General features: G+C 34.3%; 3 protein-coding genes across 4 annotated transcripts; 2 read left to right on the top strand and 1 right to left on the bottom strand.

Annotated features, from left to right (window-relative positions):
• Nucleotides 1–4,083: 4,083 nt before the first annotated feature.
• LOC131621898 (casein kinase 1-like protein 2) lies at nt 4,084–9,431 on the top strand. Its single transcript, XM_058892959.1, has 14 exons — nt 4,084–4,455; nt 4,565–4,605; nt 5,317–5,386; nt 5,493–5,641; nt 5,726–5,821; nt 5,920–5,990; nt 7,023–7,084; nt 7,176–7,239; nt 7,322–7,406; nt 7,488–7,614; nt 7,747–7,829; nt 7,912–7,978; nt 8,144–8,283; nt 8,851–9,431. Exons 1-14 carry the CDS (start codon nt 4,380–4,382, stop codon nt 9,142–9,144), a joined length of 1,425 nt encoding a protein of 474 aa, XP_058748942.1. The 5' UTR covers nt 4,084–4,379; the 3' UTR covers nt 9,145–9,431.
• Nucleotides 9,432–34,387: 24,956 nt separating this feature from the next.
• LOC131621896 (eukaryotic initiation factor 4A-10-like) lies at nt 34,388–61,843 on the top strand. Of its 2 annotated transcripts, none has more exons than XM_058892957.1 (5): nt 34,388–34,460; nt 59,448–59,516; nt 59,594–59,700; nt 60,386–60,816; nt 61,018–61,843. In XM_058892957.1, the coding sequence occupies exons 2-5, from the start codon at nt 59,449–59,451 to the stop codon at nt 61,651–61,653; spliced, it is 1,242 nt and encodes a 413-aa protein (XP_058748940.1). In that variant the 5' UTR covers nt 34,388–34,460; nt 59,448; the 3' UTR covers nt 61,654–61,843. The 2 variants fall into 2 exon arrangements, with proteins under 2 accessions (XP_058748940.1, XP_058748939.1); XM_058892956.1 differs by lacking the exon at nt 34,388–34,460 and adding an exon at nt 58,836–58,992.
• Nucleotides 36,816–37,270, bottom strand: LOC131621897 (uncharacterized). Its single transcript, XM_058892958.1, has one exon. It carries the CDS (start codon nt 37,166–37,168, stop codon nt 36,845–36,847), a length of 324 nt encoding a protein of 107 aa, XP_058748941.1. The 5' UTR covers nt 37,169–37,270; the 3' UTR covers nt 36,816–36,844.
• Nucleotides 61,844–72,089: the final 10,246 nt, after the last annotated feature.

The following is a 72,089-nucleotide window of genomic DNA, read 5'->3' as shown; positions in this document are numbered from 1 at the left end:
TGATAAGTATAAAAGGTTTGACTTTTATTTTAATTTTTTTTAAAGTAATATAATTGGATGTTCATGATGTAATGATTGTATAAAGTTTATTTTAATTTTTTTTAAAGTAATATAATTGGATGTTCATGATGTAATGATTGTATAAAGTTTTTTACACTGACAGTGTATATCAATTAAACTCTTAAAACAAATAAATAATAAAAGTTATTGGAGTTCATAATAATAAATAAATAAAATAATATATATAACTACAATATTGTCCTTAATTTGCCAAAACAATTATTTAAATAATCGTTTTTTTAAATAAACCCACTCACTTATTTACTTTTTTCACACCTACATCTTTAAATGATTTTCAAGTCCGTTCATATCCTTTTAATAACACTTTGTGCATGCATCAATCATCATCCGTTTCAAATTAAAATTCACTATGATCCTAAAAAAAATGCGTCAATTACTACTCGGTTAGTTTCAAAATATAACAAACAATTCATATTCAAAATTTGAATAAAACATAACTAGTACTTAGACCCGTGCGAGGCACGGGTTAAATACTTTCTAAGTAAAAATCTCATTTTAAAAATAAAAAATAAAAACATATGTCAATTCGTGTTTTTGATCCAAATATGAATTAATTGTATAGTGTAGAATTATTTTATTAATATTTAAAAGGAAATTGTGTTAATTCAATAAAATTATATATACAAATTAAGTAGTTTCGACCCGTATGTATGGTCTATTTTAGAAGAGAAAATAAATTAAATAATAAAAAATTAAATAGTCTTGGTCCCTAGGGCATAAAATATATAAAATAGATCTTTTATTTAATATATAATAAATCAATTGAATAAAAAGAATAACAAATTTGTGCTTTTCATAAGAAAGTTGTGTTTTTCATACATCATAATTATCTCATATTTAAAATAAATATTTATAGTAGTGTGTAATTTCATTGTACATATTTCTAATACTAAATTTAAATATATCATATTAAAGTGTATTTTAGTTATAAACTAAAATCCGTTTTAATATGAATCTATTCAATAATAATAATAATATATAATTATATATGTTTTATAGAATAAAATTATATCATCTCATTCACTAAAACAAAAACAAAATGTCAAACTACATTAGCCTCTAAAATAATTTACTAACACAAATGATCTTTATAACGCAATATATCAAATTAAGTTATTGATCTTTATTAAATATATAGTAAGAGAATATAAATTGTCCAAATTTTACCGTATCAAATTTTATAATAATAAATTTGTGTATTAATCAAATATTTGTAACTTATTTTGAATATAAAAATAATTGTATCAATAATTGACTTTTTCTTGTCTATAAAAATATTTCTAACTTATTTTCGTTTATAAAAATAATTGTATCAATAGTTGACTTTTTCTCGTTTATAAAAATATTTGTAACTTATTCTCTTTTATAAAAATAATTGTATAAACAATTGACTTTTTCTCGTTTATAAAAATATTTGAAATTTATTTCCGTTTATAAGAATAATTGTATCAACAATTGACTTTTCTTGTTTATAAATACATTTTTAACTTATTGCCATTTGTAAAAAATAATAAAATAATGTATTAATTAATATTGTTTTAAATAATACATAAATTTGTGTATACTCCAAATATTTCAATTACATACTTAGTGTATAGTAAAAAGACTTCATAAAAATGTTAATTTTATTTCGAAGTGGGTCACACCCCTTATTTTGTCTACCCATTTTTTTGACCTATGCATTAACAAAGTCAGCATGAATTTTTTGCAATTTTTAGATTTTAGAGAGTAACGTATATATAAATGTTGATGATATATAATATGTTGTACTTTGTTTCAAATTAAGACAAAATGAGTAATAATATTTAGTTAGCAATAGACATGTGCATTTGAACGCACAAGTCAAGTAATATTAATATGAGTGATGCTATAGTGTGCGAAATATTTCATCAACGAAAGCAACGAATATGTATGTAGCTTTACATCCTTTCTATTGACTAAATATTTATTATTTTAAATCAAATATTAATTACAATAAATGAAAAAATATAAAACAACTGCATGGTTGAATACACGGTCGTGTGGTTTCCACGAAAAATACTGTCGTAACATTTAGCATTATTCTATTAATATATAATAATATATTGAGAAAAATAAAATAAGAAAGGAAAATAAAATACTCATCAGCATAAAAAATATGTGTATTCACCCATCATAATTTTTTTAGTGAGTTTTGTTTCTTATATCATGTCATAACTAATTGAATCAAATGTTTATAAAAACAAAATAATATTGTCATCTTAAAATTTAATTTCATTCCCATTTATAAATCCTAGCATAATATTTTTCACATATTTTAAAACAAACTCAATGAAAATTTCTTGCATTTTGTAAGTCTTTTATCAATAATATATAGTTATTACATAATCAACAACATAATTATTTATTCGAATAATATATTTATTTTGGAAGCACTATCTAATCATTTAAGAAATATAATTTTTTTCTATAGGATTTTATTTTGCTTTACAACTGATGGAAATCACGTTATGAATTAATTTTAAAGATACTGACCAATATATTGCATTTACACTGCTAATATTGGAAATAAAAAAAAAAGACAATTAGGTGTTAGAAGAATTGATAAAGATTATAAATAAGATTATTAATTAAAAGATTGGGAGAATCGATAAAGATTATTATCATATTATTAATATTTATTATTATTATATACTATTATTTTTAATTTTATACCACATTAGTGTTAATTGATATTATTAAAAGTGAAACAAAACAAAAACCACAAATAAATACAAATAATTGTTATTTTCATATTTTACGTCTCTTTAGATATTGGTCAATAATTTAAAGCAAACAATATTTCTTCTTCAACATTTAATTTCATATCCATTTATTAAACCAACACATTAAAAACATTTGGAAATTTCATGCTTCAAAAATCATATTAAAATATAATACCCAAAATATTCCATCAGATCATAGTAACAAACAACTCCATCTTTGCATCGCAAAACTTCCTTAGAAACTCTCTACTTTTCCATGCAAATTACTCAACTACACCATCTCTCCAAGCCCGTAGAAAATTCTAAAAATATAAAATAGATGTAGTTAAAACAGATAAACTAATCCTTCAATAGTTTCTTTATTTTTCTTCAAAAGTTAAAACACAAATTCAAATAAGAAAAATAAACAATCCATGAGCAATATTGTTTGTTTTAAATTATTGAAAGACAATGCAAGAAATGTTTGAGAATGAAATCTGAATAGTGAACAAAATGGAAAATCGGGCAAGAAATTATTTTGCGTGTATTGAAATTCAAATCAATTATATCTTCGAAGACAAAATGATCGTAAATAAACAACAATCAGTATGCACAATAATAAATTTAAAATCGTAGATCGCAAATGGTATATACAATATGTGAAAGGATATGTTACAATTTTTATTATGTTTACCTGTTGAAAGAAAGTTAACTGATATAGAAGAGCGAGTCTACAAATAGAAGAGAAATGCTATTGGTGTTAACATTGGAGAGATGAAAGAATATTGGCTAAATAGTGAAGTGAAACCTTGGATGTAGTATCAAAGTCTTGGAAGTAAAAATAATTATTGGGAAAACACGTTTTGAAAATGATAATTATTTGACATGTAAAAAGTTGTTTTGAAAATAGAAGAGTTGGCTGTAAATATTAATTGTAATAGGGGTAGTAATGATTATAAGGATGAAATGACATTTAAGGGTATAAAATAGGACTGTTAAATTGTTTTAATTAAAAGTAAATAATTAATTAAATAATAAAAAATAATAATAAGATAATATAAGAAACTTTCCTTTTATAGTAAAAATATAAATAGAAGAATGCATGAGAGAGTGCCAAGTGGCAAACTTGCCAAAATACTCATTTTGCTTTATTATATTGTATGATTTATTTACTACAAAATAGTAGAGAGCATAAGTAAATTCCATTGTTTAGTCCAATAGTACAAAACCAAAGCTACGTCGTTTGATGTAGTTGCTGACTTGAGGCAAAAGTAAGAAAAGAAAATACGTTTGGATGTGAAAGCTTGAGCGTGAGGAGAGGAGAGGCATCATCACGATCCCTCTCTCTCTATCTCTCTCTACCCTAATAATCACCTTCATTTCAGAGATAGAAACTTTTTTCTTCCATTTTTGTCCTCAACTCTTATTCATTTCTCGTCCCTATCCCATTCCCTTTCCCCTTCCGATTCTCTTCAGCTACACCGACTTCCAACTACATCCATTTTCAATTTCCGATTCTCAATTTCCCAATTTCTAGGGTTTTATTCTCGCATCCTAGGGTTTTGAACCGATCGAATGGAGCCTCGTATTGGGAACAAATTTCGTCTTGGCCGCAAGATTGGTAGCGGATCCTTCGGCGAGATCTATCTCGGTATCATGCGTTTCCTTCAATCTGTGATTTGTTTTTGTTGCTGTACGAATTATCTATAGTTTATGGTTTCTATTTAACTTTGAATTTGTGTTTTTCTTCCAAAATTCAGGTACAAATATTCAGACAAATGAAGAGGTTGCAATCAAGCTTGTGAGTATTGATATTATGTTATACTTTCTTTAATTTGGAAAAAATTTTACCTTAATTTTTCATTTATGTGATTCTAAAGCACAATTTAGTTGTTCGGTGGTGAGAGTTAATTTAGCTTATTAAGGTGTGATTTTAATGTTTGTCACCTTTTGTTGGAAAATTGTATACTATTATTACTAGTGTTGTATATTGTTCAATATTGATGAGTGTACAAAAGTGAAATAATGAAGGTGTGCTTTAAGGGTTGTGTGGTGGAGTTTCTAGAACAAAGGAAATGTTCTTTTAGACATATTAATTTGACATTAGACACTTATATTCCAAGTATACATTCTATTCGATTTTCGATTTTATCTTAATTATATCTCTCTCCTCGTAATTTGAACATACTTAAAGTGAGTGTAATTATGTCCATGCTGGCAGAACAAATGCGTTTTTGTTTGAACTTTTGTTGAGGAATTAATTTAGCCAGAGGTGATAATAGGCGTGCAATGTTCGTTCACTTGTCTTAATTAGTCAAATTCATCCCTTTTGCATTAGTTCCACAACTTTAAAGAGGCCTTTGACTTGGCTATTTATTTATGCATATTATGATTTATCTTGATTTGTCGTAACATTGATGATAATTGACTTATTGAAGAATAGTGCTGATTGTTGAGGATTAGGGATGTGTTTAATTGATATTTCTCTCTTTCTCATTGCTTTTGGATTCAGGAAAATGTCAAAACCAAACATCCTCAATTGTTGTATGAATCAAAGTTGTATAAAGTACTTCAAGGAGGAAGTAATCTCCTATCTTACTGAATTTCTATCTTTCCTTTTTTGTTTACCATTTTAGACTTCATTTTACTCAGTTTTAATGTTTTCGGTTGTCTATCTGTATTTGGCAGCTGGTATCCCAAATGTGAGATGGTTTGGTGTTGAAGGAGAGTACAATGTTCTTGTGATGGATTTACTAGGACCTAGTCTCGAGGATTTATTCAGTTTTTGTAGTCGCAAATTGTCCCTTAAAACCGTTCTCATGCTTGCTGATCAGATGGTAGGATTTCCTTTATTTCTTAGTAAATTTCTTAGTTTTCTTTCACTTAATTCTTAATATGGGGAAATCTTGAACGATTTGCAGATAAATCGAGTTGAATATATTCATTCCAAATCATTTTTACATAGGGACATCAAGCCAGACAACTTCCTGATGGGTTTGGGGAGGCGTGCTAATCAAGTATTAGTTAAACCATTGCTTTTTCAATTCCTTTTTTTCTGCCTTTCTGTTTAATTCTTGGATTGGATTTATCCTTTTCAAATTTACTTCTTTTGTAGGTTTATGCCATTGACTTTGGTCTCGCTAAAAAATACAGAGACACCTCTACCCATCAGCATATTCCTTACAGGTATTTTGTGTCATTTTTTACTTGGTTTTTCCGAATTTATCTGTAATGGCACTGTTGAAACAAATTTTTACTAAAGGAAATTAGGACTACCGTAAACTGATAATGGCAAATGCAATATATCTGAAAATGCAAAGTATTGTTGGTTGCATGACCCTGACCTGACTATTCATTGGGAATGGTTTCTAATAAAAGAGTATTAGCTTTAATGTCGGGTGGCAGCATTGGGTTGCGCCTCTGGTTTTATATTTTATACAGAATTGATTTTCTTGTCTGCATTGTTAGAAGATGCCAAAGTAATCTATTTTGCTCTAGAGCTCTGAGGTTTAGAATACTATTGACAAATCTATTTACTACCAAATGTGGATGTGTAACAGATAATTGCTGGAAGAGTTTAATGTACCCACCATTGTAATAAGTTATATGAGAATTGATAGGTCTACAAGACAATAATCAAATCTAGATATTTTTTGTTGCAATTGCGGGTGCTAGTTTCTACTTCTGTAATTCGTGTACAACAAGATGTTGTTAATACTAAAATACTTGTATAATATCAATAAGTAACTTCTCTAAAGGCTGTTACAATCACCAGAAAGAAATTTAAGGTATTCTCCATTATAAGAGAAAATGGCTAGGTCATGGGTAATCTGTATGTGTATGTAGAAACATGTAGAATTGCTGGTGAGAAGGGTTGAACAGCTGGAGGGTAGTCTTATAACTAGAGATAGAGGGAGGCGAAAGAAAACTGTAGGACAAGCCATTAAGAGAGATTTAGAGGATCTTGTTTTGGACTTAATATGTGATAGGACTTTATGGCCTCAATTGATTCATGGAGTCGATCTTACCTAATTGGAAAAGGCTTAGTTGTTGTGTTGATTGTGTTATTCATCTTTATTTTATTTTACTTAATTTGTTATTTTATTATAACTTTCAATCTAGTTATTTAAATGCTACTTGGTTATTGTATTGTAGTTCTTAAGAATAAATTTATTTGTGGGGTTTCTCTGAATTTTAGTTGCTTATAATCCTTTTCAGAGAGAATAAAAATTTGACAGGAACTGCTAGATATGCTAGTATGAATACACATCTTGGAATTGGTATGTTCTCAATGCATCTCTTCATACAACTAACCTGCCTTCGCATCTATTGCTTTCTGAACTTTGGACATGTCTGATCATTATTTTTCAGAGCAAAGCCGTAGGGACGACTTAGAATCACTTGGATATGTTCTTATGTACTTTTTGAGAGGAAGGTGATTATCCTTGCTATTATGTTGTTTTATCTTCTTTATCAACTGCTTTTAATTTAATTATTTATACTTGGTATTTCTACAGTCTTCCATGGCAGGGATTGAAAGCAGGTACTAAGAAACAGAAGTATGAAAAAATCAGCGAGAAAAAAGTTTCGACTTCTATTGAGGTAAAGCTGTATTATAAATATTATTTTGGTACATACTATGTTTTGTTTATCCTAATAAAATATGGCTTGCTTTTTTGTTAGTCCTTGTGTCGTGGCTACCCCTCCGAATTTGCTTCGTACTTCCATTACTGTCGGTCGTTGCGGTTTGATGATAAACCAGATTATGCATATTTGAAAAGGCTTTTTCGTGACCTTTTCATTCGTGAAGGTTTAAGCCTCTTTGTTTTCCTATCTATATTTTACTTTGAAATTAAAGGTCTTCGATACCTAGACGGTGTGGTCATGTTTTACATTTTAATGTCGCTTATATGTTATGTCTGGTGTTCTTTTGTTGCTCCAGGGTTCCAGTTTGATTATGTCTTTGATTGGACCATTTTGAAGTATCAGCAATCTCAAATTGCCACTCCTCCTTCACGTGCCGTTGTAAGTGGGGGTGTGCTATCTGGTTGCATTAATTGTTCTGTTGTTTACGTTTGTTTGTCTTACGGAAAATGATATATTGCAGGGTTCTGGTGCTGGGCCAAGTTCTGGCATACCACCAGCTGTTGTGAGTGCTGCTGATAGACCGACGGGTAAAATTTATATATTTTATTTTTATGAACCTGGTCTATTATTTAAGTGTGGTTTCTTACTTTATTAACTCAACAATCTATTAGATATTCTATGTAAATTTTGTGTTCTTTTATGTTTTGTCATTTATCTCAGCTTTTCATTTTTATGTGGAAATTTCTGCTTAGGTGGGGAAGAGAGTAGACATGCTGGTTGGTCTTCATCAGATCCTGCTCGTAGAAGAAACTCTGGACCCATTGCAAATGATGTAAACTTATCTAGACAAAAAGCCCCGGTTCCAAGTGACTCTGCATCTAAAGATGCTATGGTCAGTATATTCATTTATAGGACTGCTTATGACTGAGTTTCTTGCAGAAAGCTGAAAAAGATTATGTTATATGTGTTTGCATTATATTCATTTATTTCTTTCATGCTACCTTTCTCGTTGAAGAAAATGAACGTCATTTCCCATTTATCCAAGTCGGAAAAGAAATTATGAAGCTATGATTTTTTGCGTTGATTCTTCTAGTGATAACTAGAATGATAAAGTATTGACTGTTACATTTGTCTGTCTATGTACAATTGAAGCATACGATAAACAATTAATGCAAATATTCTTCTGAGGCCATCTTTGTTTTAGAAAAGTAACATCTCCGCTTTAGATATTATACATCTAAGCATTTTGTGCTAGGAATATACTCTGGTTCCTGTTTTCCGGCTAAAAGAAACCAAACATGTTTGTACTTTTGGGGTTAATGAGGTATTGTATGCATTTGTTAGAGGATAGTAAAGATTTTAGTCATTTATGACATTGCCTGCTTGACACAATACACAAATAATTATATTGCCGCTAGTTTTCATGTTATTTTTGACATTTTGTGTATGGTTTATGTAGTTGTCTAGTTCTAATTTCTTCCGACCAAGTGGATCTACAAGACGAGTAGGTGCTGTTTCCAACAGTCGTGATGCAGTTGTTGGCAGTGAAATTGATCCGTCTCTTCCTCTTACAAGGGATGGTAGTCCTGGATCACTCCTTAAAACCTCTGGTGCTCAAAGAAATTCACCTATCACATCATCGGAGCTCAAAGGAACATCTTCCAGCAGAAACACATCAAACATAAAGAATTTTGAGTCAACTCTCCGAGGTATTGAGAGCATGAATTTCAACGACGAGAAGGTACAGTATTAGCAGCCGACACTCTCGATCAGGTTATCTTGGTGGTAAAATTCTATAAAGTCTCTTACTTTTTATTGAGTGAATTGTTGTCTGTCGTTCATTTTATTGAGGAAAGCTACAACAAGTTGTGAATTGACCCTACAAGTATATAAAAAAGATGCTTAAGGGGTCGATTTCCTGACAAAGCTTTACCATGAAAAGGCTTCTTCTGTTAATACAGTTCATTTTACTTGTATTGGTTCCACAAATCATTCCTCTTCTATATTTCTTATTATTACTTGTGCCTCGTGCTTCTTTTAGCCCCTTTTTTAGAGGATATATATTATATTTCAATTTTTTATAAATGTATGTACTGACTCAAAGAATGACATGCATTCCTTGCAACACTGGATTATGAGGTGGGGGATTTGAGATTTTGTACTCACAGATGTGAACCGGCATCACTTCTCTTGAGTAATTCTTGAATGAATGCTTAAGTTTTGATTTTCATCCCATAAAAATAAGTGACACTAACAAATATGAACCTAAAACTCAAATTTTTGCCTTTTTTTTTTGCCGAAGAATTTTATTATGTTTTAAAAATGTCTGCAAAAAATCCATTTTAAAATATTTGTTGACTTAGCATCAGAGATTAACTGTTGACATCAAGCTTAAAATTTGGCATGTGTACTTTTAATAGAATAGTTTTATAAAATACAAATATAATGTACTTAATTAATGAATTCTATCATATTGATGTATTGTTCTGGAATATTTTACAATTTATACATTACTAAGCATGTATTCTAATGTTTGAGTAAGAAAAGCATGTATTTTAATGGTTGAGTAAAAAAGCGTGTATTATAATGCTAGACAATTACCTACTTGCGCTTAACTAAATTGTTACAATAAAGTATCAGTAAAATGAAACTCAAATAGCAATACAGTTTAAAATTTGTACTTTTCATGTTACAAATAAGTTTTATATGGATGTTTGCATTTCTCATCTTAAAACATTAACATTACTTTTCAATGTAAAAAAAGTTATGAAAAAAAAACATTATTTGGTTGTAATGTTTAGATTTTATGAAATTTGACAGAATTAAATAATCAACTTAAAAGGTAGATGTTAATAATGTGAATGTAGTTCATCATTTAGAAGTAGTTTATTTGGTTGCAAGTAAGTGACTTGTAAACTATACTTAGATTTGTTGGCTTCCTAAACCCTAAAATTGTAATCCAGTTAGTACTCCCTTCATTAGAAATCTCATCACTAAATTCAACTTATATTTCTTTATTTTGTTCTTCTTCTTTTGCCTTTTTATTATCTCGAGAAGCAAGCTATCCAAACAAATTAGTATCAAGAGCATCAGTTCGACCAAGCTTTCATCAATGACAAATGAACACACATCCTCAAATCAATTTCCAACAAAGAATCAGAATGATGAAGGTGCTACCAGAACACAAATAACCAAGGAGAGACAAGCAAGAATAGTGTCTCTCACAACAAGAAATTTAAGAAGAAGATTATGATAGAAGTGTAATGACATTGTTGTGAGAAATTTGGCCACTATGCAAGAGATTGCTATTTCAACAAAGAATCCAACACAATGACTGATGAAGTAATGCTAATGACCAATACACATTTGACAAAAGATAAGACAAATGTTTGGTATCTTGACATATGTTGCAATAATCATGTGTGCGTGTTCCTCCTGTAAGGGCGACAGTGAATAACGTTGTATGGTGGTATTTTACGATGGTTTAGGGGTCTTGCTCGCGTGAGGTGAGAGGCCGTGTTGATGGACAATATGTTTAGGGGTGTAATTATAAGAGACGTGAGAGATGATTTTTCATAAGCACTGTGCTTAGGGGTGTAATTATGTGTATCATTTAAAATTCGTCTCTTCCTCTTCTCATTTATAGAGGCCCTTTGGGCCTAGGATTTGAGTAACCCCTGATGGTGGCAATCACCCCCTCCTTAATCGAGAGGAGTTATTGACCACCTATCTTTCAAGAGTAGTGGATGATTTTGTTTCCTTTGACTGACATATTTACACATCATTAGTATCTCTGCGCGGTTCCTCAAGATGTTGCCTGGTCGATACAACTTTTTGAAAAAGGGCGCCCTGATTTAAGACCTTTATAAATATAACACTACATAGTTTCTCAAGCACGAGGGTTTTGTTAAGGACAGAGTGTTTTTAAGCCTCTTATTTGAAGTACGTCCCTCGTCTTAAGAGAGATTCCCTAGGCTGGCGATGCCTTTTTACTACAAGAGGGAGAGTCCCTCATCTTGGGGAGAGTCTCTTAGTAAAGGCGACTATATTTAAAGGTGAGTCCCTCAGCCAAAGGCGACTATATTTAAAGGCGAGTCCCTCAGCCGAAGGGGACTATTCTTTTAGCGAATGCACAAGAGGGATTCACCTTATTTTAGGTTAGAACCTAAAGACATCAAAACATCAACCACTACTGAAAGCTTGAGTGTTTTGATGGGAAAAAGAGCATGGAGGACATTAATGCACCTCATGATGGTGTTTCTTTGGAGAACCAATGTTATCTATTTTACATGTGTCTTCTAGGTGTAGGGGCTTTCCCACTTACCATGGAAATTACACCATTGGATGATTGCATAGCTTGTACCATTAGATTTTTCTTATAACATTTCAGAAATCCTTTTTCTTCTTTCTTTTTCTAGAAATGCACCCGGTAAAAACTTCTCCTTCTTCGCTCTTCTACTCATAATGATCATGGGAAATTAAAACAAGCTTATTCATGTTCGAGATATTGTACCCATGTACTATATTATAAACATGATCAATAAGTTTTGCCATGACATTAGATTTTCTAGTTAGAGAGAGAGAGAGAGAGATAATCATGGAAACCTATTCCAAGAAGGAGATGGCGAAGATGGATACTTCCGGTGAACCATTCGCTCCCAATATTTACGTCCACCCCCATCATTTATGAGCTAAGGGTTTTGATTCCGTTCACATATTTCGAAATGGAGTATTTGATGGTGATTAACGCTGCCCTTCTTAGATTACCCCGAATTCCTAGGGCTTACTCAGAGCCTTTCAAATAATTTGTTGTAGCCTAGGCGTGTCCCCCGATGTTGGGGAATTCCTTTATTTTTACCAAGCGGAGATTCTAGAAAGTAACAATTGGGTGACGTTGCATCCTTTACTAAGGGGATGTATGCTGAAACCTTTTGTAAATCCTAACAAAGACTGGAAAGACAAGTTCGTGCGGATGAGAGGACAAGGAGAGGCCTATCTGGTCACTGCGAGTGCGAGGGGTGACCCTCTCTTTCCCCTGTCTTAGAATCCGCACCTGCGACTTACCCAAAGGATGGATCCTAGTGGTCTTTCACCCCTTGATCGTGAAGTAATCTATATACTAAGGTGTTTCTCTCCCCTGGAATCTAGTGTCATCATCACTTGGGATCACGAGGATGGCGATGGAGTGAGGTTGTACTTAGGTATGAAAATAGCGCCTTTTCTGACTTGAGCATGGGTTAGTTTTTTATAAGCCCTAATATCGTTCTTTTTTTTTCATGGGACACAATGAAGATTCCGCTTAATGAGAAAAAGGAGCGCTTGGAGAGAATGTAGATGTCTCAACAGCGGGCGCAATAACTGTTGCCCCCTCCTCAGGATAGAGAGGCGAGACCATGTGAAACTTCAAGAGCTGTCGAGGCTTGCCCCTCTCAGGCATCAAGGAGGGAGGAGAACCTCTCTGGGTCATTTGTGGGCCACGAAGCGGAAAAAGGGAGGAAAAGGCAAGAAATGAACCCGCCCTTCTTGAGCCTTCCTTGTGTACAATACCATTAATGCCATGGAGTTTTCTGACTGCCATTTCTCTTTCCATGTGATTTTCCTAGATGATTATCAGTCACTTTTTGGTATGTACTCCACCAGGCTATCTGATATGTTAGAGGTCAAACTTTTAAGGTGTCTGTTGGTGGAGAAAGCGTAGAGAGAAAAGCATACCCGCGTCATTCAGAAGCTATAGTCCCAGGTGGCCTATGTAAGAAGGAACCTTCGTGAGATCGGGACAACATTGAGGTTGTTGAGGGAAAGCCGAGACGCTACTGAGACGTTTACCCGAGAGATGCATAATGCAGGTGTCGCCCAGTTTGAAGAGGTGGAGAGTTTAAGGGCAATCACTTAAGAGAGCGCAAAACACTTTGGGCAATCTGAAAGAGAAAGTATCGCTCCTCAAGGATAAAGTTATGGTGACCTCTGCCCATCACTTCGAGAGGGAAAAAAGACATGCACCCTTTTATATCTCGCTCTGGATTTGAGTTGACGGACCCCTTCCTGGATATTTAAGACAATCAGTTAATGGACAACAAATAGCTACTTATACCCCGTCTTCCTTTTTTGCAGTTGCTTGCCCCTTTCGAGTTTTTTGTTTTACTTATATGCCCACTCGGGGGCATTTGTAATTGTTTGAGAACATCGGTGTCCCTCATGGGTGACTTTTATATTAACTGACTTTATCATTACCTACTTGTTTTTTACCTCTTCCTTAGAGAATTTGTTGTCATGATCACCTCTATGGGTTGCAAGGATATCACTCAAGGATCCAACGAATATGATCGCCTCGATGGGTGGCAAGAATCCCACTTAAAGATCCAACCATTGTTCATCTCCTTAGGCCTCAAGGATCCCGCTTAAGGATCCAACAACTAATCGCCTCCATGGGCGGCAAGTATCCCACTTAAAGACCCATTGATTGATTGCCTCATTGGACAACAAGGGTCCCACTTAAGGATCCAACAATTGATCGCCTCCATGGGCAATCTTCTCTCAAACTTTTAAGTTTCCTGCAAAGAAATGGATAACCAAACATACATAATTTAACATAAAAAGTGAGGTGCCTCATTTAAAATCCATGCCTCATGTAAAAGCGCAAAGGGGAAATATTGCATCTCACGAAGTAACTAGTTATTTACAGTTAGCAGAGATGCAATACTTGCCTATAAAAATAAAATATTTAAACAATATTAACGGGAAAAATTGTAGCTATGCTAACATCTCCAGAGGGTATCTCTCGTGAATCTTTAGCCTTCAGTCTCCTCAGAGGTTGGGGAGGAGGTCTTCTCGCCTTTGTGGAATTCTTCTGAGGGCTTTATTCTTGAGATTATCTTTCTGGCCTTCCCACCTTGAATGTTTTATCCTCTTCAACCTAAGGCTTTCCGCATAACACTTCTTGGCGATTTCTTGATCTCTTTGGATTACTCCTAATTGCCCATTGGGGAGCGGGTACTTGCATAAATACAGAGTAGACAAGGCGACGCCCAACCGGTTAAAACCTGACCACCATATAATAATTATATGAAAAAGGGCATCAATAACCAAATACCTAACTTTTATCTCATTAGTCTGATCTTCTTCTCCAAAGGTGATATATCCCTTTACTTGTACCAATTATCCAAAGAATCCAACCAACAATCCTACGAAGAGCTTTTGATCTTCTAGGTCGAGGCGAAGTATTTCAAATGCCCCCAATACAATATGTGCGCAGAACTCCCTTAGTCAACAAGGACTCTTTTAATTTCGCAGTTTTTGCATTTGAAGGTAATGACCATGGGATCTTCATTATGAGGGTGAATTTCAGTTGCATCTTTCTCCGAGAAGGATATCTTAGCCTTCGGTTCTTGGAGCTCTCCTTCAATCTTGACCTCAGAGAGGTTTTCTACACTCATGATCTGGCGAGCGTACCTTTTTCTAGCAGAGTTGGTTTCCATGCCTCCGACGAACCCTCCTTCTATAATGTTGAGTGTGTGGCAGGTAACTTTGCTATCCTCGCCCTGAGACGTCTCTTTGGCTTTGTTGGGCCCGAGGCTCTCAGCGTCATCTCGTCCACGGGAGCTAGATTTGTCTGACGAACAGGAGGAGTTGCCCTTCACATATTTCTTGAGGTGTCCCTCGTGTATTCATGTATTAAGTATTCAATTTCCTTCTTGAGTTGGTAGCAGTCCTCAGTGTGATGTCCCTTTACCTTGTTGAATTTGCACCATCTTCCTGGTTCAGAATCCATCATATCCGCCTTAGAGGCAAGCGACGTAGAGATGTTGTGCAAGTGGAGTACCTCGCACCAGATTTGCTCACGACAAGTGTTCAAAGTTGTGAAATTCTCTGCCGCCTTACCTACTCTTTTGAACACCGTCTTGTCCTTTATGGGCGATGTATAGTTGCTTTTTCTCTGGTGGCGTGAACTCTCGACGTTGGGAACATTCTCCTTGACGTCGCGTGCCTTTGCTTTCTTCTCCCTTTATGTAACACTCAACTCTGGTGACTACTTCCGCCATGAAAATGCTGGCTTTTGGGCAAGTGACTCATTGAAGTGTCACGCCATAAGTCGATTTTGGAATGCCCCCATAAACATTTCTTGGTTTGATGGAACGAACCTGATGGTGGCTTCGTTAAAGCGCGCGAGGTAGTCCCTGAACGTCTCTGATGGACCCTAGCGTATATTAAACAGGGTGGCAGTGGACATCTTTCTGTGGCGGATGGAGGTGAACTGGTGTATCGGTTTCTTTTCCAGTTCTTGGTAGGTGTTGATGGAAGCGCAGGGTAAACCTATATACCATCCGAGGGCGGGATTCCTAAAAGTTCCAGATAGTAACTTGCATTTCAGGGAGTCGGATGCTCCTATGTTGGCCATCTGTGTATTGATGGAGACAACATGTTTGTAGGGATCGACGCGTCCATCAAACTTGGCCAACGAGGGAGGTTTGAAACCTTCTTGGACAGACGCCCCCATATATCTCTTTTAAGAGTGGTTAGGGTCCAACAATTCCATCTCCTCTTGGAATCCTGTTGGCACAGTCTGATGCTATGGACACCGTCCTCCAAAGTCTGATTATGATGGTGTAATTCGTCCATGGCGGCACACATCTCTTTTAGGGCGTCGACATCACTGCTACCGCTGATACCTTCTAGTGTAGGTGATGGAACTCTCCTATTAACCATATATGAAGGTGGATAAGTATAGAAGTGAAGGGTAACAGCGGGAAGGGTGATGGTGATAAAGAGGGTGTGGCCCATGTTAGTTTTATCGGGCCCCCACGGTTGGCGCCACTGTACTGGTCAAAAAGTATATGTGTGTGTGTTCCTCCTGCAAGGGCAAGAGACTCAGCGGCCTTAGTAGGTTTATAAAAATAGTATGTGGGCAGGGCTTGCCCATGGTAGTGAGAAATCATGTATGATGGTGTTTTATAATGGTTTAGGGGTCATGCTCACGTGAGGTGTGAAGCCCCGCTGATGAATAATGTGCTTAGGTATAAGCTTCTAAGAGGTGTGATCATATGAGAGATTATCTTTCATAAGCGTTATGCTTAAGGGTGTAATTATATGTATTGCTTAAGATATGTCTCTTCCTTCCCTCGGGGAAGAAGTATTTATAGAGGCTCTTTGGGTCTATGGATTGGGTAACCTCGGTGGTGGCAAATGCTCCCTCCTTAATCGGAATGAGTTATTGACCACATATCTTCTATGAGTAGTGGGGATTTCTCTCTCATGTGACTGACATCTTTACACGTTATTAGTATCTATGGGCGGTTCCTTAAGATGTTGCATGGTCGATACAACATTTTGGACGATGGCGCCTTGATTTAGGACCTTTAGAAATATAACACTAGAATTGCAAAGTCATATATGAGGGCATAAAAAAAATTCTTGTGAAGAGGAAGGATGTGCAATAAACAATATTCAATTATGTGTTATATGTTCCTTCTATGGCGAATAACTTGATTAACTTGGGTCAGTTTTTTTTATAAGAACTACACCATGAAGTTAGAGAACAAGGAACATAAAATGTTTGATGCAAATTTTAAAATAATTTTGAAAGCACCTCTGCAAAACAATTGGACTTCAAAATTATGATCAACATGAATGATCATCAATGTCTTGCATAAACAATTATTGATGATCATAACCGGATATGCATCAAAGATATGGCCATCTGAATTTTAGGAGCACGAGTGTGATGCATATGAAGAAAATAATGTATGGTCTTCCTCAAATTAAAATGCCAAAACAACTCTGTGAAGAACGTTATGTAGCCAAGAAGGCACTGTAGTTACTCAATCATGGAGAAGAAAATCAAAGATTATTCACTTGGATATTTATGGGCCATTTAAATTAAATTAGGAAATTTCTTCGTAGACCCCTATGGGGAGAATCTCCAGCAAAAACACAAAAATATTCCTGTTTCGGAGATGCATCTCTGAAGTGGTTTTTTTTCAAAATTTTCCCAGAGTTCGGAGATGCATCTCCGAAAAAATTCGGATTTTGGTTATGCATATCCAAATTAATCAAAATCCCCAAAAAATAAAATTTTTAGGATATTGATTAATTCAGATATCATAAAATTGATATAAGTTATAAGTTATGAATAGTAATAGATAATTATACGATTGATGTTTCTTTTCTAATTCTAAAAAAAAAACTCATAAAAATTTAATCATTTTTTGATAAATTTCATATTAATAATTACTAAAATTATAACTAATACATTATAATTATAATTATATAAAAAATACATATATTAATAATTATTCAACAAAATTTAAAATAAAAGAGATCAAGTAAGAATAAAATTATTTACTACTTTATTCTTATTTTAAACCTCCAAAATAAATAGAGTTTATTTTATGGAAATCTTCAATCTCTTTAAATATCGTATTAATAAAAGTGTTTATTTTTATTTTTTGGGTTATTTTGCGAGGATTTAAAATCTCCGACAATTTTTGATTGATGGATCATTTTGAAATAATTATATTAGAAGATTGATATACACTGACAATATAAAATAATTTTATATTGTCAACCAATCACGACCATGTTAAGTGTCAAGTCACATTTTTATTTTTAAAAAAGTTATATGACATGGCTGATTGATGAACCTCAATTGGATGACAATGTAAAATTATTCGTTAGTGCTCTACCTTTAACCTTATAATTATATTAGAAAATTCATATATTTTTTATTTAAAAAGTTTATAATTATTTTTATTGAAATTTTGTTACACTATTATTTATTATAATGATTATAATTAAATATTATTAATACACCAAAAAATTTAAAAAATAAATAAGCAATATAACATAAATTTAATAAAAAAATATCTATAATTTAATATCAAATAATATTATCAAAAAGTGGTAATTCAAGTTGGTGTAATCCATTACACACATTATACTCTATGTGTAATCGAGTACAACCCCACTCTCTCCATTGTTTATTGGTTCATAATTTTCATCTTCTGATTGGGTTTTCTCCAACATTTGGCATCAATAGATTTTTTCTTTAATCGAGCACTTAGTGTGCAACAATGTTTTACATCTCCAATGAACATATCCCTGCAAATCTTCCAATTATCGATGCTAAGAATTATGACAAGTGGTGCAAACATATGAAGGTGTTGTTTGACTATCAAGAATGATGTTAATCCACTTGTAGAAGGTGCAACGATTACACAAAGAACTGCACACAAAGAAGAGAAAAATGAAATTTTTAAAGCTTTGCATCTCATTCATCAATGTGGTGATGCTGATAACTTTGAAAAGGTTGATTGCACATCCTCAAAGCAAACTTGGGAAATCTTGGAGAAAAATTATGTAGGAGTTGATAAGGAAAATGTGTGAGGTTACAAACTCATAAAAGACAGTTGGAATTTAGATGGAGGAGAAGGAAACCATTAATGAATTTACTACAAGAATCACAGGATTGATAAATCAATTGAAAACTTGTGGAGAAACAATCACAGAGCAGTATGTGGTTGATAAGATCTTGAGATCTTTAACATTAATATTAAATAATGTAGTGGTCACGATTGAAGAGTCCAATGATCTTTCAACCATGAGAAAAAGTTACAAAGTTCTCTCGAGGCTCATGAGCAAAGAGTGAAAGAGAGGAATGTTGACAAAGCAATGGTTGAAGTTGCTTTACAGGCCCGTTTCATTGGAAAAGACAAGAAGGTGAATGGAAAGTGGTTCGATAATAGAGGTAGAGGAAAATATCACAACAATGGTGGAAGGGACTCCCTAAATTTCAACTATTTAACATTTTAAAAGGGTGAAAGCAGTTGCAACAAATGTGATCATTATTTTATTAAAGATGTGTATTGTATATTATGGGAATCATGGGTGATCTTTTAAGCATTAGTCAATTGCTTGAAAGGAATTATAAGATTCAAATGGAAGCTAAAGTACTTAAAGTTATGGATGTAAATGGGAGTTTGATCCTAAAGGCCCCTATGACTCAAAATAGAACTTTCAAAGTTGAATTGAAAGTGATAGAGCACAAAAGTTTTGCAACGACTGCTAGTAGGGAAGAATGAATATGACACTATAGGCTCGGGTCATTCATCTCAATACTATGCAGAAAAAACTAACATGGTTGTGAGGCTGCCATTGATCAATATGTCAACTGAAAGTATGTGAAGAGTTTCTGCAGGCCAAGCAAAACCGAGGCAGGTTTAGAAAAGACGTAGGATGTAGAACAAAAAGTCCTCTTGAGGTGGTGTATTCAAACATTTGTGGACCGCTGCAAGTTTACTCAATTAGAAGTAATATGTACTTTATTACTTTCATTAATGATTTTAATAGAAAATTGTGGACTTACTTGATCAAAAGAAAAGATGAGGAGTTGGAAGTATTCAAGAAGTTCAAATCCATGGTACAAAGACAAAATGATCACAAAATCAAAACTCTAGAAACACATGATGGAGATGAATATGTTTCAAATGATTTTGGGAAATTTTATGATCAAGAGGGGGTTATACATGAGGTAGTGCCACCCTATACACCTCAACAAAATGGAGTCGCTGAGAGAAAGGATCAATGGGGAGAAGCAGTGTCTACAACTGCATATTTGTCGAATATATGTCTAACAAAGAAGCTCAAAAAATTACACCTGAAGAATCATGGTCCGGATTCAAGCCAAATATGTGTTAGTTGAAGATATTTGGTTCATTTGTGTAAAGACATGTTCTTGATCAGCTTTGAAATAAGCTAGATGACAAAGGATATCACATGATACTTGTTGGATATCACTCAATGGGTGACTACAAACTTTATGATGTAGTCAGCCAAAGAATCATAGTCAATAGGGACTTGATTTTTTATGAATTAAGAGATTGGCAACATGCTGTAACTAATGAATCTAAAGGTTACAATAATGCTAGAACTGTTTTTTGCAGTGTTTAGGAATGCAAAAAATGCAGCTGGTGAAGTTCAAGTTGACGAAAATTTAAGAAGATCAACGAGACATAGAGGCATGCCTACAAGACTACAAGATTGTGAGTTATTCCTGGATAATGAAGTGAACGATAATAGTGATATTGTCCATTTTACGTTCATGGTTGAATTTGAACCGGTAAAAACGGGGGAGGCCTTGAGTGATCCAAAGTGGATATGTGCAATGAGGGAGGAGCTTGAGTCAATTTAGAAAAATAAGACACGAGAACTAGTTGATCTACCTCAAAGAAAGAAGCCAATTGGTGTAAGATGGATGTACAAAGTTAAGTAAAATCCCAAAGGTGAAAAATCAAGCATAACGCTTGATTACTTACAAAGAAATTTTTGAAAAGGGAAGACATAGACTTTGAAGAAGTATTTGTGTCAATGGCTATAATTGAAACCACTAGACTGTTGTTGGTACTGCAAATAACAACAATATATCCATCTACCAAATAGATGTCAAATTTGCATTTTGAATGGTCATTTGGAAGAGGAGGTGTATGTGGAACAACCACCTGGTTTTGTTGTAAAAAATCAAGAATCCAGGTTCTATAGATTCAGGAAGGCGTTGTTTGAGCCAAAGCAGACACCAAGAGCTTGGAACAAAAGAATTGATGGGTTTCTAAAGGAGATAAGATTTGATAAATGTGTATCCGAGCATGGCGTGTATGTGAAGAAGGATACAAGCAAATGAGTGATCGTCATATGTCCTTACATTGATGATTTACTAATTACGAGCAACAATAAAGGTTTCATAAAATTGGTAAGTACGAATCATTCTTTCGGTCTCTTACTTTATTATTGAATTAAATTCATTAGTCCCTTTTTTTGCACAAAAAGTAAGTTTTTGCATAGTCTTCGATACCCAAAGAAACAATAGATAACAATACTTTTCATTTGGTTTCTGTGGATACAATAATTTTTATACTACATTGATATAGCCATGGCACTGAAGTGTAAAATATTTTTACACTGTCAACCAATCACAACCATGTATTCAATTAAAACATAATTTTAATTTAAAAAAACTAATATGACATGGCAAGTGTAATGATTTTGATTGAATGTATGTGTAAAATTTGTTTACACTGTCAGTGCGCTACCTTTAAACTCAAAATAATACTGCATAACAAATTAAGCATGCCTATTTGAAATAAAGTGTTTGTACATTTTTTTAATTCTTTTAAAAAAAAAAAAGTTAAAATAAATAAGTCAATAATTTCATAAATATTTTAATAAGTTGAAAAAAAATACAAAAAAAAGAAAGAAGACTTGGTTCAGATCTAAATATCTTTATCAGTGTGTTTTTTCCCATAACCCTAATTTCCCCATTCGTCTTCCTCAAGCACCTCCTCACGGCCGCCTTCATCACTCAGACTGTTTCCAACGAGGTCACCTCTTCATCTTGTTTCCCTTTATCATATCTCTATCTTCTATCGGGATAATCTCTTCGTCACTCTTCAAAGGTGAACATGTCTTTTATCTCTAACATTTATTCAATTTCGATTTGCAAATTTGGGCTAAAAAATCCCTTACCATCATGCTCGTAATCTCCTAATTCCTGATTCTCATCTTTGACAATTTTGATGTTTCTCGTTCAATCCCTAAATCCCCTCTTTTATCAATTTCTGTCATTTACATTAATAACTTTGATTCGTTTGATTCATCAAATATTTTCTTCTTGTGTTTGGCATTTTGGGTAGAATCGATTCTTTAGATATTTTCTTCTTCTGCTTTTGTTGTGGCCTCCTGGGTAGAATCAATATATGGTGATAGGTTTGCTGATGAAACATGGGTAAGATTTTGTTCTTTTGCGAGAGATATTTCACACATATTTGCTTATATTTTTGAGATATTTGGGTTATTATCTTTTCTTTAATATTAGAGATAACTCTTGATTTTTTATTCTATTTGTAGGGCATATGAATTATTTTAAATGAAAAATGGAACAAAGAAGAAATAATATTGGAGGAATCCACTTGCAAATATATGAGATCAGAAGGAAGATTAGGCAAAAGATTTTTTACAATTTTTATGAATCAGAATACAAGTTAGGGATGTTGTTAGAGAGGGATAATTACTGTATATTAAATTTGAAATAGAGTTTATTTTTACATACACTACTGGTTGTAGTGAAATTTTTTATTTTTTGGAGTAATTAATAAAATTGAATTTTATTAATATTTTATTATTAGTGTTTATTATATATTTGATTTATTGTCTAATTTTAAATAAAATATTTTAAAAAAAGTTGTTAAAAGAATAGGCAATAGTTTTACCTTGTAGCCTAAATAAAAACCGTGGACTATATTTTATTCAGAAATCCCTGGTTTAATAAATAGACAACGGTTATATAGGTGTAGCTTAATGAAAACCGCACTCTAAAATTAGTTCAAAAACCGCGGTCAATTCCTATTTTTAGGCGACGCTTATTCTTATTCGTGGGCAAAAGTGAGAAAACCGCAGCCTAAACGAATAGGCAACGACGGCTTATTCCACGCGTGAAAAACCGTAGCCTAAAGGCTTAGGCTACGGTTTTTATATATCTAGCCACGGTTTTTGATTGTTGCCTAAACTCATTTTTGTTGTAGTGCCATATGCTTGTGGTCTATCATGTTTTTGGCACTATTGTCGGGGACTGAATTTTTCAATATTGTAATTCCGTTGTTTCTCCGTATAGACTAAGGTAATCTTATGTTTTTATTAAATTTTCCCACCTTCAGTTGTATGCAAAGAACCCAAAGCATTGAGAATCTCACCCAGACGATTGACAAAATAAAGAATTACCAATGATTAAGACGTCGATTACAACAATTCAAAGAGAGATGGCGGAGAACGATCAACGTCTGCTTAAAGATTTTGATGTGCCCTCAAAGGAAGAACCTCATTTAAGTATTGTTTGCCCAGCCATACTAGCGACTAATTTCGAGTTAAAACCCTATCTGGTGCAGATAGTGCAGCAGAACCAGTTCTCTTGAAACCCATTTCATTTTATTTTTTGTTAATTGTTTTAGCTATTTAATTAATTTGTTTAAATTGATTAATATCTTCTATGATTAACATGAATGAATAAAAACTCCATTTTATCTTCTATAAAAAATCAAACTTAATTGTTTTAGTTTAATTTTTTAATTATTGATTAATGAATGATATAAAAATAAAATGTTATTTCATTCCCAATAAAAATTCAAGTGTTTTCACATTTGAACCAAAATCTTTTTCCCAATAAAAAACAGATGAAAAATATCTATTAAATGTATATCCTGTAAGTTTAAGAGTGCGCCTAAGAGGGGGGGGGGGGTGAATTAGGACTTTGAAAAATTATCTGGTTTTAGAATACTTGTTTTAATTTTTCTGGTTTGGTGCAAGAGTTTATAGATATGTTTCTTTCTTTTTCTGGTTTTTGATTTGTGATGAAAGCGGTAAATGCGGAAAAGTAAAGAACACAATGATGTATACTGGTTCCCCTCACAATTCGAGAGTACTCCAGTCCCCTTTCAACATGAAAGAGATTTTACTATAGTTTGTGACTTGTACATGACCTACACAAACACCGAGAACAATCCTCTTGGATTTTCACTAAGTACACTAAGAGAACAATCCTTCCTTAATGACTCACTTGTTTCCAACAATTCTGGACAACACGATTTCAACCACCAAGAACAATCCTCTTGGATTTACTAACTTGATTATGAGAATAATCCTCTCACTAATAAAAAACCCTTGCTTCCAACAATCCTGGATATCAATTCAATAATAACCAAAATCTGAAAATATATTTGAGTAATAAAATTGATGAATATGTATCAATCACTAAGATTGATCTTCCGTTTCAAACAAACAATTTATACAAATATATTATTAGTACTCAAGTGTTTATAATGAGAGAGAATTTTTTATGAAATAATATGAAGAAAACATGTAAAAAAATTCTCAATAAAAGTTGAAGTATCAAAACACTTGATTTTGAAAATGAATGGATATAATGATGTTAATTGCAATGGAAGAGGTGATTTGTAATTTGAAATTTAATGTATTTATAAGAGCATAACACCTTTATGAATCATGGTGAATTCATGAAAAAATATCATGAACAAATGTCATGTTAAAATAAAAAAGATTCATGAAAAGGTGTTAAAGAATTGCTGTTTATTTTCAAATTCGTATAGAACTTTTTAAGTTGGTTCAAACGGATACTTGACTTAACAAGTTCGCAGCAATTTGTCTAATTATTTGAACCAACATAATGCAACATCTATTGATTTATCCAAGTAAATAGATTATATTTGAAAGTGATTTAACATGGTTCAAACATGAAAAATAATATATTTGGAAGTGATTTAAAATGGTTCAAACATGAAAAATAAATTTTACAATACATGATAAAAAATAAGCATTTTATGCATTTGAATCAAATATTTTTATGCATGATAATTTGAGAACTTTAATATGAATGATTTATGCATGAAAGTGAATTATGGAAAATATTGAGCACTAATTTATCAATATGAATTGCATGCTTATACCTTAATAAATCAAGATCAATGCTAGTCTTCAAAATATAATTCGTGCATTCTTTGATGCTAGCTTTTACACGTGATGAATCTTGAGTACTTGATTTGATTAAATGCACTTGAGGCTTTTTCCATACTTTTGCCATGATCATTTAATTATTACTTTGTCTTCATCAAAACAAAATAGATGGAGAGTCTTGACTTCACATATCCATGTGATCCCCAACTGTTTGGATACAAGTTGTATAGTTTGTCTTTCAAATGCTTGTCATCTTCTCAAAACACAATAGTTAACTAAATTTAGTTCATTCTTTCGCGGAGGAAAAATGAATAATTTGGCGTAGGTCTTTTTTCCACCGAGTATTTGGATACAACCCATATAACTTGCCTTTTGAATGCTTGTCATTCATTAAGGAATCATGACTTATTTCATATCACATATTTCACAATTAAATCGGGTGAAAAAGGATTAATTAGGCATATGCCTTTTTCTTCCCCCCGAGTATTTTGATACAAGTTGTTTAACTTACCTTTCAAATACTCGTCATCCACTTAAAAATAATTTCAACCAATCAAACCTCACTTTTTCGCCCAAGCACGACCAAAATCTTTTTCATAAACGGATGATGTTTTATCCATTCCAATGTGAAGCACGAACTAACACTTTATTTTGCTCATGAGTGAGTAGTAAGCAACGTTGTTCGCTTGAATGCGATTAAAACATAATCTATGAGAATCTGGATCATGTTTTATCTATTCCGACGTGATGGATACATAACGTTCCCTACTCCCGCATTTGAGAGCAAGCAATATTTTTCCGCTCGAATACGACTTAAAAATATTTCGCTAAAATCGACCAATAAACAAACATTTTCTACCCAAAACTATGTAGCTTTGAGTTTCCCATTGCACTTGGGGATACGTAGGAGAAAGATTCAACGTCTCGTCAAACACCCTAATAAAAAGCCCTAAAATTTTCCTTATTGTAAATACAACATAATAGCTAAAAGAAACTGAATACCTTAAGTTAACACTCTTATTCGTAAAATTAACTAAACGGTTGTCATTGGGTACAACATATGTGTAGGGTACTAATATCTTCCCCGCGCATAACTGACTCCTGGGCATGAATTTGGTTGCGATGACCATATTTATGTTTTATTACGGTTTTATCGGTGTTTCCCCTTTCAAAAATAAACTTCGGTGGCAACTCTTGTTGACTTTCGATCGTTCTTACGCTCGGGTATTTTTTGCGCCACTACAATCATCAAGTGAAAATATGGAAGATCAGTCGACCTCGGTAAATAGGCAAAACTCAATTTCATGGTAAAAAAATTGCAAAAGATCTCAGAGGTATCGTACTTTTAACTTTATCTGATTTGGTATGCTGAATATTTGTCTCTTAAAAGTTACTTGAGGAAAAACAACAAGCTACGTTTGAGATTATGATCAATCATCATTTCTGCTATATTTATCATTGTTTTAAGAGTAAGAGTTTGTGATTTATATGCATTTTCATATAGTTTGAGTGGCTTAGATGTCATTTTCGCGTACTCAGTAATTGCATCTGTTTTAAGTATTCCTGGTGTCACTTGGTTTCTTTTTAGAGGGTTTTCATGTGTTTGACAGGTTTGGAGAAAAAGAGAAAAGTGACTAGATCAAAATCCAAGTCACTGTGCAAGTTTGGAAGCCAAAGGAGCAAAGAACTTAAGTTCATGCTCATATGCGTATCCATACGCGTGTGAGGTAGCACAACAACCCAATATGCAGCCATACACATATCAGGCCAAGATGGTGCTTCATATGCTAATATGCATATTCATACGTGTATCAATGAGGCAAGGCAACATCATACACTTCCCTATGCGTATCAGCAAGGACGATGGCCAAGACCCATCAACCCATATGCGTATGAGATGATGCAATAGGAGTTGGACGCGTATTCATACACACATGAAGAATCGAAGGTGGATTTTTATTGATCCATTTGCGTACCTATACATGTATGCACTATGTGGATGCCCATAATTTAAAAAAAAACAGCTTGATTATTTAACGTCAGGAAATGATTTTTTGAGGTTTCATCTTAATTTTTGACGATAAGTTATGAATTAGGAGCTGAAGAACACAATAGAAGCAAGATGGAGCATCAACTTCAATGGATTTCTCCATTGAAGAATCTTTATGTTTAATCTTTGTGTAATGTTTAACATTTTTATGATGTTTATTTTTTATTATTATGAGTAGTTAGACCCTCCAGTGCTAGGGATATGTCACTGTTCTTGAATTGGTTTAATTTTTCAGAATCGATCATTACAATGAATTATATTTTATTTTCTAAATGATTCACTTCTTTCTGATTTTTATGCTTTCTCTTTCTCAAATTGAGAATTGATTTACGTATATCTGTTAGGAAGGTCTTTCAACAGTGACGCTTGGCTGTAGTATTTTATATTAGAAATCACCTAGGACTAGGGATATTGTATTAAAACCGACATGTTCTTGATAATCAAAAGCTTAATTTCATATATAATTTACTTTGGATATAGGAATTAATTATAATGTTTAAAAGTTTATTCACTAAGGAGTTAGGAATGAACACCCTTGAGAGCTGATAATTTGTAGTGATAAAATAAGTTGTTACAAGGTCAATTTTGGATTGTTAACGAATTTAGTTTCAAATCCCTCATTCTTATCATGCTTTACTTGTATTATTTTCTAATGTATTAAATTTTCTCTTATTTACTCATTTGAAATAAAAACCCATTCAAAATCCCCAATTGCTTTTGTTTAACTGAATCGAAACTCGAGCACTATAATATCACACAGTCCTTAAGACCAATACTTTGGGATTTTTTTATATTATTAGATTGGCAAATTAGTACACTGTCTAATTTATCGATCAATAACCACTTACAAAATTTATTCTTTACAAGCAAAGCTTCACTCACAAACACTAAGGTAATATCAAGTTAAAGAAAGTTTTTGAATGGAGAGAGAAAGAATAAATTCCAAAGAAAATGTAAAACATTGGAAAATGGTGTTAAATGAAATGGAGGCCAGCCTCATTTATATACTAGTTGGAAAATCCCAAAACAAAAATAATCCATAGGCCGAATTAATGATAATCGATTGGCATAACGGTCAAATCGATTGACCAACATATTTTAATCATTTAACAAACCCAAAAAGGATATATTCGATACAGATTCGTTGCAAGTTTTTAATGTGTTGTCATTAGTTCTTTTGTAACTGATTAGCCATTCTTCAATCAAATGACTTAATGCTCCAATTGATTGGCTGGCTCAGAAAAGTTTCCGTGATCGATTGGCCTAATGCTCTAATCAATTGGTTGGCTCATAAAATTTTCCCTAAATGATTGGCACAACTTACCAATCAATTGATTTGTTCACAACTAGTTTTGAAAAGGCTTAGACAACTTTTTAATCACTTATCTTGGCTTAAAAACATTTGAGCAAATGTTTTTAGGTGTGTGTGAGTTGCCTTAGTACCTCTAAGATACTCATTTACTTTTATAATACTCGGGGCACTCTAATAGACAAACATGACCTGACGAGCTTTCACAAAGTTTCTAGACTTCCTTGCTAGATTTCTTCTTATCATGTAAGCAATTTGATCTTGAGTCTCCTTTTGATAAAGCCTGAGATATTATGATTTGATCCTTGCAATTCAGATAGAAAGTTATTGTCACTCACTTTGTTTGTCGTGGTCGTCATAAAAACTTCCAATGGATCTTCTGGGGATTTTCACTTTCATACCTCCAAGCACATAGATCCACAAACTCTATTTTCTCTCATCTATGAGAAATCCTTTGCCAACAATCCTCTTGCTCCAATCGGTTACACTCATTTGCAAGAATTCCCTCTTACAGAAGATTTGACAGGTAATGTTTATGCTCCAGTTACTCTAGATGAACCTCCTTGTAACGCCCCGATTTTATCTAAAATATTTTTATTATTTGTTTATGTGATGTCTTGCATTTCCATGCGAAGATAGGTGTTTTGATGCGTAGTGAGGTCCTTAGAATGGGGTAGTTGCTTTAGAAATATAGAAATTAAGGCGTGGGAGGTGCATGAGCAATAGTGTAGAGATGGACGGTGTTGTGAGTAACTAATTAGTAATATTAGTTAGTAATTATTTTATTTAAATAATACAAGGTTAATATCATTAGTATTTTATTATTGTTATTATTTTCTTTTAGTTGTATTAGATAATAATAATAATAATAATAGAATATAGAGTGATTAGTTAGTTGGACCATAAAGATGTGTTAGCATGAGTATTAGTGGGGGTATGTGAGTTAAGCCCATTAGTGTCGAGGAATTAGTGAAGGGTTAACTTAAAAGAGAGAATTGGAAAATATAGAGAAGTTTGAGAACTTTTGAAGAGAACGTGTAAATAGAGAGAAGAGGAGGCTAGGACTCAAGAGAGGAAGAACTCTCATTTCGAAGGTTAAAGTTTTGTAAGAACACTAAGGTAAGGGTGAGTTTCTAACCTTATAAGGGGTTGTATAATGGTGGGGAATGGTGGAAATTAGGGTTCTATGAATTGTATGCGATGGTTATTTTTAGGGTTAATAGACATTTATCCCCCTGCCATATAGGCGAATTTTGATTTACCCCCCTTTAAAAAAAAGTTTTGGATTACCCCCTTATAATTTTTGGGCACCCCCCTAAGCGTGTAAAAATCAGGGGGGTAAATAATTTTTTTTTTACAGGAGGGTAATTTTTCCTCTTAGGGGGCAAAACACTTAGAATTTTAAAATTATTGGGGGATGATCCAAAACTTTTTTTAAAGGGGGGTAAATCAAAATTCGCGTATATGGCAGGGGGTAAATGACTATTAACCCTTATTTTTATTCTTTGTTTTATGAATCTCTTGAGTTTCCTTGATTGTGATGATGTTGTTTTATGAATCTTTTGAGGTCCCTTAATTGTGATGACGTTGATACTAATTGGGTGGAATCATTGGTACTAAAAAAGATGGATTCTGGTTCTGAAATTGGGTTTTTGGATGTGTTTATGATACTATGAATATTGTGAGATTTTCTGCCAAATTTGATGAAATTGCTCATAATGTTGATGTAGATTGTGTTGAGATGATGGGTATAATGTATGTGTATTTTATAGAGTCAATTGTCACTGTTTTGGCTTGGAAAAATTGGAATTTTGGGTTGAAAGGGGCGATTCCCGTAGCATTAGAAATAGCAGAATTTTTTACTGTCACAGTAAGGAAATCGATTTCCTGAACGAAAATTTTGAAAAATGACCATTTGCACTGCGGAAACTGATTTCCAGTATTGGGGAAACCGATTTCCTAAAGCTGACAGCATTTTTGTAAAACTTCGACAATTCATAACTTTAAGTGGTAACGTGCCGATAATCCGAAGTAGCTTGAAGTGGCGTTTAGCTGAAAATTTGTGAATGATTCTTACTATTACTCTTCGCTGCGATTAAAAGAAAATAATTTCATACATGATGAATTAGTATTATGTGTTGCGTATCTACCAAATGAGCTTTTATGTAATTTTTGAAGGTAGCACCCTAATGATTTTCGAAAATATGTTTTATTTTTACTAGTAATTTCTTATATAATTATACGGGGTAAGTTAGGGTGTTACATTAGTGGTATTAGAGCTATACCTCTCCCAGTACGATGTGGTTCGAGGACAAACCATGCGGAAGCTGATGGGCATATAACACCCGAGGCCGAAGAAGGTGATGGATGGTTGTACCGCATGGAACACCTGAGGCCGAAGAGGGCAAAGGTGGTCGCCACATCAGAATGAGAGGGATTCTGAAGCCGTGCAGGTATGTGACTGCATGGTTGAAGGAAAGTTTATAAGGATTGATGGGTATTACCTATACCAACAAGATGCATCTTCTTTTCTATAGCCCGTTCCATAAGAACTCCACAGTTAAGCGTGTTTAACTTGGAGCAATTGTGGGATGAGTGACCTTTTGGGAAGTTTCCCGAAAAGTGTGTGAGTGAAGACAAATCATGCTGAAAAGACTCGTGTTGGTTTGTGGGATCAATCGATCATCCTGAAAGCAGTCCGGGGTGTTACACTCCTCCATCCAATTCCAATAGCTCCTCTTTTATGACTCGGGATGACCTCCACAATTTGGGTGAGTGAATATTAGCATAGCAAAGACTATTGGCTTACTAAACTAGGACAAACTATCCATAGTAAATAAATCACATCATTACCCTCTTCTCAGCTCAACATGCCATCCCCTCTGAAGGTACTTCAGAATGATATGAACTTAGTCATTTCTCATGGATGATCTCAATGAATTCGAAGGATCCCCCCATTAGCCGTCTTCTGTCATGCACTCATTTTGTTGCATATTTTTTGTTTTATTTATTTTGCTTTATTTATGTTTTTTTAGATTATAACTTGTTCTGGTTTTTGAAATTTGGTTATCCATTTTAGATCTTATGGCTTTGGTTTATATGATTGTGATGTCTGCTTGGTATTCCTGTCATCATTTCTTTCTCATAGTTCTTGAAATTTCTTATTTTGATGAGTTGTTCTATATTTCAATATGAATTTTTTAATGTGTGTAGTTAGTGTATGCTAGAAGCTCCCCTGGTAAACAAAGTATTTGGAGTACCCACCAGAAAAGAGGTAGCTAAGAGAATCATTTTCATCTGCCACATTGCTTCCTCATTCTTCATCGCATGTGGATAACTTATAAGGAAGACGTCATGAGATGAATTTTTGTAAGCATCAATCAAAATAAGTAAGGCTTCCATGTCACTTACCAAAGGTAACCTTCCTCCCCCTTGATTCTAACATCCACCAGCCAGTGGTCTCAATGAACCTTTTCAACCATTTTTTTGACGTTGCGTCATGTGGAATGATAATGACAGCATAACCAAGCTCTTTGTAAAAGGACACTAGTTGTCTATTCAAGTATAACTCTTTTTGGAACAAGTTCTCCTCCTTATAAGCGTAAAATCAGATTCCCGTCAAAAAAATGACACTGGCTCCATAACTTATGAAATAAGTTTGTACATACAAATGGAGTCCCACACTGTATTTTACATATTTTATCATGAGCCTTTTCAATAAGATGAGTAACAAAAAACAAGCAAAATGCTTCATAATGTTAGAATAGGTCTCAAAGAATTTGGAGTTTTGCCCCAAAGAAATCAAACCCAAACCACACGTTTGATTAGTTGTACTGTTTTGAGTCTTGAAGAGATGGAAAGACAACTTCAGAGTCAGCTTATCCCTCTAGTACTCATTCTAATATTAAAAAATCTTGACAAACATCCAACTCAGCAAAAACAACTGCAAAAGGGGCATTCTTCAAGTGGTTCATAACACTAATCTTAAAATCATTAAATAGAAGACGAAATCCTAAAAGAGAATAAGCACTTGTGAAAAGAGATGACACACTTGTCATATTGGTCCCATACCCCCTTATCTTCTTCTATTGGAAACAGTCCTCTGTCGGACGAATAATCCACATCAATTGAAGTATGGTCTAAGCCATCCTCACGACGAAAGCAAATACGATCTCCAATTTTCCAGATCCACCAAGTTACCGAGATATCTTACTTTGCCTTCCTAATCATAGTTGGTGCAATCTCCATAGTCCTTAGCGCTACGAAGAAGAGCCCAATACAGACAAGATAAGATGAGCAAGCAAGTTCAAACACAAACACTCATATAAGAAACTGTCAACAATAAAAAATCTCCCAAAAAGAGAAACATATGTGTCAAAAGCTCACTACCTAGGAAACTTTAGATAACGAGGCAAAAGCAAGAAGAAAACATTAACTATATTTGAAAGAAATGGATCAATTGTTCATGCATGCCAAGTGCCAACATGTGAAGATCTCATATGAATTTGAGCAAAGCTGAAAAAGGGAAGCTCGCGAGAAAGAATGACAAGAAAGACATAAATAAACTATTTTGCAAACTCTTTTGCAAGTCGCTAATGATAGAAAAAAGGGCAAAACAACACTTTAAAAACCTCTTATAAGTGACCCATTCATTAAAGATCATACAATGCATTGTGCACCACCAACAGTTGGGATTTCAACGAAAACTATTCAAAGTACTCAAGTGCTTTAGAGAAGAGAAAACATCATCATCAACTAACATAGGGACACACATCTTTTATTCCTAGTGAAACATTACATATTACTAGGGTATTAAATGCGTCTGTTCCCGATGGCAATGAAATCATATCAAAGGATTTCACTTCCTAGAATCTAGCAGTCGGGTTGAAGCACAATTTGACAAACCCCTCATCCTGCAAAGTAGACAAAAGATTGGAAGACAACTATTATCAACTGTTCGTGAAGCCCAAGACGAAAGACCCAATGATACAGTGAAGAAAGTAAAACGTGCATAACATGTATGTCATTCTCCCTTGGAAACAAACGATTTTGCCCGCTAGAGCTTTGATGACCATCCAAATCAATCTAACACTATTCGCGATCCACGCTTCACTCTAAACTTACTATCCGCGATCCACGCCTCACTCTACACTTACCGTTGTTACTCGTTTCTCCAATTTAAGAGAGAAGACATACCATTTCTCAAGTATTCAAATTCATTATCACTCATAAAACTCTTCTTGTTCTCTTACTGATTCAGGTGTGAGAGTGCTAACCTTGCATGCCAGCCCCATCTCCACCACATCAAACTTTCATATTTCAAAAAATATAATAATTTTTTATATATCATCTTTAATTAATTATATTTTTAATTTTTTAACAACACAATGTTATTCAAAAATTTATATGGTAGTTTGCTGAGATATTTATGTCAAATAAAAAATATTTAGAATATGAAAATTTATCAAGAACGAATTAGGAAGGGCCACATGACATAACAAACTTATTTTAAATAAATGTTATTATAGATAAATAAACTTATCAATTATGATTTTAAAAGTCAAAATGTGAATCTAATTTATAAATTAAAATTAAGACTAAATAATTAAATTTTTGAAAAAATTCGTTTAAAAAAATATTTGGTTAAGTAGAATGAAATTAATATTAATTAACATAATCAAAATTATATATTTAATTTGTTGAAATATTTGTGTGAAATAAAAAAAAACCACTTTTAAGAAAAACCACTTTTGTAATATATATAGCTTTAAAAAAAAAAAACCACTTTTTTAAAAAAAAAACCACTTTTTAAAAAAATAAAAACACTTTTGAAAATATATGTAGCTTTTATTAAAATATTTATACTAAATGAAGAAATTTAATTGTAATAATAAATAAAAAATCTAAAAAATAAACTCAAATTAATATAGATAGTTTGTTTATATAATTTCTCAAGATAACAGTAGATAGATACAAAATCAGTTATAAAAAATAGGAAATAATATAAGATATGATTTTTTTTTGAATAAATATATAATATGATTGATACCTAGCTAGTACCATCAAAAACATATTCGAGTATATTAACCTAATTCTCTCTCTCACTCTCACCTTCAACTCCACGGCGCAGATCCGAGGAGTTTGGGAAACCCTAATTCACTTCTTCTTCAACCTCTCTCTCACTTTCTCTCTCTACGAACAGGTATTCCTAACTCAATTTCTCCCTGAATTTCATACTTTTTCATCAATCATTGTTTTTGTGCTTTGAATCTGAGGTTGATCTGATTGTAGAAGTTCTGATCTATGAAATCAATTTATTGTTATGTTCGAATTCTAGATTTGAATAATCGATTTACTGAGTGCTGTTACATATTCTCATGGAGGATTTGTTGTTTATTTGATTGGTGCTGTTTTGTGCTTCTATTTATTTTTGAAATCGAGAGTAATGTTTCAAATTTTTGTTTTTTTTTTCCGATTGATTGATGTATTGTTTATGAGCGTTCTGTTATTTTATAACACTAACGAATTAAAAACCTTAATTTTGTTTTTCTCATATTGGGATTGGATTGTGATTTGTTATAATTTTGTTGGATATCTGTTGAATTTTACCTTAACTGTGTTATTTGATATGCTTGATATGCAGTATGGCAGGTTTGGCTCCGGAAGGTTCGCAATTTGATGCTAAGCAGTATGACACTAAGATGAAGGAATTGTAAGTAACAGAGTAATGCATTATTTGTGTTTGTGTTTTATATCATGTGATTTTAACGTTTGGAAATTAATTACAGGCTTTCTACTGATGGACAAGAACTCATCACCACTTATGATGAAGTCCATGATACTTTTGATGCTATGGGATTGCAAGAAAATCTCCTCAGAGGCAGAGGCACAGGCTTAAAATCTGAATTAAACCAGAAAGCCCACGTACTAGAAACAAAGCCCAGCTCTCAGATCTTGACCAAGTCTCAACCTAAGACGTTATGCTCCTACAATCCAGCAAGAGAATGTCTTGCCAAGTCACTATAAAAGAGATTCAGTTATCGATTTCCAAGCTCTCTCTTTCCTTCCGTGAATTTTCATAACTTCTGTTTCTTGCAAGTTACAGTTTTTCTGCTATTTTTCCTCTGTTTCCATCATTTGTTCTAGCATTCTTATTACCTTTCAAAGCAATAGTTTCTTGCGTTGAGGAACTATTGTAACTATTAGATTTAGGTTTACTTTTTATTTTTGGGATTCAAATTGTAATCGAAGAAGAAGTCTGTACGAGTGTTGAAGAATATTTGATACTCGAAGATTATTCCAGTTTATTAATTAAATTTCAGGTTTCTTATTTTATATGTTTTATTTATTTTGTTGTTTGATTGCCATGCTTAAATCTATGTTTCCATATTGCTTATCCTGTATGTTCGTGATAAAAAGCATGTTAGGTTAATTTTCTAATACTGGTATATAAGGTCACCGAACCGACGGGTTCGATAACGATTTGACATAAAAACTAATTTAGCGTTTTTCTGGTCTTGATTTCTAAAACTAATACTAAATTATTTTGTTACGAGAGTAAATATCACACTAAAGTTTAAAATCAACACAACGAGAGTTTGAGGTTTTTACCAGATAGTAGTCATCAGACATTAACTCTAAATTCAGCGAGAGCGCTTTAGAGTTAATTATATCTCATTCGATTTTCAAAGAGTACTTTTAGTTTTTAAAAGATTTAGCGAGACCAAACTTAGAGCTGATAGTGTAATCTGAATCAATAAATACGAGAGTTACGAGAGTGTGAGACAAAGATTTATAATTCGAGTAACTTATTCTGAAAAGTGTTTTTATATTTAAATCTATGCCAATGACTTATTGAACCCTGACGTCTGATTATTGCATACCGGTATTTTAGTATCTGATTATTTAATTAAAATCATATTTAAGTACTATATTGACCCTCAGTCCTTGTGAGTTCGATATCTTTTAAAACTTAACTACTAGACTGTGCACATGCAGTTAATATCCCGATACACTTATAAAGTCCTGATCAACATGCTTAAAGCCAAGTGTTTGACCATTTTAAAATCTTTGGATCACTTTGCTTCAGACGTAACTGAACAATTAAGAAGTTAACTTATAGAAGTCAAACCATGATTCTCATAATGAGAATAAGGCGGTAATAAACAAGGGTGTGCAATTTGATGAGAGAAAATGATGAAGTTGGTTGAAAGTTATCATTATTCTCTAGTGATTCTATGCCGCCGTTACACTTTTTATGATCTATCTTCATGTTACTTGGCTAACTTGTGTGAGTTTTATGACAGAAATAAACATAATAGTTGATTTTTTGGTCAAAAGAAATCTTCAGCTTAATCAAATAAAATTGCTAGTTTGGTGGTTACATGTTACAAATGAAGTTACATGTTACAAATGAAAGATATCATCAATGAAACCACTTGATAAAGGCTTTAAACGATGAAGTTACATGTTACAAATGAAAGCATATATATATATATATATATATATATATATATATATATATATATATATATATATATATATATATATATATATATATAACAGAAAACACAAAAAATTACTATTTTACCACCATCCATAGATAGCTTGAGTGTAAGTGTTTTTGATCCACTTGAAACTCTTTCTCAAAGACCCTTTCATTTTCCCTTCAGCACCATACAATTTATAACCAGCAACTCTCTTTTTCCTCTGCAACTCAGCATCATCGAATCTCCAACTCTTTGAAGTGCTTTTTGCTCTCTTCATCTTCACCTCCTTATTACATGTCTGGTTTGGATTATAAACATAGTTAGCACTATAACACCTCAGATCCTGCATGCTCTTTGGTGCCGCCACCTTGCCTTCAATCTGTAGCTTCTCATCTCTGCATGACTTTGATCTAAACTCCATGATGGAACAAGAGAGAAATATTGAGGTTGTGTTTTAAGAAATGGTTGTGATTTTTGGTGTTTAATATGTTGTTTTTTCTATTTGGTTGATGGAAGGTGTAATAGGGACTTATCCAACTTTGCTTAACAATGTGGAATTGTAATGAGACTTTTGGGTTTAACTAGCTTTCTCTTGTTGAAGTGTTGAAATCGATTTTGGGAAGATGCCAAAGAGAAACTTGTATTTTCACAAAAATACAAATGAATGGATGAACCCTTTTAACCTACTGAGTACTATTAGCTTGAGTTTAACTTTACAAATTTCCCTAATAAAAGTACAAACAAATGGACAGACATGAAAACATTGATGTTTAAGATTAAGAGGATAACAACCCCACATTTGTACATCTTGAGAATCTTCTTGTATATCATTCATTATTAGTTTTAACGATTTAAACATCATCTCTTCTATTCTAACCAATTCATTAAAATCATTTTACCTTAAACTTTCCTCCAAAATATTTAGCGTTTATTTTATGGTAATCTTCAACCTCTTTTACATTGTATTAATAAAAGTTTTTAATTTTTAATTTTTTGGGTTATTTTGCGAGGACTTAAAGCTTTCGTTCAATTTTTTATTATAAAATAATTATATTAAAAAAATTGTATACTTTTTTTATTAAAAAAATTTATGATTATTTTTATTGAAAATTTTGTACACTATATTATTTATTATAATAATTATAATTAAATATTAAATATTATCACTATATAAATAATTTCAAAAAATAAATAAGCAATATAACATAAAACTAATAAAAAATATACCTATGTGTGTAATCGATTACAACCCTACTCTCTCCATTGTTTATTGGTTCATAATTTTTATCTTGTGATTGAGTTTTTCCCAACATTTGGCATCAATAGATTGTTTCTTTGATCGAACACTTAGTGTGCGAAAATGCTTTACATCTCCAATGAACATATCCCTGCAAACTCTTCAATTATCGATGCGAAGAATTATGACAAGTGGTGCAAACATATGAAGGTATTGTTTGATTATCAAGAATGACGTTAATCCTCTTGTAGAAGTTGCAACGATTACACAAAGAAGCGCACACAAAAAAGAGAAGAAGGTCATATCAGAAACTTAAAGACGGAACAAACACAAATCGAGACCTACAAAAGGAAATTTGAAAAATACAGGTAATGGTAAACCTTCCTCTTCACTTCTCCCGCTTCGTCTTCCTTGTCTTTGGTTTCTTCTTCTTGGATCTGAGTTTGTGACGTAATCGTTGTGTGTTTCTTGTGAGTTGGGTTGCTCTGGCGGTCCGTCAAAGAGTGGGTCTTTGCGTGGGAGTGAAAGATCGGCGAGAGGTTCTGAGTCAGAGGGGATACGCGCGGTGGCATTGTTTAGTGAGTTGCGCGGATGCTCCTCACGGTGGTTTGCGGCTCTGTGTTTGAAGGGGCTTTGCACGGTGGAAGTGAAAGATCCAATTGTGACCCGTGCAGTTCTTCCGATCCAACTTGTTCTTTTCTTTTTTATGATTTTTGGATTTAGAACTTGTACCTCTTATGTTTATGGCGAATTGGAATATCATGAACATCTGGCTAGGGCATGAGAGAGGAAACAAGATTCTAATCCCTAATAAAGAGGGCATTTTGGTCAGCTCATAAAAAATAAACACATGTGGCATTTGGTTTGAATTAAAAATAATAAAAAACGAAGCCACATTAGCATTTTTGATGATGTGTCCTGCTTAAGGTTAAAATTAAAATATTTTGGAAAAGTTAGGGCAATCCATACAACCTTTTTTATTACGGGGGGGGGGGGGGTTTCAAAACTTGCCTATATGGCAGGGGGCGAAAAAGCTATTTACCCTTAATTCAAATGGAGGAGAAGGAAATTATTAATGAATTTACTACAAGATTCACAGGATTGGTGAATCAAGTGAAAACTTGTGGAGAAACAATCACTGAGCAGTATGTGGTTGATAAGATCTTGAGATCTTTAACATTAACATTAAATAATGTAGTGGTCACGGTTGAAGAGTCCAAGATCTTTCAACCATGGGAAAAAGTTACAAAGTTCTCTTGAGGCTCATGAGCAAAGAATGGAAGAGAGAAATGTTGACAAAGCAATGGCTGAAGTTGCTTTGCAGGCCTGTTTCGTTGGAAAAGACAAGAAGGTGTAGGGCAAGTGTTTCAAGAATAGAGTTAGAGAAAATTATCACAACAATGGTGGAAGGGACTCCTAAAATTTCAACAATTTAACATTTTAAAAGGGTGAAAGCAGTTGCAACAAATGTGATCATTATTTTATTAAAGATGTGTATTGTATATTATGGGAATCATGTGGGATCTTTTAAGCATTAGTCAATTGCTTGAAAGGAATTACAAGATTCAAATAGAAGATAAAGTAAATTATGGATGTAAATGGAAGTTTGAAACAAAACTTTCAAAGTTGAATTGAAAGTGATGGAGCATAGAAGTCTTGCAACGACTGCTAGTATAGAAGAATGAACATGGCACTATAGGCTTGGGCCATTCATCTCATGCTATGTGTTGGAGCGGTAAAGCGGCAAGCAACAAAAGTTTTGGAAATATTTATCCGGGAATTTATCGTGTCCACAGAGATTGGTGATACCGAATTGCCGTTTGACGGATTCTTAGTTATGAGTTTGGGATAAAATGGGTTTAGACGGTACACACGGAAATTTAACATTTGAACATAAACTAAATTCATTCTTGATAGAGAATAGCTTATCTGGTTTGAATCTAAACTACTCCTCACAAACTTAGATTTATCACTCCGCCGTACTCAATCTACAATACTCATCAGAATCACCACATATCCCTCACATCAATGTCCATTTCTGCAACACCGACGGAAATTCAACTATATTGCTCTTTTGACGATGTCTCAACCGATCGAACAACACAGAGACATTAAACTCAGATATTATGTGGATGTTAACCCCAATCCTATGTCTAGAATCAAAAGCTAACAGATATCCCCCTAATCAAGATTTGTGATGTCTATTTCTACAACAACACAAATCTAAAGCATTCAAGCAAAAAGATCAAGAAAACACCCATTAAGATTTGTAAAGCAAATATATTATACAACTAGTACAAAGAGTAACAAACATCCATGGGTTTAGAGTATTTACATACAAACTCACCAAAAGAGAAATACAAAGAGAAGAGAAGAAGAGGAACCAAACATTTCTTGGTTTGTCAACTCCGATCGATGAGAAATTCGACCTCCGATCATCCGATTGCAAGCTCCAATGGTGTTTCCAAGCCAAATCTACCCAAAAATGACCTAGGATGAGTTGGGGTTCAAAAATACCCAAAACATAACCTAAAAAATCTGATTTCCGCCTATTTATGCAATTTTGGATCTGGTACAGCGCGCGTCGCGCGCAGGAGCGCGCATCGCGCCCAACCTGCTGAATTGAAAAAAACAACTTTTAGTAAAAATGGTGTAACTTGAGAACCGTAACTCCGATTTGCGCCCGGTTCGAAGCGTTGGAAAGCTTATTCAATTTCCTATCTAACAATGACAACATATCAACCAAATTCGGGAATTATTATTCTTTGATTTTGAGCTTTATTCGTTGACGAGTTGGTTTCGATGCTCAAAGACGCGCGTTTGAAGCCGTGTCTTCGACACGTTATTGCTCAAGCTCCAAATACGCCTCAATACCTACAAAATGAATAGAAAACTATCCAAAAAGTATAAAAGTATATGAAAATATATCTATTCACAAAGTATACATATTTATACACAAAACGGGGTATTATTCAAACGGTATTAACAAAAAGTATCGATAAGTGCAACAAAACATATATACAAAATAACTAGATTTTGACACTTAACAACTCTCCCCAACTTGAATTTGTTTGTCCTCAAACAAGGCCAAACACTCAAATCGCAAAAGTGAAAATCCAAAGAATCAAGATTCAACAAAGTTTAGAAAAACGAAACAATTGTACGGTTCAAACAAAAACGCACAAACAAAGTAAACAGTTACCACAATCCTACAACGACACATGAAAATGAAACAAATCCTAAGTGCAAAATTCATACAAAACATTCTAAACAAAACATGCTCAATCATAAATCACGCCTAGCAAAAACTCATCGGTAGATGAAAAACACCGAAAGGTGAGGACTTTGAACACTCTTCCAACAATCTTGCAAACAATAGACAAAATTATGCATTCATCCAAAAATAGTATTGAAAATGCAACGGCACGAATCACAAGGGCTTTCAAGGTTGTAATGTGGCTCGGTTAACAAACAAGTGATAAGTCCTAAAGCTAATCGAAACAAAAACTTGCCTAAACCTAAGGGAGTAATTACTTCCACAAAGTTTCAAACAATGAAATTTCAATCAAACTTCTTCTTCATCACATGTTTCACACCAAACACAATACTTATTAACACAAATCTTATTCCAAACTCTTTTTGACATTTTTTTCTTCAAATTTTTCTCTTTTTTCTTTCTTTTTCTTTTCTTTCTTTCTCACATCCTTTTTTTTTTCTTTTTCTTTTCATAACCTCATACCAATCACATCATAAAGAGGCAAACATCCTCTCCCCAACTTGAATTTAACCACAATATCAAGTGAATACTCCCTACTTTCTAAGGCAAGGTAAAAGTCCAACCAAACATCATAGGTGAAGGTCAAGAAAACAAAGAATCAAACAGCCATACACAAATGAAAACCAAACGCTCCTAGACAAGCATTAAGCAAAAACAATATGGATATTGACAAAAAGGCTCAAAAGGGGTTACTAATGGTCACTCACTCACAAGGTGAATTGATATTTGGCTATGGTAGTTGTGCTCAAAATCAAACAAGTGCCTTGATCACTTTCGTGCATTCACAAAAACAATACAAACGAAGGATTAAACATAATAATATCCAGTTAAAACAAGAATTGTCGGTCTCTCGCGTATATATACAATGGAAAGCCACCTCACATTTATGGTAAAAAGGGAAAACTAATTGTGATTCAAGTCATGAGCAAGTTATGCAAAAAGAATGAGTAATATGAAATTTGTACAAATGAAAAGTCTCAAAAACATGTTATGCTATAGAAAGTGATAAACGAGTACCTTGCGACGTACAAATTTGAACAATCATTACCGCACAACCGCCATGTTGAATCTATCAAAATTGGAGAATTACCAATGCGACTTCAAGTAATCGAGCCAAAATTTGAGTCTAAACAACAACAAAGGAATTAAAAAAAAACTATAAAATACTATACTATAAAGCCTTGGTGTAAGTGGGAAAAAGGCTAGCCAAGTGAACCATTAATAATAATTCACTGACCAAAATTTACAGGGCGCGCGACGCGCGCAAAGTTCTGCCAACCCAAGCGCTTCAGCTCCCAGGCCGCGCGACGCGCACATAATGCGCGCGGCGCACGCTACACCAGAAAAACAGAACCAGTCTAAAAAGACCAGAATTTCCAATGCGGCCTCCACTTATCACCTACACTACTCATTTATAGAAAAACAGAAAAACAAAACCGTTGGGGTGCCTCCCAACAAGCGCTTATTTTACGTCGTAAGCTCGACGCCTTTATTATGCACGGTAGTAGCTTCCTCTATGATACGTCAACGCTCTCGCCTCAACGCAACCTAAAGAAAGTGTCCTAAGCATACACTAACAAACATTACGAAACAAGAGAATATACAACAATACGTAAATAACACGTATTTACAAACACGTAACAATAAGTAAAAACACAATTTTACAAAAGTTTGGTGAACTTAACTAAACAAGTTGAAAAGTGAAGATTTGAAATTAAATAACTATCCGAGTTCAACTTGTTTAATAAGTCCACCAAACAAAATTAGAACATGTATCTATACAATCCACTATACAAAAGTATACAAGTATAAGGAAATTCACAAATATACGATATTCACAAAACTCAAAAACAAAGAAACTATCGCAATGCGAATTCAATAGAAACACCAATCCCCGGCAACGGCGCCATTTTATTGGAGCGGTAAAGCGGAAAGCAACAAAAGTTTTGGAAATATTTATCCGGGAATTTATCGTGTCCACAGAGATTGGTGATACCGAACTGCCGTTCGACGGATTCTTAGTTATGAGTTTGGTTTTGAATGAATTTAAATATGAAATGGAAAAGTAAATATCAACACAAAAAGAATACATTCTTGATAGAGAATAGCTTATCTGGTTTGAATCTAAACTACTCCTCACAAACTTAGATTTATCACTCCGCCGTACTCAATCTACAATACTCATCAGAATCACCACATATCCCTCACATTAATGTCCATTTCTGCAACACCGACGGAAATTCAACTATATTGCTCTTTCGACGATGTCTCCACCGATCGAACAACACAGAGACATTAAACTCAGATATTATGTGGATGTTAACCCCAATCCTATGTCTAGAATCAAAAGCTAACAGATATCCCCCTAATCAAGATTTGTGATGTCTATTTCTACAACAACACAAATCTAAAGCATTCAAGCAAAAAGATCAAGAAAACACCCATTAAGATTCGTAAAGCAAATATATTATACAACTAGTACAAAGAGTAACAAACATCCATGGGTTTAGAGTATTTCATGAATGCAAAGGAGATGTTTTCAAGGATCTTTAAGGAATTTAGTTAGCAACATTGGAAAGTGATTTGGTCGCATATTTGTTTGAAGAATTTTGACTCTTGTCTTTGAACATCCTTCTTTGAGAATCAAGCTCACCATATCGAGTGGGTCATCGCCTCTGATTCGGGATACTTCTGAATTTGAAGATACATGGCCAGAGGAAAGTAAATCCTCTTGCCCTTTGCTAGGTACTGAGTCTTTGAATTGGAAGGTGTGTGACCAGAGGAAAATAAATCCTCTTGCCCCTTAATTAGGAACTCAGTCCTTGATAGGAGTCCCTGAAATTGTGCGCTCTAAATCCCCGAGATCCTTGAAAGGGTTAGTTAAATCATGTTATGCTTATGATGTCATGATGTCATGTGAATGCAGTTCATTAGGCATAGTGTGAGATGGTAAGGACAAACAAGCCCTTTCAACAAAACCTGCAAGGAAATGAAGGTTAGTAGTAAACACAAACAAGTCACACAAGTCACACAAGTCACACAATTTTTGGCTTAAGGCTTGCATGGAGTCTGATCAGGTGTCCTTCCCAAGGGTATTTCTATGGATAAGGAGATTTCAGCAACGGGTTCTACCAAGTGACTCAGAATTGTCAGCCCCCTCTAAAGCACCCTCGAACATGGTACATACATACCACGCAATGATACTTTAGGAAGAAACCTATCTGAGCTGTAGTATCGGGTAGCAACCATAACTTGGCATGCACCAAGAATAGCCCTCCCACTACGTTCCTAAAAGTCAGGATGGGTTAAAGGTGACTAAAGGTCCTTGAGCTCCGACGCACCCAAAGATACATACGTAAACCTCTCTCATGCAAAAGAGGTACACAATAACCAGTGGAGGCCTAACTCAAGCGCGAACTTCATTTTTACCAACCCCAAGCATGCACAAGGGGGGTCTCCATGACTATGCCGCTCCTAATCTTAAGTGTTCTTGAATCCGGGAATAGGATTCGTCCTTCAATTTTCCCAAAACAGCCCTGAAAAATAAAACAAGCAAAGCAAACAATAGAAAACATTTAAGTGATTCCTAAACTTTTAAGGTAACCCCACTTCTAATCGAAAAGTCCTCAGCAGAGTCGCCAGTTCTGTAATACGGTGAACTGACTTTTATAATCGAAAATGTACGGTTAAGCATGAGTCGCCACCGACTTTTATTTTATCCAAATAATAGAAAGGCTAAAAGAACAGGAAAAAACCTTTTAAAAGAAAACGGGTTCGGGGGGTAATTATGCAAAGGGAAGGTGTAAGACACCATTTGCATCCATGGTTATCCACGGGCTCTTAATTGCTTTGCTCGTTTTGAAAAGAAATGTAGAAGAAGAAGAAAAAGAGTGGACTTTAGCTCGTAAATGAGCGTAGCCATTTTTGAAGAATTATGAGAAAGAATATAGAAAAAGTTTTAGAGCAAGGCAAAGCAATTAGGGGCAATTACCTTATAGTTTGAAAATCAGTTCTTTTAGACTTTCAGGGTGAAATGGTTTATTCTTGCCATAAGAGGGCAGGAAGTCTTTCAATTGGATTTAAACGGGTCATCGAGTTATCATTCGCCTTAAGACTGACCCATGCCATAGAGAAGGCAGGTAGTCTAAAGGGAAGGATCAGAACAGCCTTTTTCGTAGGCAACCAGAGGATACCTCAGCCTTTTTCGTAGGCAACTTCCGAGGGTCGAGGTCATATTAGTGTATCGAAGGCAGCATCATTAGGGTCGTATGACCTTTATTTATCGAGGCAGCATGGCTGAGGTATCCTCGTATTCGAGGGACATGGCTATTCTGCAAAAAACACAAGGCAACAGGCAACAAGGCAACAGGCAACAGGCAGCAAAGAGGTTACCCCAAAAGTGTGTGAGGGTGCAACAATCACGTGATTATATTCAGAAAATTATCTTGTAATTAGGTGATTCTAATTCAGTTCAAGACTTGCACTCCCTAGGATTACTAACCACGCAATAGATATTAACAGTAATAATGGGGAAGGGAAATTGTAACCAGCGGAGGAGAGGGGAATTGAAACCAGCGGGATATAATTAAAAACTAAAACAGAAAACGAAGGGGTGAGTGCATTATCGGTTCGGAGGCAAACGAAATTAACCCTAAAATAGGAAGATAAAGAAATTAAAAAACGAATAGATAAAAAGGCACTTAGCTTTGCATTTGATCTGATATGGTTGGCGGTCGGAGGAAACCTCGGAGGTAACCCTAAAAAAGGGCAAAGGCAGAAAAGATGAAGGCAAGGCAAACCCTAATTTTAAAAGGAAACAAAATAGACTTTTAAAATAAAATAGGGTACTTAGCTTTGTGAAGGACGTGGCGCGCAGTCGGGAGGTATTTGAAAAGTTAACCCTGAAAAGAATACACAGAATGACGTTTTTTTAGTGTAGGGCAAATCCTCGTAAACCCTGACTAGGGCACAAGTTAACCACGATTAATAAAATAAAATAAAGATCAAATTAATTAATTATTGGTTTTCAACCTAATTAGTGAAAAATAAAATTTCGATTAAATATCTAACCCTAATATATATATATTTTTATCAATTAATAAAAAAACCGTGATAAGTAAATAAATGATTAAATAATTAAATTAATTCATTTAATAAAAATAAAAAATATTATAAATATTTAAACAAATATTTATTATTTCTATTTTTATGAAAAAGGAGAAAATTAGAATAACTTTTATGAATAGAAAAATATTTAAAAAGAGTTTTAAACAAAATAATATATAAATCACTAAAAATAAATAAGCAATATAATTAAAAGTAGAAAAAACTCAGCTCATATTCCAGTGTGGCATTGCTATGGGGGACTATGGTACACCTGCTGCTTCTGGCACGTTAGATTCATTGGTATGCCCGTCTGACGATAGATGGGAAGGTTGCATCATAGTCACAGATAGACTGTACACACCGGATCCGTAGCTGAAGACTTTTATGAAAGAATAAGGGAAAAACGCAGGAGCTGTGGATCGATCCCACGTTCCCTCGTTTACCAAGGCGCCCCTTGCCATTCATGCTACGTTGATTGCCTGTTATTGAAATATAACATGTGTAACATAAAATAAACAATATCAGAAAATTTGAACAAGAAAATTTCACGCCCAGGTATCTTCTTCTCCATTGGTCTGTCATTTTAGACAGAGGCTATAGCGACAGTTTCGCGGCCATTGCTAAAACCCTGCAACCTTCAACACCAAAGGATAACGGTGATAAACTCAAGGTGAGGCCATGAATCAACTCGGAATCGTTATCCGAACACGATAGGCACCACGGCTTCGTCCAATTTGGCCTGCAAACAAAACCCCTAAAACGGGAATCTCCGAACCCTACAATGGTGAAACATGGATTCTACGCCAAAACTCAGATTAAACTAGTCACACACATTGCAAACATGATCATGAACACGAATAAACAATCGAATTATCTCAATAATGCAAGAATTTACGTAATCGAAGTTGGTAAAATATAGCCAAACCGTGAATGGATGGTGGCGGTTCTTGATGTTCCACGATCAGGGAATGGTTGTGTTCTCTTCAGAATATTCCCAGGATTATTGCTTGATCTTCAAAACTCTTCAAAACACCCTCTAATTCCAGAATTGATCTTCACGTTTTCTTTGAATTTTTTTTGAGTTAACGTGAATTCTTTGGTTTTTTGAAGCCTTTTTACGGTTTTCTGCAGCAGCCCTCCAAATCCTTCCAGTCTGAAAATCCTTATGCCTATATATGGGATTGAATTAGGTCATACCAATTGAATCAAATCTTTTAATTATGGAGATTGGAACATGAGAAATCTTTGATTGAATCTTGCCAAAAAAATACGTATTCCTTTTTCCCCTCAATTCTATGAACCCAATTTTAAATCAATTCCTTAATCAAATAAAATCTTTTATTATTTCTAGCATTTAATTTAATTTAATTTGAATTAAAATGATTAAATTCAAAACAAAATAAATAACAAATACTAAAAATAAATAAAAAAGCTAATAGATAATGGATGGTTCATGAATTATTATTTGGGTGATTGGGTTTGATTGGGAACAAAAGAAACCAGATATCTTGGTATTTTCCCTTTTAATTACTTGATTAAATAGATTTTAAATGAATAAAAATTCACATAAAATCAAATGATCACAAATAATTCGTGGCATTGGTCCTGGATCTTCTAGATGACTTGGGGCTTTGCGTATTGTTTTGAATTGAAATGGGGAAAACTGTATGGGCAAATTTTGGGGTATGACACTCCCCAACAGAGTTTACATCTTCAACACTACTAGTTCTCCAACACTTTGCTCTTCTCCAACAAGGTGTATTAATATCTCTAATCCCCAATCAGGGTACATCAAGTTACTGATCGTCCCCAAGCAGAAATCATAAATCCCCAGCTGAGCATCTTCAAGTTACTGCTGCAGTTAAATAAACAACTTCAAAACCTTTCAGATCTAAGTCGATACCTTGGACGGTTCCTTAATGATCTACCTTCGGATCTAAGTCGACACCTTGGACGGTCCCTTAATGATCTACCTTCAGATCTAAGTCGACACCTTGGACGGTCCCTTAATGATCTACCTTTGGATCTAAGTCGATACCTTGGACGGTTCCTTAATGATCTACCTTTGGATCTAAGTCGATACCTTGGACGGTTCCTTAATGATCTACCTTTGGATTTAAGTCGATACCTTGGACGGTTCCTTAATGATCTACCTTTGGATCTAAGTCGATACCTTGGACGGTTCCTTAATGATCTACCTTTGGATCTAAGTCGATACCTTGGACGGTTCCTTAATGATCTACCTTTGGATTTAAGTCGATACCTCAGACGGTTCCTTAAACAATCTACCCTCAGATTTAAGTCGATACCTCAGACGGTTCCTTAAACAATCTACCCTCATATTTAAGTCGATACCTCAGACGGTTCCTTAAACAATCTACCTTTAGATTTAAGTCGATACCTCAGACGTTTCCTTAAACAATCAACTTTTCAAAATCTAAAGCGGAAACCTCGGATGGTTCCGTAACGATCAACGCGCAAAGATCTAACCCATCTACCACGAACAGTAATGACGCGATCAACACTCAAATAACTACTTCTCAAACACTCCAAATAGCATCTGTCATACATCATATATTCATACATTGCATACATTACCTCATAATAAATTCATACATAACATACAAGTTTCTCATTTATTTTGAGAGACTCGTCACATAAATACATGCATCATGGCATTGCATGCTGCTAACTTTATCTTTCAGGTAAGTTCCCAAGCATACGAATATCATCAACAAATCAATCTTTATCAGATATACATTCCGGAAGCTCGAACCCCGGACATTCTGAAAATTCCAAACAGATGCACATTCTGGAAGCATGACCCCCAGACTTCTGAAACATTCTTATCAGATATACATTCCGAAAGCTCGAACCCTGGACATTCTGAAAATTCCAAATAGATACACATTCTGGAAGCATGACCCCCAGACTTCTGAAACATTCTTATCAGATATACATTCCGGAAGCTCGAACCCCGGACATTCTGAAAATTCCAATCAGATGCACATTCTGGAAGCTTGACCCCCAGACTTCTGAAACATTCTTACAACTCTCATCTTTTGACACTCATTCAAGACACAATTCAGAAACAATCCAAGATCTAATTCAGTTACTACGAACAGTGCTTACACGATCAACATTCGAAGATCTAATTCTATCATCATGAACGGTGTTGACACGACCAATCTCCAACAAATACTTCTCAATACAGTGGATCCCGTCTAACATACGACGTATCCTGACTCTCAAGTCAATCAAGATGGATGGCATCTTTAAGCCCATCACAATCAAGTCTCCCAACATCTAGATAGCATCATTAAGCCCATCTCCGAAAAGTCCCTTCACCATCAGCAAGGGCAAATTTCTTGGTATTCTAGTGTTCAATCCTCTTCCACCTTCAGATTCCGATAGGCACACAAGCATATCTACATCCTCAAGTGTAAGAAGATTGAACAGGGGCAGCTGTCATACCCCAAAACTTGCCCATCACATTTCAGTCCACCTAACTTTCAAATGCTCAAAGATCTCCAATTGCTCAAAGCTACCTATCTCCTAAACAAGTGCCTCTAAAGTAGGGTTTTGCTTTCCTCATAGTAAAATCAGGTTCTAAGACCTCAAAATAAACCCATGGTCTCTCATATGCCTCAAAGGATCCTCATACCAATTTTCAAGTCTTAATTCAAAAGATTGATCACTCAATTGCTCAGAAAGTCAATAGTCGACTAGGTTGACCTAAAAGTCAACTGTGGTCAAAATACAGTCAAAACTCTTGATTTTTTGTCAAAGATCCTAATATTGAAGTATCATTCACCATTTGATCAAGTACTGATCATGGTTCATCAAGGAAAGATCAAAAATCAACAATTCAAAAAGTTTCTAAATTAGGGTTTGTATAGGAAAAGTCAACTAAACTTTGACCAGCCATAACTCCTACATGGAACATCAGAAATTTTCCATCCAAAGCCTACTTTGAAGGAAATTTGATTCTCTACAATTTTGTCTCTCACATGCCAAGTCCAAAAATGCTTCATTTGGGAGATATGGACCAAAACATTATAGGTCCTTTTCAAAAGTCCACAAAAAGTAACTTTTTTCAAAAGGACACACAAGGAGCATGGAAAATCATTTTGATATGAGACCAAAGACACTGGTTAGAGGACTCTCTAAGGTTTCTAAAAAGTCCTAAAACACTTCCATACCTCAAAAATTGAGGGATATAGGCCTTGTCAAAGTTGGACCATTTTGAAGGAAAAAAGGTGAAGAAAAAGGGTTCAAAATGAATATTTTTACAAAGAGGCCCAAGTTTTTGTGATCCAATCTTGTCACCCAAGTTATCAAGGAAGTCCACACCCAAAGCCACGAATTATTGATTAATATTTTATTTTTTATTGAATTTAATTCGTTAAAAATACAATATAAATCACATAATTAAGAAAAATTGCAAAAGATTTGATTTGCTCTTGTCTCCAATCAATCTCAATCATCCAATTACCTTATAATTTATTCAAGATTCATGCAAAATCATATTGATGAGATTAGATTGAAATTATGCCAATTTTGGAAGTTTTAAGAACCATATTTCAATCAAATTACCAATCATTGATTCAAGTAGATTTGGTTAAAATTTGTTGACCTAATTCATCACACTATAAGTACAGAACATAGTCAGATGCAAAAGGGGGAGATTTTCGCCCAAGAAAGCTGTGGGAAAACTCAAGAAATTCAAAGGGAAATTCCAACTCGGTTTCTAAAATTGGTGTGGATTCAAGGCGTTTTGAGGATTGCAGCACATTCCTAGGTCACTCCTGGAGCTATTGAGATCAATACCATCAACTTAAACGTACAGAAGCAAACATATATTACTCACGGTTTGCACAAGGTTTTTTGAATTCGATTATGCTCATATGTTTATTATAAATCACATTTGAATACGTATTCTTGATTGTGATGATGTTTGTGAACTTTCTGTACCGTTTAATTGTTGATTAATTGCGTGTTTGAGATTCCACCATGGATAGGGTTTTAGAGCTCCAAAATAGGGTTTCTTATTACAGGCACAATTGAACGAAACCAACGATGCCGTTGCACTCGGGAGACAATTCCGAGCAAGACTAGACTTGCTCTGTTAATTTTCGTTGCGTATTTGTTGGTTTTGATATTTGCAGGGCCTGCAGCTACACTTGCAAACCGTAGCTAAAAGTGTGCATCTGAAAAATACAACGAGGAAGAAGAAGGTCCTCAGGCGCGCGTTTCCCCAATTCAAAAAGTCTAGTTTTCTTTATTAACATTTTCGTGGCGTTATTTTTCAATTGACTAACATGGCGCGTTTGGCAAGTCACTCCCTTTGGCAAAGGGCAAGGCACCGGTTCGATCCTCACTGGGTACTGTTTATTTTTATGACTTATATGTAATGATTTGATAATTGATCTGGTAGGCCTCCCTCGCGCGTGACCACCATACGGCTCGCGTAGCCACCCTTAGATCTCCCAGCATCAAGATCTAACATACCAGGATTAAAGGACCATCATGCACCTCACCAAGCTGCCACACTAGATTTCAGCTAAGTTTGTTTCTATTTTTCTTTTATATTTTGTTATTAATATTTCTTTTTCTTTTCTTTTTACTACAACCCTTTTTATTTATTTATTTTATTTTAGTTTTTTGGGTTAATACTACTTTACCCCCCTGCCATATAAGCGAGATTCGGTTTACCCCCCTCTAAAAAAAAACTTATTGGACAAACCTTGCAAAATAAAGATTCCATCAAATTTGACCCTGATCAGTTTTTTTGGCCAAGATTCTTAGAATCTTGCCTACGTGGCATTTTTGGTAGTGCTGACTGTACAGCACATTGCTTATGTGGCACAGTCAGCACTGCCACGTGGATTTATTTTTTTTAAATTTTTTTTTTGAAAAATTTTTTTATTAATTTTTTTTAATAAAAATTTAATATTTTTTAAAATTTTTTTTATTAATTTTTTAAATTTTTTTTTAAAAAAAAAATTAATATTTTTTTTTACATTTTTATTATATATAAATTATAAAAAAATTGAAAAAGAATTATAAAAAATTGGAAAAATTAAAAAAAATTTACGTTTTTATTAATTTTTTTTTAAATTTTTTTCCAAAATTGTTTTACTGTTTTTTTTATTATTTTTAAAATTTATTTTTATTATATATAAATTCGCAGGTATTTTTAAATCCGTAGGTAAATCCACAGGTATTGTCAAATTCGCAGGTAAATCCGCATGTATTTTTAAAGGTAAATCCGCAGGTAATTTTAAATTCGTAGTTAAATCCGCAGGTATTGTCAAATCCGCAGGTATTTTTAAATCCGTAGGTAAATCCGCAGGTATTGTCAAATTCGTAGGTAAATACGCAGGTATTGTCAAATTCGCAGGTAAATTCGCAGGTATTGTCAAATTCGTAGGTAAATCCGCAGGTAAATCCCCAGGTATTGTCAAATTCGTAGGTAAATCCGCAGGTATTGTCAAATCCGTTGGTGAATCCGCAGGTATTTTTAAATCCGTACGTAAATCCGCAGGTACTGTCAAATATTTTTTAAAAATGTAAAAAAATATTAAATTTTTAAAAAAAAAAATATTAATTTTTTTTAAAAAAAAAATTAATTTTAAAAAAAAAAATAATATTAATTTTAAAAAAAATTTCAAAAAAAAAAATTTAAAAAAAATAAATTCCACGTGGCAGTGCTGACTGTGCCACATTGCTTATGTGTTGTATAGTCAGCACTACCAAAAATGCCACGTAGGCAAGATTCTAAGAATCTTGGCCAAAAAACTGATCAGGGTCAATATTGATGGAATCTTTATTTTGCAAGGTTTGTCCAATAAGTTTTTTTTTTAGAGGGGGGTAAACCGAATCTCGCTTATATAGCAGGGGGGTAAAGTAGTATTAACCCTAGTTTTTTTAACAAATTAGTTTATAATAATTTCATAATTATTTTATTATCAAAAATCCGGTTTTTTTCACGAATAATTGTTTTTTATATATATTATTAAAATTCGAATACACTTTTAATTAATTGATAATTAAGATTAATCTTATGTTTATTTTAATTATTTGATCAAACTTTCAATTTCATTAACTTTTAGGGTTTGTTCAATCCCATTTGTTTATTTTATTAGGGTTTGTACCCATGACTAACGAATCTTAAATGCACTAACGCTTCTCTTCTTCATGTCAATTCTTTTTAGGGTTAATCAGAAATCTTCAATCTTCCGACTACGCGCCTTACCAATCAAAGTTAAGTTCTAATCTTTATTATTTAAATATTTTCTGCCTTTTATTTAATTAGGGTTTGACTACCCTTGTCAATGAAATTCCTCTACACTCACTTCCTCTTATTTTTCCTATCAATTCTCAGATGATCAGGGTCAATGCTCAATGCTCAAGGCAAACTTTTGCCCATCAACCTTCATCAATCGAAGCTAAGTGCTCTTTTCCATTTTTCTTGTATTTTTACTTTTATTGATTAAGGTTAACCATATTTATGGCTGAACTGATAATGCACTCACATATATTCGGTTTTCTATTTTTTCCACCTTTTCAGAGTTTGCCAATTGCCAAAGCTTCGAATATCGGTAACCCTAAACCCTGATCTTAATTATTACTTGTGTTAGACCTATAGCGTTATTATCCCGCTGGTTTCAATCTCCCTCCCCCCGCTGGTTTCATTCTCCCTCTCCCCATTGTTATTTTAATTGTTAATATTAATTGCTGTGGTTAGTAATTTTAGGGAGTGCAACCCTGAATTAAATTAGCATCACTTAATCATTATAAGATAATATATTTTGAACTGATCACGTGATTGGTGCACACACGCACACTTTTGGGGTAACCTCTCTGTTGCCTGTTGCCTTGTTGCCTTGTTTTTTTTTGCAGAATAGCCAGTCCCTCGAATACGAGGATACCTCAGCTATGTTGCCTCGATTAAAGATCATGGTCCCTAATGATGCTGCCTTCGATACACATGATCTCGACCCTCGGAAGTTGCCTACGAAAAGGCTGAGGTATCCTCTGGTTGCCTACGAAAAGGCTATTCTGGTTCTTCCCTTACTCCCTATGGCATGGGATAGTCTTATGGCGAACGAACTCTCGACGACCCTTCAACCTCCAAATGAAAGGCTTCCTGCCACCTTATGGCAAGGATAGACCCTTTCACCCCGAAAGGCTAAGAGAACTTCTTTTCAAATTATAAGGTAATTTGCCCTTAATTGCTTTGCCTTGCTCTAAAAAGACTTTTTCATATTCTTTCTCATAAATCTTCAATAAGGCTACGCTCATTTGCGAGCTAAAGTCCTTATTTCTCTTTTTCTACATTTTCTGAAACTTTTGACTTCAAAACTAAAGAGCAAAGCAATTAAGAGCCCATGGAAAACCATGGATGCAAAGGGTGCCTTACACCTTCCCTTTGCATAATTACCCCCCGAACCCTTTTTTTATTTAAAAGGTTTTTTCCTGTTCTTTTAGCCTTTCTGATTAAATTTGGATAAAATAAAAGTCGGTGGCGACTCTTGCTTACCGCAACATTTTCGATTATAAAAGTCAGTTCAGTTCACCGTATTACAATTATGATTTGATCCTTTCAATTAAGATTGAAAGTTGTTGTCACTTACTTTGTCTGTCGTTGTCGTCATCAAAACTTCCAATGGATCTTCTAGGGATTTTCACTTTCATACTTGCAAGCACATAGATCCACAAACTCTATTTTCTCTCATCTATGACAACTCCTTTGTCAACAATCCTCTTGCTCCAATCAGTTACACTCCTTTGTAAGATTTTCCTCTCGCAGAAGATTTGGCAGGTAATGTTTATGCTCCAGTTACTCTAGATGATCTTCCTCCATCCAATTCCAATAGCTCCTCTTTTGTGACTCGGGATGACCTCCATAATTGGGGTGAGTGAATATTAGCAGAGCAAAGACTATTGGCTTATAAAACTAGGACAAACTATCCAGAGCAAATAAATCGCATTGTTACCCTCTTCTCAGCTCAACATGTCATCCCCTCCGAAGGTACTTCAGGATTATATGACCTTAGTGATTTCTCATGGATGATCTCAATCAATTCGAAGGATCCTCCCATTAGCCATCTTCTGTCGTGCACTCATTTTGCTGCATATTTTTTGTTTTATTTATTTTGCTTTATTTATGTTTTTTTAGATTATAACTTGTTCTGATTTTTGAAATTTGGTTATCCATTTTAGATCTTATGGTTTTGGTTTATATGATTGTAATGTCTGCTTGGTATTCCTGTCATCAATTCTTTCTCGTTGTTCTATATTGCATTATGAATTTTTTAATGTGTGTAGTTAGTGTACGCTAGAAGCTCCTCTGGTAAACAAAGTATTTGGAATACCCACAAGAAAAGAGGTAGCTCAGAGATTCATTTTCATCTGCCGCATTACTTTCTCATTCTTCATCGCATGTGGATAACTTATAAGGAAGACATCAAGAGATGAATTTTTTTAAGCAACAATCAAAAGAAGTAAAGCTTCCATGTCACTTACCAAAGGTAACCTTCCTATCCCCCTCGGTTCTAACATCCACCAACTAGTGGTCTCAATGAACCTTTTCAACCGTTTTCTTGACGTTGCGTCATGTGGAATGATAATTACCGCATAACCAAGCTCTTTGTATAAAGACACTAGTTGTCTATTCAAGTATAACTCTTTTAGGAACAAGTTCTCCTCCTTATAAACGTAAAATCAGATTGTCGTCAAAAAATGACGCAAGCTCTATAATATATGAAATAAGTTTGTACATACAAATGGAGTCCCACACTGTATTTTACATATTTTCTCATGAGCCTTTTCATTAAGATGAGTTACATAAGACAAACAAAATGCTTCATAATGTTAGAATAGGTCTAAAAGAATTTGGAGTTTTGCCCCTAAGAAATCAAACCCAAACCACACGCTTGATTAGCCGTACTATTTTGAGTCTTAAAGAGATGGAAAGACAACTTCAGAGTCAACTTATCCCTCTAGTGCTCATTCCAATATTAAAAAATCTTGACAAACAACCAACTTAGCAAAAGCAACTGCAAAAGGGGCATTGTTCAAGTAGTTCATAACACTGACCTTAAAATCATTAAATAGAAGACAGAAGCCTAAAAGAGAATAAACACTTGTGAAAAGGGATGACACACTTGTCATATTGGTCCCATATCCCCTTATCTTCGTATATTGGAAACACTCCTCTGTCGGACGAATAATCCACATCAATTGAAGTATGGTCTAAGCCACCCTCACGATGAAAGCAAATACGATCCCCAATGTTCCCGATCCACCAAGTTACTGAGATATCTTACTTTGCCTTACTAATCATAGTTGGTGGAATCTCCATAGTCCTTAGCGTTGCAAAGAAGAGCCTCATACAAACAAGATAAGATGAGCAAACAAGTTCAAACAGAAACACTCGTATAAGAAACTGCCAACAATAGAAAATCTCCCAAAAAGAGAAACATATGTGTCAAAAGCTCACTACCTAGGAAACTCTAGATAATGAGGCAAAAGCAAGAAGAAAACATTAACTATATTTGAAAGAAATGGATTAATTGTTCATGCATGCCAAGTGCCAATGTGTGAAGATCTCATATGAATTTGACCAAAGCTGAAAAAGAGAAGCTCGCGAGAAAGAATGACAAGAAAGACATAAATAAACTATTTTGCAAACTCTTTTGCAAGTCGCTAATGGCAGAAAAAGAGCAAAATGACGCTTCAAAAACCTCTTATAAGCGACCCATCCATTAAAGATCGTATGATGCATTGCGCACCACCAACAATTGGGATTTTAATTGAAAACTATTCAAAGTACTCAAGTGCTTTAAAGAAGAGAAAACATCATCATCAACTAACATAGGGACACACATCTTTTATTCCGAGTGAAACATTACATTTTACTAGGGTATTAAATGCGTCTGTTCCCGATGGCAATGGAATTGTATCAAAGGATTTCACTTCCCAAAATCTAGCGGTCGGATTGGAGCACAATTTGACAAACCCCTCATCCTGCAAAGCAGAGACAAAAGATTGGAAGACAACTATTATCAGCCGTTCGCGAGACCCTAGACGAAAGACCCAATGATACGGTGAAGAAAGTAAAACGCGCATAACATGTATGCCATTATCCCTGGGAAACAAACGATTATGCTCGCTGGAGCTTTGATAACCATCCAAATCAATCTAACGCTATCTGCGATCCATGCTTCACTCTACACTTACCGTTTATCGTTTCTCATATTTAAGAGATAAGACACACCATTTCTCAAGTATTCAAATCCACTATCACTCATACAACTCTTGTTGTTCTCTTACTGATTTAGGTATGAAAGTGCAAACTTTACTGGTCACTCCCATCTCTACCGCATTAAAAATTCAAATCCACCGCAACAAACTCTACTTCCTCGTTTACCGATCAATTTCAATTCCACTACGGAGCAATGGTAAATATTTCAAAAAATTTAATAGTTTTTTTATTTATATATTATCTTTTAATAGTTATATTTGTTAATTTTTTAAGGGTTAATAAACTTTTTGGTCCTTCTAAATATTGCAAATTTTGTTTTTAGTCCCTCCAAAATTTTCCTTTAAGAAATCGTCCCTTCAAAATATTTCGTCTAAACTATTGGTCCCTAACGTCAAATTTGCTAGAGATTAGCTACGACTTTAGCTACGAAATATGACGTTAGGGACCAATAGTTCGGAAGAAAAATTTTAAAGGGACGATTTCTTGAAGGAAAATTTTGGAGGGACTAAAAACGAAATTTGAAATATTTAAAGGGACGAAAAAGTTCATTAACCCATTTTTTAATAACACAATTTTATTCAAAAATTTATATTATAGTTTGTTGAGATATTTATGTTAAATAAAAAATATTTAGAACATGAAAATTTATCAAGAACGAATTAGGAAGGGACACATGACATAACAAACTTATTTTAAATAAATGTTATTATAGATAAATAAACTTATCGATTATGATTTTAAAAGTCAAAATGTGAATCTAATTTATAAATTAAAATTAAGATTAAATAATTAAATTTTTGACAAAATTCTTTTAAAAAATATTTGATTAAATAGAATGAAATTTATATGAATTAATATAATGAGAATTATATATTTAATTTGTTGAAATATTTGTGTGAAATAAAAAAAACCACTTTTGTAATATATTTAGCTTTAAAAAAAACCACTTTTTTAAAAAAAAAAAAACCACTTTTGAAAATATATGTAGCTTTTATTAAAATATTTATACTAAATAAAGAAATTTAATTTTAATAAAAAATAAAAAATATAAAAAATAGACTCAAATTAATATAGATAGTTTGTTTATATAATTTCTCAAGATAATAGTAGATAGATACAAAATCAGTTATAAAAAATAGGAAATAATATAAGATATGATTTTTTTTTTGAATAAATATATAATATGATTGATACCTAGCTAGTACCATCAAAAACATATTCGAGTATATTAACCTAATTCTCTCTCTCACTCTCACCTTCAACTCCACGGCGCAGATCCGAGGAGTTTGTGAAACCCTAATTCACTTCTTCTTCAACCTCTCTCTCTCTCGCTTTGCCTCTCTCTACGAACAGGTATACCTAACTCAATTTCTCCCTGAATTTCATACTTTTTCATCAATCGAGTTTTTGTGCTTTGAATCTGAGGTTGATCTGATTGTAGAAGTTCTGATCTATGAAATCAATTTGTTGTTGGTTTGTGATTTGTTGTATTCTAAGTTCGAAATCGAGATTTGAATCATCGTTTTACTGTGTGTCGTTACATATTCTCGTGGAGTATTTGTTGTTTATTTGATTGATGCTGTTTTGTGCTTCTATTTATTTTTGACATCGGGAGTAATGTGGGAATTTTTGTTTTTTTGTTTTTCGGATTGATTGATGTATTGTTCATGAGCGTTCTGTTATTTTTTAACACTAACGAATTAAAAATCTTAATTTTGTTTTTCTCTATTGGGATTTGGATTGTGATTTGTTATAATTTTGTTGGATATCTGTTGAATTTTACCTTAACTGTGTTATTTGATATGCAGTATGGCAGGTTTGGCTCCGGAAGGTTCGCAATTTGATGCTAAGCAGTATGACACTAAGATGAATGAATTGTAAGTAATGGAGTAATGCATTATTTGTGTTTGTGTTTGTATATCATGTGATTTTAACGTTTGGAAATTAATCACAGGCTTTCTACTGATGGACAAGAACTCATCACCACTTATGATGAAGTCCATGATACTTTTGATGATATGGGATTGCAAGAAAATCTCCTCAGAGGCATATATGCTTATGGTATATGGATGATTTTTTTATTTGTTTCTTTAACCACTTATTTACTATGTAACATTGTTAGCAAGCAATTATTGAAGTGCGCTTTCAGTAATGCGTTTTGATATTGTTTTCTGTAAGATTTACCCCTATGCTACTTAATTCTTTAGAATTGCAGTAACCCAATTGGGCCTTCTGACAATTTTAATAACTTTTCCAGCATTAACTCAAACAATTATTGGGTGCTGGACTAACTAAACTTTGAAGGATTATCTTTTTGAAAAGCATAAACATTTATTTTTAGTCAGGGGGCTTGGCAAGAGTTGGGGTTGTTCATTAGTTTAACTTAGAGGTTACTTAGTCTGTGTGTTTGACCTCTGCCTGTCCCGAATCCTTTGATAGTGGTCACTTAATATCCACAGGCTCGTCATTGATAAGCTACCAACAACATAGAGGGCAGCTGTTTTTTTCACTCTTTTCTTTAATTGCCCGAGACAAAGGTTATGGTATTGAAAATTTGTCTCTGTTTCTAAATATTCAATTTTTAGCTGATTAAAAAGTAAATTTGCTTAGTTGTTCCTATTGTGTTTTGGAGCTAATACACCTCACATAGTAGTACTAGTATTGCACTTTAAAGAATATTTTGAAAAAAATTATGAATCTAACTCAGCCTCAAGACCATGTCTGATGTTTTGTTTTTGTGCTTAAGGTTTTGAGAAGCCTTCTGCAATCCAGCAAAGGGGAATTGTTCCTTTCTGCAAAGGTCTAGATGTGATTCAGCAGGCTCAGTCTGGAACTGGAAAGACTGCAACCTTTTGTTCTGGAATTTTGCAGCAGCTCGATTATGGATTGGTTCAGTGCCAGGCTTTGGTTTTGGCACCAACAAGGGAACTTGCACAGCAGATCGAGAAGGTTATGAGAGCTCTTGGTGATTACCTTGGTGTTAAAGTTCATGCTTGTGTCGGTGGCACTAGCGTTCGTGAGGATCAGCGTATTCTCCAAACTGGTGTCCATACCGTTGTTGGCACTCCTGGACGTGTGTTTGACATGCTGCGAAGACAGTCTCTTCGATCAGATAGCATAAAAATGTTTGTTTTGGATGAGGCTGATGAGATGCTTTCACGTGGTTTCAAGGACCAGGTGTGTTGATTTTCTGATTCTTAGAACTGAATTTGCTGGGTTATTTTTTTTTTTGGCTCTGTGATGCACATGTTCATGCATTCTAGTTTTTCAAACTCTGAAACCCTTTTATGTTCATTTGACACACCTTCACTAGCACCAGATGAATTTATTGTCTTAATTAGCTAACTGTTCATTTTCTTTTATGTTCGAAAAATGCAGATCTATGATATCTTCCAGCTGCTGCCACCCAAAATTCAGGTTGGAGTGTTCTCTGCTACAATGCCACCAGAAGCCTTGGAGATCACAAGGAAGTTCATGAATAAGCCAGTGAGAATTCTGGTAAAGCGTGATGAATTGACCCTTGAGGGTATTAAGCAGTTTTATGTGAATGTTGACAAGGAAGAATGGAAACTAGAGACATTATGTGACCTTTATGAGACTCTGGCTATCACTCAGAGTGTCATTTTTGTCAACACAAGGCGCAAGGTGGACTGGCTCACTGACAAAATGAGAGGCAGGGACCATACAGTCTCAGCCACCCATGGAGACATGGACCAAAACACTCGTGATATCATAATGCGTGAATTCCGCTCTGGTTCTTCCAGAGTTCTCATTACCACTGACCTCTTGGCTCGTGGTATTGATGTTCAGCAAGTGTCTTTGGTGATAAACTATGATCTTCCTACCCAACCTGAAAACTATCTCCATCGCATTGGGCGAAGTGGGCGTTTCGGAAGAAAAGGTGTTGCTATAAACTTTGTCACTGTGGATGATGCAAGAATGCTGTCTGATATTCAGAAGTTTTACAATGTCACCGTAGAGGAATTGCCTTCAAATGTTGCCGATCTTCTCTGATGAGTTAATTTTTGTTCTTTGTTAAGTCATCAGTTTTTTTTAGTTTTTGACAAATGCTATTTTCTGTTCTTTTTTGGTTACCATTTTTACCCATTAGAGATCAAAGACATCTGACTCTATTTATAATGGATTTATGAATTTTGTTTTATTGCTTAATTAATTAGAAGGGTGATCTAGACTTTTTCATTTCTACCGTATGTATTTCTTTTGTTTAAATTAAACCACAAGCTAGCATAGCATCGAAGGTTATATATTATTTGTCTGGAATAAGACGGTAGGTTGCTTAATTTGTCGAGTGTATTATGGTTTCTTTCATATATTTTGAAACTTAACCCAGGAGATATTTGAATTACAATTCATGTAAGAGAGCTCATTTATCAATACTGTTGAATAAGTCTTGTGTAAATACTGACCTATAAAGTACATTGTTGAGGTTTTTGTAGTTTTTAGAGGTTGTGAAATTTTTATTAATTAGAAGGTAGAATTGGAAAAAATGCATTATGGGACGGAGGGAGTAGTATATGCACTATGAATTTTTTTTCCCTCAAAACTAACCTAGAAAATTATTAAAATTTTGACAAAAAAATATCATTTCTCGTGGATAAGTTATGAATAATTATACAAAGCTCAAACTATAAAATTCAAGACAATGTTTTAATTCACCCCTTATATTCTTAGGCATTTAACACAATTTCATTTATGCCCTCTTACAATTTTATAATTTTATTTTGGCCAAATTTTGTTTTTTTTTTTCCGGAACTACATATACGGAAGTATTTTAAATTGGTAAACATTGGGAAAAACTTCAAAATAATTCAGTTCAGAGGAATTTTCATAGATGCATATCCAGAACGTCTTAGCGCCAACCTTTTTCGTAAATATAGTTCTGGAAGTTTCTGCTTATTTTAAACCAGCATGATCACTCCTGCATTGTTTTTTTTTCTTCCACACTCACCTTCACCAATCTAAAAAACCTTACATCATCAATATCATTTTTCACTCAAAAACTCCAATTTTTTTGTGCAACAAATCAAAGGGAGCAAGAGAAGATTGAATTTCAAGTAAAGATTTAACTTTGTCCATTACAATGCTCACATTAATCGTCAAACTTTTGTAAAAAAAAGTAACGTTGCTTCCGGAGGTACAACTCCGATACATGTTGAATATGAATACTGAACACTTCCGGTTGTACATATCTGAAACATGTCTGTCCTGTTTTTTATAGCAGTTTTGAATTTTTTTCCTTATTGATTACAATTAGATATGGTACACCCCGATAATATCTCAAAAGAATTAATTTCTACAAACGATGTTTCTCCGAATGTTCAAGGGGTGGTAAAGTTGGTATATGTTGACGGTGACTTTAATAACAAGCAAGAGTTTGATGATCGTGATAACATGCTCACATGGATTCGTAGGACTGCAACTAGACTTGGTTTTGGTGTGGTTATAGGAAGATCGAATAATGGTTTGAAAAAAAAACGCTTTCGTAACTTTGTTGTGCGAAAGAAGCGTGAAATACTAGACTCCTCTACGGAAGTTTAAAAGAGACGACACGGGTAATAGAAATGTGAATGTCCTTTTAAAATTCGTGGTTACATGTTGGCTACCAAGAAGTGAAAAATTATTGTTATTCGTGGTTTGCATAACCATGAGTTGTGCTCAAAGTTACAAGGTCATAAAACTATTAGAACTATCAGCATCATCAACCTCCCCGACCCTTTGTCCATTATCATCAGTATCTACTGCATCCTTATCCCTTACATCACTAACCCCATCATCTTTTTCCCTTACATCACTAAGCCCAACATCATTTTCATTATGTCAATTAACATCATCACTTGGAAATTCGGTTTTGAAATTCTGGTATCAGATATGTGATGTCGAATGAGATGTCACGATACAAATATCTGTTGATAACGATTATGGAACAAGATGGCAACAGTAATGCAAATAGTGTAAAAAGAAAAAAACACAAGGAATTGTTTACCCAGTTCGGAACAACCTTACTACTCTAGGGCCTACTAACAAATCACCTTTTATATCTTGACAGATCAGCTCCAACAAGCATGCCCCAGTAAACACGATGTCATACCTGTGATGTTGTGAATTCTTGTTCAACATGTTGAAACCTTTTATTCAACATGTTTCAGGTAGTTTGGTTTTACCAAAATGCATGTCAATCTTAGAGAAACTACAATCTCCCCCTTTGGCACATTTTGGCTAAAACAGCCAAATAATTCTTGCATCAGAAGAACATCAGCAACAGAAAGCACAAGCAAGGTCAAATCAGAGTAATAACTCCCCTCAACATATGCTAGCTTACACAACAATGTATATCCTAACATAGTAGCAGTATCAATTAGACTCCCCCTCAAACATAAGCACCTCCTGCATACTCAATTACTACTCCCCCTTTTTAGCCACAAAGTGACAAAGGTAATAGAACTAAGCAAGGTACCTGTGAAGCAAATTTTTTTTGATTTTTTTCTCATACAAGCAAACTTAAAAATATTCTGGGCATTTAACCCTTACAAAATCATAAACTAAAATAAACAAAATCATAATGCAAATCCAAACAAAATTACATGACCAACATACACCTTCTTAGCTTGAGTATGAGTTCAAGCACTGACTGACTACTTATTCAGTCCTCTTCAATTTGATATTCACTTGGACAAACAACCTGAAAAATCAAAGATCTCTTCAACTTTGGAGGAAATGTTTTGCTCTCTTAGGCTATGCACCTCATAATCTCTTAGGACCATGTTCCCTGTATCATTCCTCTTTTACTGGTTGAGTTCAGCTTTCATGCCATTAACCCATGACTCATTAGTTGCTACTTTATTCACATACTTTGAGAAACAGTTGGGACTTGATGAACCTTCCTTTGATTTGGAAATACCTCTTTGACTAGGAAAATCGAGCCTCTATTCTTGAGGGTGATCTTTTTGCATTCTGAAGACTAGATCTCTGACAGATATCTGAGTTTCTTCAGCTTCAGCATTTGCACTAGATTCTTCAAAGTTGGTATCAGATGTTGAGACATCTTCAGCAAAACTTACTCTAGCTGGTGCTGCAGTTGTCTTAAAGGTGTTCTCTCTTCTTATAAAGTCACTGACGATCACATTTGTAGAGTCCATTATCTCCTTGGACCTGGTCAGGTCACAGTTTTCTTCCTTGCGATATATGACTTTGGAATCCGCAAACTTATTTCTGTCAGAACTCACCATTTTGGCCTTAGAGAGGTTATTTTCTCATTACACTTGCATCATTCCTTCCACTTGAGCCTTCAACCTTCACTGACTTGGATTTTCTTTCATGCAATGCATGCCTTGTATCTCGAGACACATTTTTCACACATGTCTCATGAATGGAAACTTTCTTTGCCTTTGGATTCATCTTAGTATGTTTCCTTTGACGAGACAACATTCGTCTGGGATATCAAGTCAAATTGTAGCATGTAGCCTTTGAATGACCAAACCTGCCACAATGATCGCATTTAAGGTATTTATGAAGAGGGCTATCGTACCTTTCCTGTGCTCCTTCAGATGTTGTGCCATGGATTTCAACATCTTCTGCTTCCAACTTTGAGGGACTTCCTTAATTTTCATCCCAACTTGACTTCTAGAGTCAAGGTTTCTTGTTTTCTCAGGGACTTTTTCACTTAGGAGATTCTCATCTTTCATACCAGCACTTGACCTTCTTGTCACTTGAGTCATGTTGTGCTCATTTGAGTTTAACAGCACACCATCTCCTTTAAGATCCTCAATGATTGTCAAGAGCTTCTTTTTCTCACCCTGTAGTAGAGCAACAATATTTCCGTGCTTTATTACTCTCTTACAAAGTTTTTCATTTTCCAAACATGTCTCTGAGAATCCTGCTGCAAGTTCACACACAATAAGTTCTCCAACATATGACTCAGTATTAGAATCTTCATCAAATTTACATGCTTCAGTTATGATATCTTCTTATTTGACTGTTTTCTTTATGTTTTCTCATTTGAATCTTTCCCAGGCCAAGATACCGCTGAGCCTCTCTCATGTTTCTTGAGGTATATGATTTGTTTTCCTTGTTCATACCCTTCATGATTTAACCCAAACTTCCTTGATATGTTGTTGAACTGCTTTCTCAACAGAGTAAGGTCGTCGGATGAGCTTTTAAGGGTCATCTCTTTTTTGGTTCTTGAGGTCGAGGCAAAAACCACGCTCCTCTTGTCAAGATGTTGAGACATTTGATTTAACATCTTTGATCCAGTCTAGAAATGACTAGAATCTAGAGTTGACTTCTTTTGCTCATTTAGCCCTAGGCCACTCACGCCTCCTGTCATTCTTCCCACTTGAGGAATGTTATCGAGCGAGTCAGACCTGTTCTTGAGCATTCTAACAGACTTTTGAACTTTGTCACGTTCATAATTTAGAAGGCTCACCTCTTCTTCCAGAATAGAAATTGTCCTCAGATGTTCTTTCTTTTCTGCATTTAGTTGGCATACCAGATCTTTTTGTTTGTCCCTTTCTTCACACAATTCAGCACCTCTGAGACACAGTTCTCTATATGAAGCAGCTAGATCACCATATGCTGAATCACCATCATCGGATGTCCATATGCTTGTTAAAACTTTTACATGTTTGGCAGATTCGTCTTCAAGGTCACTATCAGAGTCTTCTTCAGACCAAGTGGCAGGTAGGCCCTTTTTCTGTCTCTTAAGATATGTGGGACACTCCGGTTTAATGTGTCCAAAACCTTCACATTGTAGCACTGCATACCCTTTTCTTGCGAGGATTTTATTCAGCTTTCCTTCTTCCAACATTAGTCAACTTGTGAATGTCAGATGAGTTGTTCTAGATATTTGATCTTGGATTCCCGCCCATCCGCTTTATCACCCTGTTAAATTGTCTCCCAAGCAGTACTATGGAATTGGATATTCCTTCCTCTGAACCCATATCACATTCTTCCATACCATCTTCAGTGTTGGAAACAAAAGCTATGCTTTTTTTCTTCTTTTCAGCTCTATCATTGATGCTCAACTCAAACGTCTGGAGAGATCCTACTAGATCATCCAACCTCATCTGGTTAATGTCTTGAGCTTCTTTGATGGCAGTCACCTTCATATCAAATCTCTTTGGAAGAGACCTAAGCATCTTTCTCACCAGTTTCTCTTCTGATATCTTTTCTCCTAACGCATTGGATGCATTAGCTATCTCACGAACATTCATATGAAATTCATGAATACTTTCATCATCTTTCATCCTTAGATTCTCAAATTGAGTGGTTAGCAGCTGAAGTCTTGATATCTTCGCTTTGGTTGTGCCTTCATGGGCAGTTTTCAGAATTTCCCATGCATCTTTGGCTACTTCACATGTGTTCACCAACCTAAAGATGTTCTTGTCAATTGACATTTATGGATTTAGAATTTCCAAGAGCACGTTCGTCCTCTTCTTTGTCCCAGTCTTCTTCAGGCTTTAGCTTAGTAGTGAGTTGTTTGTCTGCCCTGATAACCACAAAATACTTCCATCCTTTCAAATCCGCCTTCCAAGCCCTACTGTCTATGGATTTCAAGAAGGCCACCGTACGGGGTTTCCAATAGTCATAATTACTTCCATCTAGAACATGTGGTATGTTCAAGAATCCTCCTTCCTTGTCCATCGTACCAGAAAGTAACCTCCCTAGATCTCACCCAGATGTAGAGCAGGATGTCTGCTCTGATACCAATTGAAATTCTGGTATCAGATATGTGATGTCGAATGAGATGTCACGACACAAATATCTATTGATAACGATTATGGAACAAGATGGCAGCAGTAATGCAAATAATGCAGAAAGTAAAAAAACACAAGGAATTGTTTACCCAGTTTGGAACAACCTTCCTACTCTGGGGGCTACCAAATCAGGGATGAAATCAATATACAATATTATAAATTTGAAGCTAAACTCTTTCGTTTACAACTCCTCACTTAATCACTACCCTTCCTATGAATTATACCTAAGACTCACCTAGGTATGAGGCCCTCCTCAAATCCCCACAGTCACAACCTATGACAAACAACACAGACAATACCGTAGAAGACACTCTTCCTAAACACACAATTCTCAATGCTTAAAAGCTTATGAGAACGACACTACTCTCTTTACTTAACATCTTCAAAGATTAAAACAACATTCAACACCTACAGGTTTGTGAATGCACACATATGGAACTTACAACACAACTAACAAATAAGGATTCCTAGAACCCTAAAAATACAAATATCAATTCCACCTAAAACTAGGTATAGGCTAGTCTATTTATAGAATTAGTATTGGATGAGTTGGGCATAAAACCGCAGCAAGGAGGCTGCACAAAGTCTGTTGCTTGATCTCCAAGAAAATAGGTTTTTCATCCAATCTTTCTTAAATTGTCTCCAATTATAGAGATTGTGAAAACCAACAAATATCTCTGATTGAGTCGATCTTGAATACACATAAGCTAACTGAATATTCCACAATATTATGTAGCTAACAAATCACCTGATATATCTTGGCAGATTAGCTCCAGCAAGCACGCTCCAAACAACATGTTGAAACCTTTTTTTCAACATGTTTCAGTTAGGTTAGTTTTACCAAAATGCATGCCAATCTTAGAGAAACTACAAGTTTAATTCAACATCTCCTCAAGCACAAATTTAGTCTCATCTACAATCTCATTTACAATCTCATTAAGTGGTATTTCATCAAGGGGTATCATATCAACTGGTTCCTGTTGAAGCAGGCATAGCGGCAAGCAACAAAAGTTTTGGAAATATTTATCCGAGAATTATTGTCCAGAGATGCCATTCAACAGTTTCTACGGTTTCGAGCTCGGGTTTGAATTAACGAAAAGTAAACAAAGACATGGACAGAAAAACAATAGACACATTCTTAGAAGAGAAAAAAACTTATCAGGCATGCAAATATATTCACTCTTCACAAACGTAAACTTACCGACCCATTATACTCAACCTACAATACTCATCCATGTTATCATGTATCACTCATCCTAGATAAATATTTAAGAAGTTTATCTCTAAAACAACCCAAATCCCCAGCATAGAGCAAAAATCCAGGATAACATTAATACAGATTTATAAAGCAAGTTAAATATAACATTCTAATCGGTAAATATACATAAGATTCGAGTAACTATACAAACAAACCCAACACAAAGAAATACACAAAGAATAGAAGAGATAAACCAAACATCTCGCGGGTTGTCAGCTTCGATTGATGAGAAATACACCTCTGGTCATCCAAGTGCATGGCTCGGTGTTGTTTTCTAAGCCAATTCTACTCTAAGAATGAAGGTGATGGAGTTGGGACCAATTTTTTCCCCCAAAACCATAACCCTAATATGTACAAATGAAAGAAATATAAAAGCAATTCTACGCAGGTCCGCTAAGCGGAACACACTTATTCACAAAATATCTGCAACAGTACACGTAAGCTCGCTTAGCGAGTGACCTTCGCTAAGCGGACATAAAAATTTGGTTGGCCTCTGGAAAGCGCGCTGGACGGTCGCTTAGCGAACTGTTCTGCATAATTTTTCTTATTCAACTCTAAAAATGCACAATCGAAGCCGTGCTTTTGACACTTTATTCCTCGAGACTCCGATATGCATAAGTACCTATAAAAACAAAGGAAAAACTATCAAATGATACATAAAATAGATGAAACCTAAAGTATATGAATATATACACAAAAGTGGGGATTGTATGACAAAAACCATAAGAATAGAATTGTTAAGTGCCATAAATATATACTCAAAATATCGCCAATTTGACACTTAACAGTTCCTCATTAAAATCAGACTTCGTCAATACCTATTGAATAAAGACATCAACACTAAGGTGAACCCTGTAGAGATCAGCAATCTCTAGGGCACCTTTGTTATCAACCAACAAATTCATACCATCTGTAGGATTCTGTGGCGGTCGAACAAGCACGAGGGACGACAACGCATTTTGGGCATTAATATCTTTCCTATTTGGGTTTATCTTTTGTTTCGGAAACGGCACGCATGATTCTTCACGCAAAATTTGGAAGAAAAGACAGCCTTCCTTGGGGGGAGCGTTTCCGAGCCACACGAACTTTTAATTTGTCCTAAACTAGTAGGAAGAGGAAAAAGATTTTAATCTACCCTAAGTTGTCTAGGTGTGGGGATTTCACCTAATAGAGATTTCTGAGGTCCGAGAGGCTGGTTATACTAAGGGAAGGTATTAGCACCCTAAGTATCCGTAGTATTCTACGGGAACCTTTTCTACCTTTCTTTGTATTGATTTTATGTTTGTTTGTTGCTTGATAATTGGTGAAGTTTCTCCTTTGTGTTAGGAGAGGAAATGAACTGAAGATTGACAGGTGAACTGAATGTTTTTGGTGTTTTGTTTGCTCGCAAAGATTCCTTGTGAACTTCATGCCTACATATCCCTAATGGAAGTCAGAGCTTTTGTAGTTCGGGGAACTAATTAGGGAAATTGATTGAATTTGAAGGTTCCTTGTTTAAAGCTCAAGGTTGAAACCTGAATGATCTCTATTTATAGGAAATAGACAAAAGTCATCTTTACAGAGAGATATTTCTACTATTCCACCACAAACATTTGAAGTGACAGAAAAGGGAGGTTCATTTCATAAGAAATGAGACCTTACTTGGATGAAGCAAGTATGCTAGTCACAGTCTCTTGAATGAAAGAATAATTCTCAACAAGTTTAAGAAAAGGCAACAAGTCTAGGTGTGTGTTCCTCAGAGCATGCCTCTTAAAATCCTAAATGGGAGAATGTATTGAAATTGAACTGAAAATGTTTGTATGATTGAATGTGGAAAAATAGGAGAAATGTCTCTTCGTATAGATAAATCACATCTATCTATTGTATAAGAGATCTGGATTTGACTGGCTTGCACAAGGCCTAAGCTTGAGGCTTAAACTGACTGTTTGAGACTGACATTGAAGGGATTCCTCTGCCGGAGATGACTCCACTGGGGAAGTTTTGATTGAAGAAAATGTGTGTTCTGTACTAAGCCCAGAATTGTGGCCGACTCTTTGAGGATGTTCTTATTGAGAAGAAATTGGTGGGAAGCTGACCCTACCGGGGAGTTTGTTCTTATGGAATAGAAATTGATAAATGAAGACCCAAAATGTTGGGTTGACCCTACCGGAGAATTTATTTTGTTGAGGGTTTAATTGATAAAGGAAGGATCCCAGAGTTGACTCTATTGGGGATTTTATCCTTATTGAAGGTTTGAATTGGAGGCTAACCATTTCTAGGGGTTTCACTCTGCTAAGGAGGAATGATGGAGGTTGACCATTTCCATGGGTTTTTTGTCTTATGAAGGTATTGATGGAGGCTGGCCCTTTCCAGAGGTGTTTTGATTCATTTGAAAGTTTGGTTGGAGGCTTACCCTTTTCAGGGGATTTTCACTCTTCTTGGAGAGCTTAAATGATGGGTTGTGTCATACCCCAAAATTTGCCCACCATATTCAAATATTCAAATTATTTTAAAATTGGATTTTTTATAAATTTTTGAGGTCATTCACATTGACGTCTTGAATTTTATAAATATTCGATTTAAAATCTATTTTAAAATATAATAATTTACTCTTAAATTATTTATATTTTAATAAATAGCAAAATGTTTTCCCATGCTTCATACACTTTCAATTGGCTTTTATTTCAAACAAATAATATAGCACAATTGGTAAGGAGGTAAGGCTTGCAAGTACAAAGTTTTGGGTTCGAATCTCATTGCCAAAACTTTTTCTTTTATTTGTTTCTAACTATAGTTTTACTTTTATTTTCATTTATATTAAAAAAATCACAGAAAAATCATTTTTTATCATTTTATTTTTAATTTTCGTATTAATTAAATACACATTTTTTAAAATAAGCAATTTTAACTTTTTATGCATTTTTAGTCAAAAAAATCACCAAAAATTATAAAATATTCAAAAAATCTAAAAAAGAAGTTTTTAATCTCATTTGTCCTATTTTTAGCACTTTTTATAATTTAGGGAACAAGTCAATCTTATTAAATTAGTTTGATTTAATTTTCTTATTAGAATTAAAACAAATTGATTTTTGGGCTTTGATTTGATCCATAATTTTACTATAATTATTTTTCTTCTAACCTAATTTATTATGATAAATAGGACTAACAATTCTATACCTTAGTCTCTCTCTTCTCACAAACACAAAAAAATATTTTCTCCTACTTCTACTTCTCCAGGGTTGCAATTCCGGTTGCAGTACAATAATAAATTTTCCAGCCTATCAGTCGAATTCTGAAACTACTGTTTCGATTTGCTCTGAATTTTTTCCAGAAGTTCAGAAAAAAATCGTAGAACAATACTCCCTTAGAATGGAATTCTAAAGGGTTTCGACCCTCAAAATCGCAAATTCCTCTCTTTTCTATTTTATTTGATTTAATTT

The sequence above is a fragment of the Vicia villosa genome, unplaced genomic scaffold (genome assembly GCF_029867415.1).
Source record: "Vicia villosa cultivar HV-30 ecotype Madison, WI unplaced genomic scaffold, Vvil1.0 ctg.000011F_1_1, whole genome shotgun sequence".
NCBI classification, from domain to species: Eukaryota; Viridiplantae; Streptophyta; class Magnoliopsida; order Fabales; family Fabaceae; genus Vicia; species Vicia villosa.
This window is presented reverse-complemented; position numbering and strand designations above follow the sequence as displayed.

What these genes read in the sequence shown, in the direction of transcription:
- LOC131621898 (XM_058892959.1), top strand. Translation starts at nt 4,380, where the DNA reads ATGGAGCCTCGTATTGGGAACAAATTTCGTCTTGGCCGCAAGATTGGT. An exon ending in TAAAGTACTTCAAGGAGGAA is followed by an intron (nt 5,387 to 5,492) that starts GTAATCTCCTAT and finishes TGTATTTGGCAG; the next exon opens with CTGGTATCCCAAATGTGAGA. An exon ending in TGACCTTTTCATTCGTGAAG is followed by an intron (nt 7,615 to 7,746) that starts GTTTAAGCCTCT and finishes TTGTTGCTCCAG; the next exon opens with GGTTCCAGTTTGATTATGTC.
- LOC131621897 (XM_058892958.1), bottom strand. Translation starts at nt 37,168, where the DNA reads ATGGAGTTTAGATCAAAGTCATGCAGAGATGAGAAGCTACAGATTGAA.
- LOC131621896 (XM_058892957.1), top strand. Translation starts at nt 59,449, where the DNA reads ATGGCAGGTTTGGCTCCGGAAGGTTCGCAATTTGATGCTAAGCAGTAT. An exon ending in CAGAGGCATATATGCTTATG is followed by an intron (nt 59,701 to 60,385) that starts GTATATGGATGA and finishes TTTGTGCTTAAG; the next exon opens with GTTTTGAGAAGCCTTCTGCA. An exon ending in CACGTGGTTTCAAGGACCAG is followed by an intron (nt 60,817 to 61,017) that starts GTGTGTTGATTT and finishes CGAAAAATGCAG; the next exon opens with ATCTATGATATCTTCCAGCT.